This window comes from Fundulus heteroclitus, chromosome 2, assembly GCF_011125445.2.
Source record: "Fundulus heteroclitus isolate FHET01 chromosome 2, MU-UCD_Fhet_4.1, whole genome shotgun sequence".
NCBI classification, from domain to species: Eukaryota; Metazoa; Chordata; class Actinopteri; order Cyprinodontiformes; family Fundulidae; genus Fundulus; species Fundulus heteroclitus.
Window position 1 is genome coordinate 997 of NC_046362.1, and position 72,089 is coordinate 73,085.

Here is a 72,089-nt window from a genome sequence, read left to right on the forward strand (position 1 = left end):
ATAGCCCGGTCAGAATAACAGCAGCACACTGTTAAACTCAGGGAAATTCAAATTTAACATGATTCAGACATTTGGGCACTAAACAGATGGGAGGTGTCCAACAGCTAGGTGTAATGGAACAATGCTTAAACCTTGTGGGGAGACCTAACTTGGTCCTTCTGACACCTAATAACTCATTTTGGCTGCTCTAATGCAAAAGGCCACTTAAAGAATTTAAAGGTTATAATTCACATCTCACAGCTCAGAAAGGCAGAAATTTGAAGCCAAATATGCTGCAAATGAACATTCTATGAGCCCTGTCATTAGTAACAGCAGAACACTGTTTAAACTCAGTGAAACTCATCGTTAACATGATTCAGGCGATTTGGGCGATAAACAGATGGGAGCTGTCCACAGCTAAGGTTGTATGGAAACAATGCTTAAACCCTTGTGGGGAGACCTAATTTGGTCCTTCTGACACATAAATAACTCATTTTGGCTGCTCTAATCCAAAATGCCACTCAAAGAATGTATGGTTATAATTCTCTTGTCACACCTCCTCAGAAAGGCAGAAATTTGATGCCAAATATGCTGCAAATAAACATTCTATAAGCCCCCCATCAGTGTACAGCAGCACGCACACTGTTAAAACTCAGGGAAATTCAAATTAACATGATTCAGACTATTTGTGGTGCACTAAAACAGATGGGAGGTGTCCAACAGCTAAGGTGTATGGAAACAATGCTTAAAACCTTGTGGGGAGACCTAATTTGGTCCTTCTGACACATAAAATAACTCATTTGGCTGCTCTAATGCAAAAGGGCCCACTCAAAGAATGTAATGGTTATAATTCACTTCTCACACCTCAGAAAGGAAGAAATTTAAAGCCAAATATGCTGCAAATGAACATTCTATAAGCCCCGTAATTAGTAACAGCAGAACACTGTTTAAACTCTATGAAATTCATATTTAACATGATTCAGACGATTTTGGCGCTAAAACAGATGGAGCTGTCCAACAGCTAAGGTGTAATGGAAACAATGCTTAAACCTTGTGGGGAGACCTAATTTGGTCCTTCTTACACCTAAATAAGTCTTTTTGCTGCTCTAATGCAAAAGGCCACTGAAAGAATGTAATGCTATAATTCACTTCTCACACCTCAGAAAGGCAGAATTTAAGCCAGATATGCTGCAAATGAATATTCTATTTGCCCGGTCATTAATGAACAGCAGAACACTGTTTAAACTCAGTGAAATTTCATATTTAACATGATTCAGACGATTTGGGCGCTCAAACAGATGGGAGCTGTCCAACAGCTAAGGTGTATGGAAACAATGCTTATACCTTGTGGGAGACCTAATTTGGTCCTTCTGACACCTAAATAAGTCATTTTGGCTGCTCTAATGCAAAAGGCCACTTAAAGAATGTAAAGGTTATAATTCACATCTCACACTCAGAAAGGCAGAAATTTGAAGCCAGATATGCTGCAAATGAACATTCATATGAGCCCGGTCCTTATTAACAACAGCAACACTGTTTAAAACGCAGGGAAATTCAAATTTCACATGATTCATGACTATTTGGGCGCTAAAACAGATGGGAGCTGTCCAACAAGCTAAGGTGTATGGAAACAATGCTTAAAAAACCTTGTGTTGGGAGACCTAATTTGGTCCTTCTGACACCTAAAAAGGTCATTTTGCTTCTCTAATGCACAAGGCCACTAAAGAATGTAATGGTTATAATTCACTTCTCACAAGCTCAGAAAGGCAGAATTTGAAGCCAAATATGGCTGTAAATGAATTTTATGAGCCCGGGGTGGTCATTAGTAACAAAGCAGAACACTGTTGAAACTCAGTGAAATTCATTGTTAATAACATGATTCAGACGATTTGTGCCTGAACATAGAAGGGAGCAGTGAATAAACTAAGATGTGTGGAAACAATGCTTAAACCTTGTGGGGTGACCTAATTTGGGTTCCTTCTGAACACATAAATAACTCAGTTGGCTTCTCTAATGCAAAAGGCCACTAAAGAATGTAATGGTTATAATTCACTCTCACAGCTCAGAAAGGCAGAAAATTTGAGAGCCAAATATGCCTGTAAATGAATATTTTATGAGCCCGGTCATAGTAAACAGGCAGCACACTGTGTAAACTCAGGGAAATTCAAAGTTAACATGATTCAGTATTTGACGTTTTGTGCGAGTGGCAACAGAAGGGAGCCTGTGCCAAAACTAGGGTGTGTGGAACACTGCTGAACACCTTGTGGGGAGACCTAATTTTGGTCCTTCTGACACCTGAAATATGTCATTTTGGCTGCTCTAATGCAATTGGCCTGTTAAAAAATGAAATTTTAACTAAATGCCATCAGACTTTAAACTGCTGTTGAACCGCCAAACTACAACCCACAAAGTCTGCACACATATGCATTTTTTGCACATTATAGCATCATTGTAGCTCATATGTTCAACATTTGCATTTTTTGCAAATTTTTGCATCATTGCAGCTCATATAGCATTAAAAATGCTATTGGACTCCTAGTCTTAAAATTGCACAAAAATGCATTCATGCACAAATGCCCTTGCACAATCCAATCTGTACATAAATAATGTCTCTTTTTGTTACATTTCAATTGTTTGTATACTGTATATTTAAAATCTACTGTTTTACTTCTAAATCTCTGCCGCACCTAAAACTGTAATTTAATTTCTACTGCGATTTACAAAGCTGTACAAAACGAAATTTCGTTCTGTACGCACTTTGTGCATACCGAATGACAAATAACGTTGTTTAAGTCTAATCTAAGTCATTGCATATGTTTGTGCGCTAAAAAAGAAGAGAGCAGTAAAAAAAACTAAGGGTGTTTGGAAACACTGTTTAAAACTTGTGGGGAGACCTAATTTGGGTCCTTCTGACACCTAAATATGTTATTTTGGCTTCTCTAGAATGCCAAGTAGCCTGTTAAAAAATGTAAGGTTATAATTCACTTCTCACAGCTCAGAAAGGATGAAATTTGTGCCAGATATGCTGCAAATGACATTCTATGAGCCCGGTCATTAGTAACAGCAGCACACTTTTTAAACCCGGTGAAATTCAAATTTAACATGATTCAGACGTTTTGGTGTGCTAAATAAGAAGGGAGCCATCAAAAAAACTAAGGTATGGGAAATACTGCTTAAACATTGTGTGGAGACCTATTTCGTCCTTCTGACACCTAAATAGAGTCATTTTGGCTGCTCTAATTCATTTGGCCTGTTAAAAAAATTTAATGGTTATAATTCACTTCTTACAACTCAGAAAAGCAGAAATTGGAAGCAGAATATGCTGCAAAATGAACATTCTATGAGCCGGTATTATTAACAGCAGACACTTTTTAAACCCAGTCGAAATTCAAATTTAACATGATTCAGACTATTTTGTGCGCTACAACAGAAGGGAGCTGTCCAACAACTAGGGTGTGGTGGAAACACTGCTTAAACCTTGTGGGGAGACCTAATGTGGTCCTTCTGACACCTAAATAAGTCTTTTTAACATACTCTAATGCAAAAGACAACTGAAAAAAATGTAATGGTTATAATTCACTTCTCACAACTCAGAAAGACAGAATTGGAAGCCAAATATGCGGCAAATGAACATTCTATGAGCCCGGTCATTAGTAACAGCAGCACACTTTTTAAAACCCACTTAAATTAAAATTTAACATGATTCAGACGTTTTGTGCGATGCAACAGAAAGGAGCTGTCCAACAACTAGGGTGTGTGGAACACTGCTTAAACCTTGTGTGGAGACCTTTTTCGGTCCTTCTGACACCTAAATAAGTCATTTTGGCTGCTCTAATAATTTGGCCTGTTAAAAAATGTATTGCATATAATTCACTTCGCACAACTCAGAAAGGCAGAAATTGGAAGCCAAATATGCTGCAAATGAACATTTTATGAGCCCGGTCATTAGTAACAGCAGCACACTTTTTAAAACCCAGTGAAATTCAAATTTAACATGATACAGACGTTTTGTGGGCTGCAACAGAAAGGAGCTGTCCAACAACTAGGGTGTGTGGAAACACTGCTTAAACCTTGTGGGGAGACCTAATTTGGTCCTTCTTACACCTAAATAAGTCATTTAGGCTGCTCTAATGCAATCGGCCTGTTAAAAAATGTAATGGTTATAATTCACTTCGGACAACTCAGAAAAGCAGAAATTGGAAGCCAAATATGCTGCAAATGGACGGTCCATGAGCCCGGTCATTAGTAACAGCAGCACACTTTTTAAACCCAGTGAAATTAAAATTTAACATGATTCAGACGATTTGTGTGCTAAAAAAAAGAGAGCTGTCAAAAAACTAAGGTGTGTGGAAACACTGCTTAAACCTTGTGGGGAGACCTAATTTGGTCCTTCTGACACCTAAATAAGTCATCTTGGCTGCTCTAATGCAATTGGGCTGTCAAAACATTTAATGCTTATAATTCACTTCTCACACCATAGAAAGGCAGAAATTGGAAGCCAAATATGCTGCAAATGAACATTATATGAGCCCGGTCATTAGTAACAGCAGCACACTGTTTAAACCCAGTGAAATTCAAATTTAACATGATTCAGACCATTTGTGCGCTAAAACCGAAGAGAGCATTCAAATAACTAAGGTGTGTGGAAACAATGCTTAACATCAAGTCTGTAATCACTTAACTTGTCTTATAAATTCCATATTCCTATGATGTTTATGTCAATGAGGAAGTCATACCGTTAACAAAGGTGTCGATTTGTGAATGGGAAGAAACAGCATTGCTGCCATCTACAGGGCATTTCTGCAATACAGGTGATATTAAAAGGGGGACAGACTCTTTAAGTTTTGATACAGCGTTATCCGATAAAGATCTACTGTAATGGAATGCTCTTTTGGGGGTGGAGAACTCAGTTAGATTAAACTCAAAGGTTATTAAAAAATGGTCAGATAGGACAGGGTTGTGAGGAAATATTGTTAATTCTTCACAATCAATGCCATATGTCAGCACAAGGTCTAAAATATGTAACCAACTGTAGTTAATAGTTGGCCTGGGACTAATTAATAAATCAGACTGAAAGATGGTTGTCACTCCTCCTCCTCTTCCCACAGATCTGGGAATGTGGAAATTTGAATAATTGGAGGGAGTTGACTCATTTATACTAACTGTGTAATGACTGGTGTGGTGAAGAACCTGGAATTCAGCCAAACACAGTAGCAAATGCCATTAACAGTGTTTTATTGGAGTGAAGGGGAGGACAGGGAATCAAACGGTCAAACAGAAACAGGATCCAAAAGGGGTAAGTCAGACATCCAGGCGACACTTGACAGGTAAACAGAACTGGGCAGAAAAATACAGAACAGGTTAAAAAACGGGATCAAGATGCTGAGAGCTCTTACCAGGAGGGGACCACAAACAAGGGATGCACACATGGATTAATAGGTGACGACCCGACAGGTAGCAGAGGACTGAGGGAGGTTTAAAGACATATTACAAAAACAAAACAACCCCGACAGGGCGAGCGAAAGAAAACAGTTCTATCAAAAAAACCCAGACAGGGTGAACTAACAACTAACTGAAATACTTCAAAATCAGTCTGTAGAACAGAGAGTCTGGTGGGCGTCCCGGAGGACGACCCCGGAGAGTCAGGTGTTCCGGCGGGCATCCCGGAGGGAGGCCCCGGAGAGTCAGGTGTTCCGGCGGGCGTCCCGTAGGGAGTCCCCGGAGAGTCAGGTGTTCCGGCGGGCATCCCGGAGGGAGGCCCTGGAGAGTCAGGCAGTCCGGCGGGCGTCCTGGAGGACAGCCCCGGCAAGTCAGGATAACAGGAGGCCGGCAACGGAGCAGGGCGACAGGAGACCGGCGACAGAGCAGGGCGAAAGCAGGCTGGCGACGGAGCAGGGCGACAGCAGGCCGGCGGCGGAGCAGAAACCTCAGAGGCCGTCAGCGGAGCAGAAACCTCGGAGGCCGTCGGCGGGCCAGCATCCTCGGAGGCCGACGTCTGAAGAGGACCCTAGGTGGCCGACGTCTGAAGAGGACCCTCAGAGACAGGCGGCGGAGCCTGACCCTCAGAGACCGTCGGCGGTGCAGGACCCTCAGAGACCGTCGGTGGCTGGAGAGAGAGAGAAAGCAAGAGACGGCGCCGGACTAGGGGCTACAGGCGGCGCCGGACTACAGGCTACAGGCGGCACCTGGCTACAGGATACAGTCGGCGCCTGGCTACAGGATACAGGCGGTGCCTGGCTACAGGATACAGCTGGCGTCTGGCTACAGAATACAGGTGGCGCTGGGCTACAGGTTACAGGTGGCGCCTGGCTACAGGATACAGAAAGCGCTGGGCCACTGACTACAGGCGGCGCCGGGCTACAGGCTGGGGAAGGCGCCGGACTACAGGCTACGGGAGGCGCCGGTCTACAGGCTACGGGAGGCGCCGGACTATAGGCTAAGGGAGACACCTGGCTACAGGCGGCCGCGAATGGCTACTGGCTACGGGCGGCGGCGCCAGGATACTGGCTACGGGCGGCGGCGCCTGGCTACTTTCTATGGGCGGCAGCGCCTGGCTACTCAGTTAGATTAAACTCAAAGGTTATTAAAAAATGGTCAGATAGGACAGGGTTGTGAGGAAATATTGTTAATTCTTCACAATCAATGCCATATGTCAGCACAAGGTCTAAAATATGTAACCAATGTATGTATCCCGGGTCTCTACGTCGCCCGCTGGCGACTGACCCTCCTGGGTCTCCTCGTCGCCCGCTGGCGGCGGACCCCCCTGGGGTTTGAGCAGAGGCGGACGCTTGGGGACAGGTGCTGGTGCTGAGGCGTTGGCCGGACCCTCAGGGGCAGGTGTGGGTCGCTTGTAGAATGCCTGAAGGGCAGACCTGTAGTATCCCTCTACCTCCTTTAATTTTCTCTACAGAGCCAGTGAGGGACAGGTTGCAAGGGCTTCCCGGAGGCTCTTAATAATGGGGGCAAAAGTCCTTATTTTATTTCCAGCGCCAAATCCTCGGCGTCACAGACGCCACCAGGAGGCGCTGTGGGCTGCTCAGCTCTGGGGAGCACAGGACTCCGGTCCACTGGGCAGGAAGTGGGAAAAAGCTGGGGTTTGGCGGCGGATGGTGGCCGACCTAGCTCGTCGGGCTGCTGCCCGCCACTGGTGGTCGAGTGACCGGCAGCTGAGCGTTTCCTCCTCCGTCGGTGGGACGGCGGATTAAGTGGCAGAGCTGATCCCTCGTGAGAGGACCGGACCGCGTCCACTTGCGGTGACCACCGGGGCTCTATGTTTAGAGAGGTCTCCGGAGCTGGCTGTGGAAAAAGGTCTGGGCGGAGTTCATTGACCACCTCCTCATCAACCTCAATAAACATGTTTGGATCTGGATGAGATTGTTCAAGGCGGGACAGACTGCAGACCCCTGGTGAGTGCCCTGCGTGAGCCGGCATGCTGACCAAAGAAACGGTCTCACAAAGCATTGCTACTCCTGGGTGGAGAGGGATTGTTGGTGAAGGGTTTTTCATGTGTTCGGCTCGATCTGTAATGACTGGTGTGGTGAAGAACCTGGAATTCAGCCAAACACAGTAGCAAATGCCATTAACGGTGTTTTATTGGAGAGAAGGGGAGGACAGGGAATCAAATGGTCAAACAGAAACAGGATCCAAAAGGGGTAAGGCAGACATCCAGGCGACACTTGACAGGTAAACAGATCTGGGCAGAAAAATACAGAACAGGTTACAAAACAGGATCAAGATGCTGGGAGCTCTTACCAGGAGGGGACCACAAACAGGGGATGCACACATGGATTAATAGGTGACGACCCAACAGGTAGCAGAGGACTGAGGGAGTTTTAAATAAGCAGACAGACAGGTGAGTGGAGTTAATCAATTAAAGGCAGGTGGAAGCAATTGATGGAGCCGACAGGAACTGGAGAATAAATCTAAGGCTGAAGAAAAAACTAATACTAAAATAAATCACAAAAGGCAAATCAGAACTAATACAAACACTGGATAAATTAAAACAGAACACAGGCTAAAACGGGAATCCAAAACAGGACAGAACCTAAAATAGAACTAAACCCAAAGGCAGGAAACAGAGCTAACTTAGCCAAATAATAAACAAACTAGAACTGAACATTACAAACGTAGTCCTCCTTTTCTACCTTTTGTCCCTCTCCTCTTATCCCTTTTCTTGTTTTTTCCTCTCTATGTTTTCTTTTGTCCCTTTTTCTAGTAGACAAGCCACGATCTGCTTATCTGTTCTCCATTTTTTCATTTGATTGAAATAATAGCTGGAGGTAAATCTACGCCCGTCTCCATTTCTTGGAAAGATCCTGTTCTTCACCTGGAGCGGTCCTCTCAGTACAGCGTGGATGGTCAGACAGCTGATTGGCCAGAGCTGGGTCATCTTCAGGTAGTCCACTGTGCTGACTGCTACCAGCAGAGTGGATGATGCTGGACTCTCTCAGTCTGGTGGAACAAAATCATTATCAAAGCCTGGCTGGATAATTTTGGAACTCTCTCTGTCACCGCCCATCCCTGTCTCATTCTGAAAACAAACACAGAAAACACAGTTTTAGGCTTTTACCCAGTGGTTAAATGTATATTTACTCAATTGCTAAAGTAGAAATTTGAGGATTTCATGCAACTTAAATTTTGTCTACATCACTGTAATTCAGAGGAGCATACTGCAATTTCTACTCTACTACTAAAGCTATTTATATGCTGGTTACGTATTTCAACACCTTCATGCTCAGTGAAAACCTTGAGTGGTTAACATTATGTTAACATTAAAATGACAATTTAATTTTAACATTTGTGATAAACTGAAAAAGTCTTTATTTTGAGAGATGACGTCTTAAAACAGAACTCTTTAAAAGACTCTCATTTTCCGTCTTTTCAGACGGAAAATTAATCATAACAAAACAAAAATAAGATACATGTCACAGGAAAGACTAGTGATGCTAATAATATGAAAATTTCTTAAACTACTGAACAGTAAATTAATTTGTTTATAATTAACTCGACCCTTAACATCCACAGCTGTACACAATAACACACATTAAAGCAATCTTAATACAAAGCTGTAATGGAGAGTGAGAAGTTCCTAATAACCTTCTTATGTTTTTTGAATGTATAACTTAAATTAAGGACTAAAACACCTGCCAAACTACCTGTAAAACCTGAGGGGGATTTTAGAAAGAACACTAAAAGCCTGAAGTTTTCCTGAATATCCATATGAATAAAACCCCTAAATAATCGATTTCTAATCGTTTGTAGCAAATACAAACAAAATCCGAAACTTACTTTAAAATGAGCCACCTTCAATAGACCCTTTTCACAGTGACGTCATGCAACTTCCGTTCTGCGGTGAAGCAGGGTATCTTTATTTCCGCTTTCTCCGCGAGCAGTGTTTTTACATAGGGAATTCACACAGTCCCTCACCAATCTACCCAAATTTCGTTTGGGAGACGTGCACTGACTGGCACAAAAGCTTTCGGCCACACCAGCCTCCAAACTCGACAAAGATGACAAGTTCTTTGTGGAACAATACCTTTTCGATTATGAAGGTAAGAGCTTTGTCTTCTTAGCTCTGTTGTTAGCATAGATGCTAGGATAATGGTAGCTATGCTACCAACAGGACTTTTGTCATTTATTAGTTTTCTATTTCTCCTTTATATTGCTACGCTAGCTTTATTGCTATATGAGCTGTTCTGTTTCACAGCTTTAGCCAATGAGTCACACCAGGGATATAGTTGATGTATAATGTTGAGCCTTTTCATACTTTGTTTTGGAACAGTGTCAATGCTGTTGGCCACTTGGTCACAGCTCTATGAATAAAAATGAGGAGCCTCATTCCCTCACGTTTTTTTTTTTTGTGTGTAGTATTTTACTGAGGTTGCAGACTTTGCAGTATCCCTCAAAATTCCTCAGTGGGTTCAGTGTGTTTCTCAGTCTCGTCAGTAGATTTGGAGCCTCAATTAATAAAATAATTCTGCCCATTCCTGTTAAAACTGTGATAGTTTAGGACATCATAGACTGAGAAAGACGCTGTCAATAATGTTGATGCATGCACACTAATAATCAGTTCATTATAGTATTTATGGATTATGCTGCTGTCGGGGCAAACCCCTTGTGTCCTATACTGTTATTTTTCAGGAACTGACCAAAAAAACATGGATTTTAAAAAACTTCAGACATCACACTTCATATATTTTAGTTATTTATTACATAGATACTTCATAGCAGCACTGTCCATTTTACCTTTTACCTGTCCTGTTTATCCTGCTGTCTTGCTCCGGTTCCCCTCTGCCTTACAGAAGAGCCTGCTGCTGAGCTCTGGTGGGTTCTCCCCTGAACTGTCAATTCTCTTCCGAGCTGTGGACCCTGCTGCCTGTTCCTGGTTCCAAGAAGTCTCTCTCCGGGCCGTCAGCTCCTGCCAACACCATCACCCTGTTCCCGTGCAGTTCTACCTCGCTGGTTACATCACCCTCCATCCCATCAAACCTTCAATAAAGACTTTCATTTTAAGTCCCTTGTGTGTGGTTCTGGGTTCATCCATAGACAAATTAGACTTAGACAACTTTATTTGTCATTTTGTATGCACAGAGTGCGTACAGAACGAAATTCCGTTTGCATACAGCTTGAGAATTACAGTAAATTACAGCAGTGATTTAACAGTAAACAATTGAAATGTAAACAATGCAGGAGAAAGAGACAGTGTGCGATCACAGTGTACAGGTGAGTATTTTTAAAAACCATTTGTATGTGCAGAAATTAATTTCTCAGATTAATTTCCTTTCATTAACAAATTGATTTTGACAGCTCTAATAAAAATTTACGTGGTGAGCCACTGAAATTATCTTGGGAAAAGCTAAATAAACTTATAACTCAATTATTTTTAAGAAAGAAAGAAAGATGGAGTTTAATTTGTTAAAGACCACTTGCAGAAACATAGGTCTCCTCGGAAGAGAAGTGCTGACTGCAGGCGTAAGTGCTGCTGCGAAGGATTTTAAAATTTGGCCCCTCGTCTCTTATTGTCGTCACCCAACGGGCACGAGTCTCAGCATCAGCCGGGAAGTCGTGAAAACAGATATGGAAAGTTTTTTTTGTTGTTCGAACACTGCTGGACACTGCAGTAGCGGTTTCTCTGTGATTGTGCCATGCTTGGTGGATATGATGCTGCTGAGAGATGGACACAAGGGGAGAAAAAATAGATTAATTATAATACTTTTTAAAACCTTTATTTAACCAGATAAACTCCCATTGAGATTAAGATCTCTTTTTTAAAGGTTGATCTGACTAAGAGGTCAGCAGCACATGTCATTACTAATACAGTATAATAAAACAATTTCAGGCTTCTACTTAAAATATACAGTATTTTGCACAAAAACTAAAAAAAAAGTGCATTAATATAAGTGCAAATAATATTATGAAGAAAATTCATTATAATACACAGAAAATTCAGAAACAGAAGTACTGTCCAATAGACCCACAGTATTTTTTTTTTTAGGAATGAACAAAAAGATTCAAATGGAATAAGATCTTTTTAATTCAGTGACTGCAATTATATATAACACGTCACCATAATCAAGTAAGGGGAACAATGTAGCAGATAAATGTCTCTTTTTTCACTCAGTATATATATATATATTGGAAGAAAGACAGAGATTTATGTGTGTATAATTTGTGTGTATAATAGATTAATATGTAGCTGTAAAAAATGTAACTGCGTGTACATGTTTCATCCAGTTTGGCTTCAGTTTAAATAGTTTTGTTTCTGAATAAATATGTGTAATCTGTCTGAAAGGTCACGATCACTGTGCACATATGATTAAAATGAGATCTGAGCTGCCTCCTATTCATTTTGACAGCAGATGTCTGATCTGTGGTCTGACCCAAGATGGCCGCCCTGTAGGCACGTCGGCCTAGCGGCCGGCAGCGTACAATGGGGCGTCTACGTATATGATGTCTATGGTCTTCACCTCCCGAATTTTCTATGTAAAAGCATGTAGCCGGAAGTAAAGATACCTTGCTCTGCTTCAAAACGGAAGTTGAGTGGCGTCCCCTTCGACGCGTTAACCTTTCATCTCTACACAACAAATCTTCCCCAGCAGCTGCCAACGTCACCGCTGAGTTGCTGCTGCTGCGAAGAAGAAGAAGCCGAAGAAAACTTTGAGAGCAGATTTCCACTTTCCTCCTTCTCTCTCTTCTTTCTAAGCATCGCTAGGGTGGCTTCTTATCTACTTCTTTCTTTCTTTTATTTAATTTTCTCTCTTCTTCTCTTCTCTTCTCTGCTCGTCTCCTCGCGCAGTTTGTTTCAAATAGTTTACTTCCCTCTGTTTGGACCTTTCTGCCCATGCACAGCAAATGGACTGATCCAATGTAGTGGAGACTGTAGGGGGGGGGGGGGGGCACACTTAATATTATAAGCATTCTGATGGCATTTTAGCAAAAGGATTTTAATCAAAAACGTAATTGTGCACAAATAAGTAATAGCTGTAGTAACCATACATGTAAAAGGAGTTTTAAGTGGGCCCCAGGAATGTGGGGGCCCTAGGCAACTGCTTAGTTTCGCCCAATGGTAAATCCGCCCCTGCCTATGACGCTGGCCCAGCGAAGAAATTACCTCCTGCGACTTTCAACAGGTTCTTGACTCAGACCTCCAGTAGTTTTCAGCGTGTTGCTCCTCTCATCAGCGAGTCGATGTGTTGGGATCAGGGTCACGGCACCAGCTGATAGAGTTAAGTTTAATAACCCCTGTATCCTGGAAAGAAAACCAACACAAACACAAGTTTAGACTCTTCCATCAGAAAGAGGGCAGAAGGGCCAGAAACGTGAGGCTTGTTCCATCACAGTCTTGGCTCCATCTGTGCTGGTTACCTCTGTCTATTTGCCTTTATTATCAGACATCAAAGAAGGCAGCAGGAGGAGACAGTAGTTCACAACATGGGGGTTAAGAAACAAAAGAAAAGGCAAGGGGGGTTTACAACATGGGGTTGTCACACAAAGATGTGTAGGATTAACATATACAGCAAGACATTCCTTGTCTGGGAGAAACATCTGTTTCTTCCTGTGTGAAGTTAAAACAGTAGAACACTCCTTAATAAAAAGAAAATGATTACAATCACATTTCTTTAACACTCATGTTAATGAGTGTAATGTTTCTAGGTGAGGAAAAATTATCTTAAGGGTTCTGCTCTTTATGAAGGGTCGATAACATGCAAAAATTGAGTACTCATACACTATTGAATACGTATTATTTGAAATTCATGCCTTTTAGAATTTTCTTATTTTCCCATCTGCAAAAGTGGAACCAAAGATACAATTTTGCCTGGATTTTTTTTCTTAGAAACTAAGTATATATTTAGTCAAGCTGTTCAAAAATATTAAGCAGACTATAGGTACAACCAGAATCAGTATCAGAATGAAGTTTAATGGCCAAGTAGGTTTGCACTTACAAGGAATTTGACTTGGTGTTGATGGTAAAAAATAAAAATACAATAAAATAAAAAGGATATATATACAGAAGCTATATACACTCAGTAAACTGTGTGTTAATGTAACGCAGAAGCTTGTAAGTCCTGAACAGGGGAGAGAGACAGTGACCAGTTTCATGGGCGGCTCTTGGCCTTGTTCATAAGGCTGGTAGCAGATGGGACTGTTATTATGCCGTGAGGTTGTGGTCCTGATGGACCGCAGCCTCCTGCCAGAGGGAAGTGATTGAAATAGTCTGTGACTGGGGTGCGAGGGATCAGCCACAATCTTCCCTGCACGCCTCAGAGTCCTGGAGGCGTACAGGTCCTGGAGAGATGGAAGATTGCAGCCAATCACCTTCTCTGCAGACCGGATGACACGCTGCAGTCTGCTCTTGTCCTTAGCAGTGGCACCAGCGTACCAGATGGTGATGGAGGAGGTGAGGATGGATTCAATGATAGAGGAGTATAACTGCACCATCATTGTCCTTGGCAGGTTGAATTTCTTCAGCTGGCGCAGGAAGTACATCCTCTGCTGGGCTTTCTTGGTGAGGGAGTTGATGTTCAGCTCCCACTGTAGGTCCTGGGAGATGATAGTTCATCTCCCCAGAGGGAGACACTCCATTGAGATAGAATGGCAACTTTTGACGCCCGCTGCAACGGCTGTGATTAATGTAGGAATCTGAAATTCGCACAGTCACTTCCTCTTAACATTTTAAAATTTTCATGTGACTTTCAGTCATGTGTCACTTTTCTGTCCCATTTTGGATGTCACATGCTTTCGTATTGGGCCTTTGCTTCCAACAGGACCTGGCATGATAACCAGACACGACCCAATTGGCCAATACAGCACCACCCACATGTGGGAAATGGCACTACGGTCCGTGTACCTTCAGGCAATTCGATTTTTTTCCGGAAAACCAAAACGGAAAACGGAAACTACTTCCGTTTTCTCGTTTTTCCATTTAAAATAAAAAACGGGAAAATGGATAACAAAGCTGTTTTTCCGTTTTTGTCAACACAATTTAGAAACGGAAAACCAGAAAAACTTAATGAAAAAAACGGCCCGTTTTTCGATTTTGCCCATTCATTTTTTCATTTTCTTTTTAAGATTGAAAGACGAAGACAGTCTTCACGGCTGAACCGGAAGTGTAGAAAAATATTTCAAAATAAAAGCCTAGATGTACGCGTAACATAATGCAAGCCTGAAAAAAAAATAATGAAGCGGAGAGATATCTTTTGAGTAAAAAGAGAACCTTTTTACGTTGCAACATGATAGTTTATCGTAAAAAACGTGAGCTTTAATACGTTATTGTGTGTTTTATTGTGGGGGGGGGTAATGTCTGGGCAGGATGAAGGTTGAGATTAAAACCTGTTGCTGTTAAATGTGACAACAAAGATTATGTAATGTAAAAATCTAAAATAGCATGAGTATGGGGAAAACTCAGCAGAATGAACTTATTTTTAATCAGTTGAATGATTAAAATTTGTTTATTGAAGCAGCAACATCCCTACCAGTAGTATAACGTCACCTTGTGGGGATTTGGTATAAGCAGTTGTTTAAGTAAATAGTGTAACACTTCAATAAAATAGTAACCACTTGGTCTCATATAAATGTGTGAAATAACCACAAATCTTCAGTATTTCAAGCCAAAATAAATATTAAAAATTCTTAGTACCTTAAGGGAAATTTAAATATATTAAAAAAAATCAATCAAAAATATAGTAGAAGAATGTGAGCTGCTGGCAGGAAGGATCTTGAGGAGCTATCATCTTAAAGAATATGAAGAAGTCCCTTGCTCTTTTGATTCTTCACTGTGTTTTGGAGAGAAGGAAGTTATCCATCATCTTCGGTAGCTTATGCAGCATTTTATTCTGGACAATCAGCTCAGCGGTTCCAGTAGTGGATCCTCAGCACAGGACCAGCTTTCTGGATCGGTTCTTTAAGCAAATGAGTAAATAATTGCACTTTCTAAAACAGACTTAGAAAAAACAGGCAATGCTAGCTATTGGTTATATTGGATCTCAGTGTCCTTATGAATAAGAATCCATAGGCTATTCAATAAGGGAGATTGTAACACTTGTTTAGTAAAAATATAATCAAAAATTTCCATCAAGGAGAGAGGAAGCACTGAGGAACTCCCGTGAAAGCCGCTATAGATGCTTTTCTAGTCCAGACAGGGAACAGTTTCACTTTTTAATTAGCATCTTTTGTATGAAAAATAGGAAATATATGAGGCACTCTGTCCCGGTGGCAGTAGGGGAGACCGGGGCTAGTTGTCACATTGCAATTATCTTCTCCAGCAGAGGGTGCAACCAAAAAGTGGAATACTAGTTTTCTTCCTTTGCATGGTCAGGTCTCACGGACTGAGTGAGAAGAGGACAGGACATTGTAAGTTTAAATGAGCACCAATTGACCATTTTCCACTACCCAAAGTAAAAAAATTAAAAAATATTAACTCTATATTTTTTAAAATTACCTTCATTCAGATAAAAATTCTAGCAGTTATACATATGGACTTGTTAAAGTAGATATTAAGGCATCCGGTCATACTTCAGTCATTGTTTTGATTAAGCCTAACATTAAGATAGAGCTATTCAATTCAATTTTATTTATATAGCGCCAATTCATGAAACATGTCATCTCGAGACACTTTAAAAAGTCAAATTCAATCATATTATACAGATTGGTCAAAAAAAAGTCCTATATAAGGGAACCAGTTGATTGCTTCAAAGTCCCGACAAGCAGCATTCACTCATGGAGAACCGTAGAGCCACAGGGAGAGTCATCTGCATTGTACATGGCTTTGCTGCAATCCCTCATACTGAGCAAGCATGAAGCGACAGTGGAAAGAAAAACTCCCCATTAACGGGAAGGAAAAACCTCCAGCAGAACCAGGCTCAGTATGAACGGTCATCTGCCTCGACCAACTGGGGTTACAGAAGACAGAGCAGAGACACAACAAGAGAGACAAAAAAAGCACAGAAGCACACACTGATCCAGTAATCTGTTCTACATTAGACGGTAATAGCGGGTGAGCTGTCTTCTCTGGATGATGTCACAGCTAACAGAACGTCAGACTATGGAGAAAAAGAGAGAACAAAAAGTTAAAAGCTGAAATGACAACAGTCATTTCAATGCAATGCAAAACTGGAGAACAGGAGAAATCAGTAGAGTGAGAAAAATAGGCCCTGATGTCCTCCAGTAGCCTAAGCCTATATATAGCAGCATAACTATAGAGGTAGCTCAGGGTAACATGAGCCACTCCAGTTATAAGCTTTGTCAAAAAGGAAAGTTTTAAGATTAGTCTTAAAAATAGCATTAGCAAAAAAAAAAGCTAGCATTAGCAAACATGATCATTTTGGGGCAAGTTGTCACATGTAACAACTTACCCCAAAATGATAATTTTTAAAAATAATTTAAATCCATACATCCTACTAAATATTTTACATCTTTTTACAGAAAAAAGAGCGATTTAAAAGAGAGGACAAAGTGAGAAGATGGTCAGGAGTTATAAAAGAAAAACAGAGCATGGCCGTGCAGCACCTGACGTGATGCTGAGGGCTGTCAGGCAGGTGACCCTAGGTCACAAGTCGAACAGAAGTACAGCGAAGGACTTTAATGTCAATTACCGCACTTTGAGGTGATACTGTAAAACATTCACACCAGCGGAAATTCAGGGTCAGACAGCTATCAATCAAAGTTTCATAATATTTCATTTTATTTCATATGAAGCATGTGCTCCTGGCAATTCAGTCTACATAAGCTATGCCAAAACTGCAACTCAGATGAGGAGTCTGACTCTGAGATTTTCTTTTGTTTGTATTCAAAGTTTAAGTGTCAGTTTCGTAATGCATGTTGCATATTTATTTCATAAATAGTAAAAGTGAGTTATTGTCATTTATTCACTTAACATTAAAAATAACAACAAAATTCATTTTGCCCTTTTTTTATTGTTTGCAAAACCCCGTGTGACAACTCACCCTTTGGAGGGGCAACTTGTCACATGGTGACAATCTCCATTAGATCGCTTATAACTCTGCACAGGAATAAGATATGAAAAATACCAGAATACAAAATATATACCTGAGACTTTGCTCTTTCATCTGGTACATATGTTTTTTATATATGGTGTTTTGATTCCAATATTTATGTATGAGTGTAAAAAGTGTGACAACTAGCCCGGTCTCCCCTATTTGTTTTTGTTGTTGGTGAAGATAAATCAATTAAATCAATAAAAACAACTTTGTTTCTCTGTTAGCTTCAACAATATATACTGTTCACTAAAAACAAGACACATATAGACAGTAATCCTATGTGAAGGTGGGTTTTGCTTGATGAGAAAAATCTTCAAATAAACTTTGCTTCCATATTTTTGTATACAGCATTTGATCAGCCTTTGTGTTTCAGTGTTCCACCAATAAAACACACAATAATGTAATAAAGCTCACGTATCTACAATAAACTATCATGTTGCAACCTAAAAAGGTCCTCTTTTTATTCAAAAGAAATCTCTCCGCTTCATTATTTTTCTTCAGACTTGCATTATGTTACGTGTACATCTAGGCTTTTATTTTGAAATATTTTCCTGCACTTCCGGGCCAGCCGTGAAAGCGTCTTCGTCTTTCAATCTTAAAAAGAAAATGGAAAAAAAAGAATTGGCGAAATCGAAAAACGGGCCGTTTTTGTCATCAAGTTTTTCTGGTTTTCCGTTTCTAAATTGTGTTGACAAAAACGGAAAAACGGCTTTGTTTTCCATTTTCCCGTTTTTTTATTTAAATGGAAAAACGAGAAAACGGAAGTAGTTTCCGTTTTCCGTTTTGGTTTTCCGGAAAAAAATCGAATTGCCTGAAGGTACACGGACCCAATGTGACCCACAAACTTTAGTCACGTTTGGTGACATTAAGTATTGGCACCCCTATTTGAGGCACTTCCCAGTACAGGATTTGGACCAAACTGACAGAGTACAATTACCCGGTGATCCTGAACACAACCATGTTAGCAGCTAACTGTTAGCATGTTGCTAACCGGAAGTAGCTCTAGGAAGCTCGGACAAACTTCTACTTCACAGAGTCTGTACTTCCTTTAGAGAGAAAGCTCCACAAGAAATTTAGGCTACGTCGGATAAAGCATCTCCAAGCTATGAGGTGTCAAACATCCAATGCTTTTCAATGGGGGACCAAACCCCTTATGGTCCCAGTAATGCATGCCCATATATGGCGCTACAGTATACCTCCGACGGAGAATGCAGGCTTTGAATGCAAGAGGTCGTGGGATCGAAACCCGGCGTGAGAGGTTAAGAGTTTTTTATTATAATCCCCACAGTGTGTATATTAAAACATGTGTGCTGATCCCATGAAGTATTTTTTTATACCAACCGCCATTTTGAGTTACCATGGCAACGTTATAAACAACGTTTTTTCTCCCTATTTTAGGCTCATCCCAGTACAGGATTTGGACCAAACTGACAGAGTACAATCACCCAGTGATACCAAACACAACAATGTTAGCGGCTAACGGTTAGCATGTTGCTAACCGGAAGTAGCTCTAGGAAGCTTGTACAAACTGCTGCTTGACAGATTTGGTGAATTTTAGGATTTTCTCCCTTTTTAGGCACTTCTCAGTACAGGATTTCAACCAAACTAACAGAGTAACATCACCCGGTGATACTGAACACAGCCATGCTAGTGGCTAACCGTTAGCATGTTGCTAACCGGAAATAGCTTTAGCATAGCTCTCAACTCTCACGCATTGACCGTGTGACACACGCATTTCACTAACTTCACACGCTCACACGCAACACAAGACATTTCACACGCAAACATGGCATTTTTCACGCATAAAAATCACAAAGCCCATCTGGGCTGCGGACGACAAAACTCCGCCTTCTGCTGAGCTGTTTCAGCTTCTTTCACAACTTGTGGCCATCAGTAATTCCTGCTGCAGTTCGTGTTAACAGAGCAGCAGGAAGAGTGATCAGAGTTATGAATAATTTTAGTCTTAACAGTGGTGAAAATAAGCCGGTAAGGTCCTGTACCGCGTACACAGGAGGGGAGGGGGCGGAGGGAGAGCTGCTGCGAGATGACCGGTTCATTCAGAACCAGTCATGGCTGCACGCTGATCATAAAAACAGTTCTGCTAACCAGATGCAGTTTAAAACGCCACTTGGTCTGTTTATACGTTTTGTTTTTATTAATTCTGCATTTTTTAACTACATGCACCGTATTTCTGTGCCTCCGCGCTTGCTCCTCTCCCTCCCCTCCTTTCCCTCGGAGCGGTGCGCTCTGGGCGTCAGTGCGCCCAGAGCGCACTGACGAGAGCAATAGAGATTTGTCTAGTCAGCGCGGTGACTGACTGAGAAACCTGTCGCTGTGAAAGGTGATGAGAATGTTATAAACTGTAACAGTCTAGAAGTGCATTGAGCTGAAAGGAGGGACACATCAGCAGCAGGATCGTGCGTAAAGACGCAGCGGGAACCTCTGTGTGCTTCAGTGTTGCTGCTGAGGGGATCATAAAGGCTTGATGAAACTCAGCCTGATTCACCAATCAGGTTATAGATTCACAATGATAAACAACCCATAGATGAATGTGTAACAGTGTAATAATTCGGTCAATAATTAAAATCTACTTAATTTTATTCAGTATTATTTAAACAATTGTGTATTATTTATGTTTTAATCCATTAACTGAACAATAAAGTATTAATATGTCTCTTTCTCTTTTTAACACAAGTAATACATGTCTACTTCAATGTCTGGTGGGATAAAAATGAGATGGAGTTGACTCCACCGGCTCTTCCAGGGTCCGGTTAGCCCCGCCCCCAAACAAGCCCCGCCCCCAAATTAGCATAATCTCACTCCTAACTTTTGATAAAAGTTGAGAGGTCTGGCTTTAGGAAGGTCCTACCAACTGCTGCTTAGCCAGGGTTCTTCTGCCTTTACAGACAGAGAGAGGGCTGCAGCTGTCAGTGAGTCTCCATGACAACGCTGCTAGCAAGAGGCTCCTAGGAGGTCCATTGACTTAACATGGCACCTTTCGACGGCCGCTGCGGGGGCTGTGAAGGCCGTAGGAAGCTGAAATTCGCAGTGTTGCTTCCTGTTGCTATTTCTGACGGCACGGTATGCACCAAGTGGCAGGCGCCTTGCTAAATTTCTTCAGAAATTTTCTAGTTGTGTTATATTCTGCTCCTTGCATGTTTACTCAGACCCTGAATACCTTGTTTGGCCAATAATAACACGTTATTATGCGTTTTAACACACACCACACACATAAATCCTTCTATAGCTTAACTGTTAATTCGAGTTCACTCCTGCAGCCAACCAATTGACACATGAGCATTAACTTTTTATGTTGCGTGTGTATGCCCTCTTACCATAATCAAAATGAATGTAATTAGGCATAAAATCCAATTTATGTAAGAAAATCAAGTTTAACTATTACATGTAATATTACTCGAAATATCCTCAATAATGGTGTGTGCACTACCATGTATAACATTAAGTTGGTAATTTACTTTGTCATATAAAATATATCCACCTTCAGTTTTGATCTTAGGCTTGTCATTAAGTTATTTATTTCCACTATAACACGTGTGACCCTGATGTCATTGCATTAAATGAGGCCTCATTGTATTTATTCTTACTATAGATTCCAGATGTGGTCAAGCAACCAGCCAGGACAGAGGAGAGGCCATCTATGTCAGGTGCACTCTTTTCTCACATCAAGTACAAGCCAGACTCCCGGGAACAACACATTAAAGAGGAGGCTATAGCTAAATGGGTAGCCCGGACAGCCCACCCTCTACAGACAGTAGAAGAGGAGGAATTCATCAACATGATAGGAAAATAGATAAAAGACTGACCGTACCAAAAAAGACCAAAATTGCACACCTAGTGGACCAAATGTGCCTAGCTGAAAAGGTCAAATTCAAAAACAGACTGGCTATGGCCTGCAAAGTGACCATTGGCATAGACATATGGACTAAAAAGGGGCTCACAGCCTCTTTCCTTGCTGTCAGTGCTTGCTATTTCAATGTTCAAGACAGTAAAGCTGAACACATACTTCTAAACTTGAAGCAAATGGTTCACCCACACACTGCTCATTCTATTGCTACTCTTGTGGAAGAGTGCACAGAAGAATGGGGGATCCCAAAGGAAAAAATTCTCATGATTATAACAGATAATGGAAGCAACATGGTTTCTGCATTTCGCCACGAAGAAGAAGACACCAGTTCTGATGAGAGCGATTCCCAGGGTAGTGATGAAGAGGAAGAGGCAGATGAAAGGTCAGTCTGTGAATGGTGCTTGTTATTATTCACAGTAATAGATATTTCATATTAAATCTAAAAATAATCTGAAATATGTTTAATTAATTAATTAATGTAATGTAGTGATAATTTGCTATTGTATAGAATAATAGTTATTGTAGGATTAATGAAAAGAATTGTTGTTTTGTGTTGTTAAATTTTCTATTAGATATGGAGCCTTGGAGAGTGTGGTCCATACCCTTCAGCTTGTCGTCAATAGGATCAAGAAGGAACAAGCAATCAAACGTCTACTGGACAAGGTCCAGCATGTGGTGAAACAGTTTCGCAAATCATCTGTTGCCACAGAACGGTTGCTGGAAGAATGTGGACGCATTCTCATCAAAGACTGTCCAACCAGATGGTCCAGTTCTTTTTTGATGTTGTCTCGTTTACTTAAAATAAAAGGACCATGTGACATCAGTGGCTGACACCATGGGCTGGGATTGCCTACTTCCCAGTAAATGGCAGAAGGTGGCCATCCTCAAAGACTTGCTCCTTCCATTTGCAGAACACACAAAGGTGCTTGAAAGTGATACAAGTTGTTTCTCCCTGGTTGTGCCTGCACTACTGGACTTGAAAAGCCACCTTTCAGACTTCTCCCTTGTTCATGCCAGAAGCTACAGGGATGTAGCTACACTGGCACAGAAGATGTCTGCAGATATGCATCTACGCTTCAGTTGTTTCCTGGATGTGTCAGCAAGCAAGTTTTAACCTCTTGCTGCAGCTGCTTGTTTTGTTGACGCCAGTGTGTCAGCAGAGGCCCTTATTGAAAATTATCATGACGACATACAGAATCTCCTCAGTAAAGCTGAAGAGTACATCACTCGCAGTGTACCATACCAGGAAGAGGCGACAGATGATGAGGACATTGGAAGTGCAGAGGTCTCAGATGCACCTCTGCAAAAGCGGCCTAGATTCAGGTTTTTGAGTGCCCATCGGCCATCAAGGCCAAAGACCTCCAAAACCTCAATCCGACTAGAGGTACAAAAATTCAAAGAAGCTCTGTCCCACGCAAACCCAGACGATTCGGGCATGGATTTCTGGTTTTCTTAAAGCTCCACCCTGTTTCCACTGCTGAAACCTCTGGCATTGGACCTTCTGGCAATGCCAGCTTCCAAAGCCTTTGCACAGCGAGTCTTTAGTTTAACTGGAGATCTTTCAAGTGGCCGCCGCAACAGAGCAAGAGTTACATTAGAAAGAAGTGCTTTTCTAAAACTTAACAAAGTCTACAGTGATTAACTGTATACTGTTTTGGTTATAGTTTGGTTATAGTTTTGTTCTTCTTTAATAAGAAGGGTTCAATCTTTTAAATATTTAGGAATTTTAATTGATGAAAATCTAAATTTTAAACCTCGTGTTGAACAATTGATTAAAAAACTCAGAGTGAAAATTGGCTTCTTCTTCAGGAATAGGCTTTGTTTCTCTTTTAAGTCGAAGAAGAGACTGGTAACTGCAACGTTTTTACCCATTCTGGACTATGGTGACCTAATCTATATTAATGCCCCAGATCAAGTTTTAAAAATGTTAGACTCAATTTACCATGCCTCTCTACGATTTATCACAAATTGTAAGCCTCGCACACACCACTGTGAACTTTATATACGTGTGGGCTGGCCAGCATTAGAGACTCGTAGACTCACTCACTGGTATATGATCATTTATAAGGGTATTCTGCGTCTGCTCCCCTCATACCTCTGTGAGTACATTCAACCAAGAGCAGCTGGACTGTATTCTCTACGTTCTCAAGAGTCTCTGCTTCTGTCTGTACCTAGTATCCGCACTGAAGCTGGAAAGACAGCTTTTCAGTACTCTGCCCCCACAGCATGGAACAATCTTCAGAAAGACTGGAAGTTGAAGGATTGGATTCCGATCGGACGTTTTAAACGATTGCTCAAAAGTTTGGAAATGAGATCTATGGTTTGTAACTGTTTTATGAAATTCTAATTTAGATAGATGTTATTGTAAACTGTAATGTAAATTGTAATGTAATCTTTTGCCGCTATCTTGGCCAGGACTCCCTTGAAAAAGAGATTGTTAATCTCAATGGGACTTTTCCTGGTTAAATAAAGGAATAAAAAAAATAAAATAATAATAATAACCCTTAATTCAAACACACACTTTTTTCTAGCATTCTACCTTGTAATGGATTTTGCTTACTGTTGCAAATCTCGCCTTTGAACTTGATTGTCTAATTGAGTGTTTAACCTCAGGTGGAAGTTTCAGCAGCTGTAGTAACAGCAGAAATATTGTTTGTTAAGCCTTGTTAAATCTCATTTGATATTTCTCAAGACCAACCTAGTAAATACTTAGGTTGTATTTTAGACCTACAGTACAGTGGACCTATTGTTTTCAGTTTTTCTGAGTATGCTAATTTTATTTTATAACAGAATAATGAGACACAAGGCAACCAAAACAGTTCTAAAAACCTTTCTAACTTGTCAGTTGGAGTCTGTTATGCCCCAGCTTTTGAATTGTGTTGGTTCAAAATAAAAATCTCTTCGGAACAAGTTAATCATTTATGAATGTGTCTCTTAAAGGCATACTATGCAACATTTTTCAGTTAATTGATGTCTTTCATACCGTTTTGGATGATTAAATGAGTCATTTCAGGTCGAACCAAGGTTTTCTCGGCCGCCCTGGTGGTCTGTGGGGGAAATACCATACTTGCAATTGCAGGAGCCCTCGGCCCGCACTCACAGGCTCAGTAGTCTCGTGTGCATCGCGAGAGTCGGTCTTGCTTTACGGCAAGAACTGCTTTACGCCCCCAGTGAAAGGCATGTTCGTTGCTAGATTTGTGCAGTTATTATGGCGGAACCAGCGAGAAAACAGCGAAAGCCCATGTTGGAGCAGGCAAGAAAGAGGAAAATGGCTCTGGACAGAGAGAAGAGTCCTACACGGGTGAACATCGGGCAAGCTTTTTCAGAATGGCGAGAACTAAAAGAAAAAGAAGGCTGCAAGGCTGACACGGACCTCGCGTTTCTGCTGATGAGATTGTAAGTAACATTGTAGGGTTTCCCTCACGCTACCGCCTGGCCAACATTCCAAAAAAAAAAACTCCATATGCGTGCAAAGCTAGTCTCCCCCGCTCTGCCGGTTGCAAAGCTTGTCTTCCCCCGCTCCATCGCGCTAAGCTTGTCTCCCCCCCGCTCCGCTCATCCGGTAAGCAAATTCCTAGGAGAAACACTGCATTGGAATGGTTTCTCTCTCTCTGTGTGCATGTTCATACTTTCACTGTGTTAGTAGACATGGTGATTCGTTGCGTTCGCCTTTCTGCTAAGCTCAAAACAACCGCGCCTGGCTTGACGGAGAAACCAGTAGAACAGCTGAGCATATTTACGAAAGTGCACTTTTACTTTCGCCCTCTGGGGGGAGCCTCGCTGGAAAATCAACCCCGGTTGCATAGTATACCTTTAAATCAGAAAACCAGAGTTGCATTACAAAAAAAAAATATTCAGTAAGTGTAGTTTGTTAGGTAACTTAATTATGACATTTAAACAATATTTGAGATATGTGAAACACTATTTGACTGAAATCGTTATCAGAAATAATCTCAGAAATAATTTGTTATTTTAAAAAAGACTTAAATGTTTTGACTAAAACTTGACTTAACATATATTGAGTTTTCTTTTGACTAAAACTAGACTAAAATGGTGAGACTTTTAGTCGACTAAAACTTGACTTAGAAAAAAGATATGTGAATGACTAAATGTGACTAAAACTAACAAGGACATTTGCCACAAGACTAAGACTAAATTAAAAATAGGTGACAAAATTAACACTACTACTGAAGTGTGAACCTTGACTCCTATTCATCTTTCTGTTTATTTATTTACATTTTGATATGAGTAAGATGCAGAGCCCTACCAGGTTTTCATCTATTTACAGGATGCGATTATACTTCTTTGTTCATAAGGAAGGGGAAAAAACGTCCACTGGAAATTGCTGAGGAGAAGATCTCTTACCAGGAACATTCACTTCATTGGCTGAAGGACAAGTAGAAGAAGCAGCCTGTGATGTGCTCAAGGAGTATAGTGCAAAGCTCTATGGTGCAAAAGATAAAGTACCACTCAACACACACAGATTCACTGTCTTTCACAAAATGTTTGGCCCGAAGAAGGGAAAGCTGGCATTTGCAAAACTCATGGGTGTTGATTCTAGCAGCATCCCCCCTTGTGAGAATGTGATCACACAGAAGATTCATCGGAACAACTTTGTTGCTATGACATGGCATGCAGCCTGCGACAGGGAAATCCCAAAGATTCCTCAACAAGGATGGGAACTTGTAGATGGAGCATATCAAGTCGTATGGTTCACTGGTCCTCAAATTCATGACAGAGTTCTCCCAACTTCATCTGATGTTGTTGACGACGACTGTACGATGACTGACCACACCTCTGACAATGACTGCTATGAAAGTGACTCGGACAGCATTGCAAATGAAGACTCTGAATGAACATTGTATAATACAACTAGAAAAATTTCTGAAGAAATTTAGCAAGGCGCCTGCCTCTTGGTGTGTACCGTACCGTCAAAATACTAACAGGAAGTAACACTGCGAATTTCAGGTTCCTACAGTCTTCACAGCCCTCACAGCGGCCGTTGAAAGGTGCCATGTTAAGTCAATGGACCTCCTAGGAGCCTCTTGCTAAGCAGCGTTGTCATGGAGACTCACTGACAGCTGCAGCCCTCTCTCTGCCTGTAAAGGCAGAAGAACCCTGGCTAAGAAGAAGTTGATAGGGCCTTCCTAAAGCTACTTCTGGTTAGCAACATGCTAACGGTTAGCCGCTAGCATGGTTGTGTTCAGTATCACCGGGTCATGTTACTCTGTTAGTTTAGTTGAAATCCTGTACTGAAAAGTGCCTAAAAAGGGAGAAAATCCTAAAATTCACCAAATCTGTCAAGCAGAAGTTTGTACATGCCTCCTAGAGCTACTTCCGGTTAGCAACATGCTAACCGTTAGCTGCTAACATGGTTGTGTTTGGTATCACTGGGTGACTGTACTCTGTTAGTTTGGTCCAAATCCTGTACTGGGATGAGCCTCAAATAGGGAGAAAATACGTTGTTTATAACGTTGCCATGGTAACTCAAAATGGCGGGTGGTACAAAAAAAGACTTCATGGGATCAGCACACATGTTTTAATATACACACTGTGGGGATTATAATACAAAACTCTTAGTCTCCCACGCCGGGTTTCGATCCAACGACCTCTTGCATGCAAAGCCTGCACTTTCCATCTGAGCTATACTGTAGCACCATATATGGGAATGCGTCATTGGGACCATAAGGGGTACGGTCCCCCATTGAAAAGCATTGGTTGTTTGAAACCTCATAGCTTGGAGATGCTTTATGCGACGTAGCCCAAATTTCCTGTGGAGCTTTCTCTCTAAAGTAAGAACAGACTCTGTGAAGCAGAAGTTGGTGAGACCTTCCTAGAGCTACTTCCGGTTAGCAACATGCTAACCATTAGCCGCTAGCATGGTTGTGTTCAGTATCACCGGGTGATTGTACTCTGTCAGTTTGGTCCAAATCCTGTACTGGGAAGTGCCTCAAAAAGGGGTGCCAATACTTAATGTCACCAAACGTGACCAAAGTTCATGGGTCAGATTGGCCTCGTTTAGCAACTCAGCCTCACCACATCTGGGCCCAGAACTCAACATTTGACCAAAATTGTCAGTAGCGCTATTTCCCACAGGTGGGTGGTGCTGTATTGGCCAATTGGGTCGTGTCTGGGCATCATGCCAGGTCCTGTTGGAAGCAAAGGCCCAATAGGAAAGCATGTGAAATCCAAAATGGGACAGAAAAATGACACATGGCTGAAAGTCACTTGAAAATTTTAAAATGTCAAGAGGAAGTGACTGTGCGAATTTCAGATTTCTACATTGATCACAGCAACTGGAGTGAGTGTCGAAAGTTGCCATTCTATCTCAATAGAGCCTCTCCCTCTGGCCCTCAGAGTTCCGTCGTCATGGAAACTCACTGACACACCTGCAGCTGGCAATTCTACAGAAGTGCAGACACTTTGTGTCAAAGACTGCCTATTGGATTATAATGGAGAACTTTGCCTCGAACAATGCTTCATATCTCCTGATCCGTAATTGGTAGATACGTAATTTTTTCTGCGTTTAGTTCATAACGGATAGGGGAAGAAGACAAGCTATCGCTTTTTGCTGGAAAAAGTTTAATAAAGGCGTAAAAAATTATGATCTAAAGGGGATTTTTATGGAATTTCAGAAATCCTCTAAAAAGGGTCCCAAACAAATCTCTGTAACTCAAAAAGTATAAGAGATATCAAAATAATTCTTTCACCGTGAGTATCAGCAGGCTTTTGAGGACCAAGAATCTCATTTTTCTGTTTGTACAAAAATCGGTCTAGACACAGCGACGATGTAAAAAAGTGGTTGGTGTGGGAAAATGCAGCTCCAAAGCGTTTTTAGGATTTTTCACATTCGCTACTCCCGAACAAATTGTTCCTGCGGAAAAACCGTAACAGTTATCCACAAAATTCCTTTTTTATGAGTGCCAGAAGGGTTGGGACATTCATGTGTGAAAGTCTCATGCCTGTACATAAAACGGTTTAGGAGTAGCGATAATGCGAAAACATGTGATGTTTTGGATTTTCAGACGTCATTTTTCAAAAGCGCTCCATAGGAAATGAATGGGGGAGGTTTCGGGTTTGTGTCGGTCTGAGGTGATTTGCGAAAAAACTATAAATGCCACACCAATGAGGGTTACATTTCCCGAATCCTGACAAAAATACCTACGTTTTGATGTATAATTTGTCTACGTAGAGTGAAAATTGAGCGAGTAAGGTCAAGTTGTTCGGAGTTTTGAAATGTTTAAAAAAGCTAGAGTGGGCCACTCTAGCGGTTGGAGAATTCCGTCATTTACTTTCATTGTAAACGATGATTTCGCTGATTTTTGGACATGAGCTTTGAGGACTAACTGTGAAGAGACAATAAAAGATATCCACATCCCATTTTCACTTCTGAGTAGGTCACAGATATATCTACAAACTGGAAGTTAAACGGTGTTCGTAGGTGAAAGCATGACGACACAGTACAGCGTTGAAATTGGTCATTTGGAGGCTTTTTTTTAGGCTTTCTTTCTACCAGACTCCATTCATTCCTATGGGTTTTTTGGGGGTGGTTTTTCGCTAATTTTGTTGCCATGGTAACTCGAAACCCCAATAAAAGTAGTAGCACACATCTCGTAATCGAGCCGCACGTTTTGATACCTATATTGTGGGGGTGCACGCTACGGTTCGGGCCGCATTAATCGTGACAGATGAAAAATAAAGAATAAGACAGAGACGCCTTTAGAGGTGCATAGTAATAGGTGCCTCCATGCATTTGCATGGGAGGCAGTGCTGTCCGAAGCACAGCACTGCCTCCTCATTGCAAACGCTATGGCAGGTGCATTTCATAATAAAACTGTTATTCTATACTTTTTCATCTTATCTGTGACATCCATTTCCTTGGTATGTTACTTTACAAAACAGAATTACAGAATTCTCCAAAGAGTACAGCATAAGTGAAATATTGGTATACTGCTTACAGCTGTATCACTTTGACTGTACTTGATGGATTTTTCTTAATAAGCCAGACTAAATTATACAGGTATTTTAAGTTCCATTTGCATAGATGGAGAATGAATTTCAAAATATGTATTCAATAGTGTATTAGTACTCACTTTTTGCATGTTATCGACCCTTTATAAAGAGCAGAACCCTTAAGATAATTTTTCCTCACTTAGAAACACTACATTCATTAACATGAGATGCCTTGCTTCTCTGAATTTCAGTTTTGTACTCAAAAGTGTAATTTGACCTACTTTTGACCCCAGGGTGATAGAACCCCTTCTTAAGCTTAAGTTACATTTTTAAGCAAGGTGATATGAGAGGATTTCATAGTGTGAATTTCAATTTTGTACACAAAAGTGTAATTGAGACCCTTTTTGGTCTCTCTTTGGACCGTTTCTTAAAGGGAGACCCTTGTGCTATTTTTTTCTTAAGATGCATTTTCCAAAGCAGTCATGTATGGAGTTTCAGCAAAACTAATATGAGCCCTGTACTCAACATTGCTTAAGAAAAGGGTTTTGTACATCCCCAGAGAAGTGTTTACAATATCAGCCCATCAAACCTTTTGTACTCAATTGTGTAAATGAACCCAGGCTAGCTCCCCTACTATAGGGTGAGTTCCCATAATTTTTTCTCTAATATGATGATACAAAGCACTAAAATATCGCATGGAACTGATGTTTGCAAAAAGGAAATTATTGCATGTTTAAACATACATCAGGTAAATAAGCAGGACATTTGCATGCAGCCCCTTTCAAGTTGATACCTCTGAATAAAATCAGCCTTCAATCAGAATCAGCTTTATTTGCCAGGTTTGTGGGTAAAAACAAGGAATTTGATTTCAGATTCAAAAGTCACCAAATGACAAGTCTGTGTGTCACTTATTCTCAGAATAAATGAAGCTGTTCTAGAGAAGACCCAGCACCATGAACACCAATGACCACAGCAGAAAAACCTATTCAAAGTCCGCTAAGATTTCTGTTTAGTTCTTTATTATTTATTTTCTACAAAGTAAAAATATAATTGGAAAGTGCATTAGTACAATGTTCAGTTGGCACAAAGCAGGTGACATCATTCCTCAGTTCTCAACAGAAGTTCCTGCAAACAAAAAAATCCAACACACGGAATTTTGCACATCAGAAACAATCATTATTATTACAGTACTGACATTACAGACATGACATGATGCGAGAGCATTTCAACAGACTGCCCCTACAGACAGCTCTGTCTTACATATGGCTAATGAATATTTCCACCAACACTTTATTGTGAAAACCTGGTTTGTCGTGCAGACAATCAAAACTATTGCACATAAAATGTATTTCACAAATACAACATATCTTTCCCACCAACAACATCTTAGTGTGTGAGTGCGAGCATCGCTCAGATGTTTCTTTATTTCTGTAGAGCAGTTCTTCTACGTTGGTCACAAACTCATTATGGCTTTAAATTTCCCTTGGCTTTATCAGACAACAATGTGCTTTAAGCAACTATTTAAGCTATTGGTAAACACACACACACACACACACACACACACACACACAAAAAGAAATCACAATGAATTTGGCACCAGAACAAGATGATACTAAAGTGTTGCACTGTGGGTTAGCAACACCTTCAGGACACTAAAGACGTGTTAAAAAAGCCAACATTATTGGAAACACACTGCATAAAAAAAGAAAAGAAAAAAAACAAGTTTTCAAATACCCTAAGGGTTTTCAGAAACCTTAACAATATAGGTCTTCTTTCATAAACATACAGCAATGGTATTTAGGTACATCTAAGGCTAACTAAGCCAATTCTGAACCAGAGTGTGACACAGAAGGTCTTTCACTGATATTATATTTTGGAATAAAGATGACTGAAAACATCCAAAAGCTACCAGCGAAGAAAACTCTAAACTACTGTGAACTAAAGCTGTGGAGTATAAATGTGTTCTCACAGAAAGACACTGAGTGTTGAAGAGAAAAATCAATAAACCTTAATGGAATGCCGTGAAATTCAACTTAGCTTATTCAGCTTATTGAAAGTTTGTTTCAATAAGCTGCTGTGCTTTCATAGACAAGCCATAGTAAGATATGTAGACATCTCATAGGTCAAGTAAGAGTGAAGACACTTTAAGACTGAAATGTAAAAGCTATGTGAAGCCAGCAGGTAAAACTGAGGGCTACTTTTCAGAAGCCTGTAGGAGTCCCATGAACGGCTCTACAGGCTCGTTCAAACTACTACGGCCCGCCGGGCCAAAACATCCACACCTACTGCACAGAAAGCTCTCAGGGTTCTACTGAAATTCAGACCAAATAGATTGTTTTCAGTAGCTAATCACATTCAGTCACTTCCTGCAGATCTAGATCTAAAAAGGGTTTGCGTTTCCCAGCCAGCGAGCTGATGAAAACAGACCCACAGGGTCTGCACTGCTCTCTCACAGGCTGACATTCTTCCTCTAAGCTGGAACTGCTGTTCGTTTCAGACAACGTGCCTGAAGTTCTTTGGTAATTAACAGGCCATTTGAGGAACCACACCTCTGCAACCCACAACCTGCACAGAACACATGGCGAATGCTGAAACAGCAGTTCAGTATAAAGACGAGCTGGTCGTTGGTTTGTTCCTTTGCTCTGACACATCTCCCCAGAGACTGAGTGTATAAAACCGAACTAAAAATGGAAGAGCTGGCACAGCGCCCTTGTGTGGACAATGTGCTTCTCAGAGACGTTTCCTCCATGTGTAATACATGCCCAGAGGCGTTCAAGTCAGTACCAGCCCTGTTTCTCTTCCTTTCAGAGAATATGGTGTGGAAAAATATCTAGACTTTAGTGAAGGCATACAATAAGAAGAATTTGTGAACAAACCCAGAAACAACCATCTGTAAACTGATTTGTTCACCATGACATCACCAAAGCTGAGCGGTGAACCTATGAAAAAGCACCTCCTTTTTATGATGAAATATCCACATTTAGAATGAAAGCTAAACAACATGCTGTGTTACCCCTCAGTCAGTCAGAGAATGTCATTTTGTTTTTCAGATGGGATTCTGTGGAGAGGTTATGAGCTGTTAATAAGCTCCCTGAATTCCAAAGCCATTCAGAGTGAGTTTTTCTAACCTTTGCATTGTGCTCATGTTTGATCATTTGCTTCTTAACACAATCATTTAAACTAAAAAACGTGGCTGGTTGCCGTAAGCTCTTGGCTCAGTCTTCGCCACTTTAAAGCTGCATGTGGCCATTTTGTCCTTTTCTACTTCCATTTCCCAAGGAATACAACAAAAATTTACATGTACGCCTTTATGAATTATAGATTAAAATAATCATCTGAACACTCAAATTCCAAGTACTGTATCTATGAAGACTTTGTATTGGACCCTACTTGATTGGCTGAGGTTGTGGTTCTCATTCGGGCCAGTTAATTCTCCTGGAATAACCAAAATAACCCTGTGGGGTTAACGCGCAGCAGCAGCAGCCACAGGTCAGAAAACAGCACAAAACGACTAAGGGGAAAATAACCAGCACTCTCTGTGCTCCTAAACAAAGACCATCCTGGGTGAGTTATGTGCCACAAAATGGAGCGTGTTAGCATATCCAGCCAGGGTAACTTTAACACAGCCAAAAAATACTTTAAACATTCAAGTAAACATTATTTTTGAGTCTGCTAACAGTTTTCCATTTGGTCTTTACCGATCATCTTAAGCAGTGAAGATGACTGGGACTAGGCTCAGTCTTCACTGGAAACAACTGCACACTTCTCTCTAGATAAACCCGTTAATGACAAAAAAGGAAAGCTGTGCCATGACTCCCAGGAAATATCTAATGAAATGATCTAGGACTTTCTAAACTGAGCCATTTTAATAGTTAAGGAATCCACCCTGGTTTTAGAGCTTAGACTAGCTGTTAGCTTCAGCCTTTAGGAAGAAAAAAAATATGTATTTGTACTAAACAGACTCTGACAGTTATCCATCGAACAGAAGATATTACTACTTAGAAGCTCTCAACAGAAGCCTGTTTAAAAAACAGACTGCTACATTCAGATTAAGACATTTTCAAAGCTGACCAGTATTTAACCCATCACATCTCAGTTATTCTATATACAAACATATTGCAGTCAGCTTTCAGTTAGAAAAAAAGAAATTGCTCATTGAAATGTTTTAAATTCAAAGCATCCTTGAATAACTGACGGCCATCGTGTCCTCTTGTAAAAAGATAATCTTCACACATTTCTATTGAATCAGAAAAGGGAAATGTGGTGATGTTGATCATACCAAGGCGACCTGCGGTGCTAACCATTTAGCCACCACCTTCATGCAGGCAGAACAGAACTGTCGGTGCGTGCATTCAACGCTGAAAGCTGCGCTACACGAGAACTCATTAAGGCGTCTCATCTTCCTGATACAAGTTTAGGGCCCAGCGTTACGTACAAAACGCTACACAAGCAAAAAGGGGGAAATTGAACAAAGGAGAAAATGGTAATTTGCTCATAAAAATAAGTTAAGCTGTTTGCCATCTGCTGCGTTTTTCACTTCATCACCACTTCTTTAACAAATGGCAGCCACTGAGATCATACTGTGCAACACCAAGCTCCGGGGCTCAGGTTTAGGATCTTCCTGCATCACACGCCAGAGTCGCTGTACATGCCATTGATCAGGTAGTCGACCTGCGTGTAGTCCTTCCTCCGGTAGCTTTCGTACGCCTGAGTGACAAACACTGCCACTGTGACCAGGAAGAAGAGCAGGCCAAAGAGCAGGACAGCCAGTAAGGAAGCTGTGTCCACCAGCTGCCGGGTCAGAGCCGCCCCGGCTACTTCTACCACAGCAACTCTTGTTGCAGAGGCAGGGGATTCACTGTGACTGCCGGTAGCGGTGTTTCTGCTAAGAGGCATGACGGTAGCTTCTGTGCTTGCAGTGGGAGAAAGCGCTGTTTTCCAGGAACTTAACTGCAGTGTGGGCACCACGGATGACAGGCTTCCATTGCTTTGGGGCAGAATGGTCGTTATCAGCTTTCCAGATGTTGGAGGGCTTTTAACTGTTTCTGTCGTTGTAGATGATGACGTAGATGTTTTGGTGGACAGAGGTGGTGTTATAGATAGTGTCCTTGTTACTGACGTTTTGAAATACAGAGCCGGTGTTGAGGCTGCAGAAGTTGTCTCTAAAACTGTTAAGGTCTTATCAGACTGTATAGGAGCTGCAGGAAAAGTGCTGGGTAAGACAGGTGTGGAAAGAGGAGTTCTTACAGGACCTGCCTCCGATGATGGAGGCTGGGTGGTAGGATATCCTGCTGTTTCACCACTGTATGAGGACTCTCCAGCTGTCATGCTCACAGTCGTGTTATCACCTTAGAAAAGAAGAAAAAGATTGTATAACCTTTGCTAGGTGGAATAGTATTTGATTTTAAATCATGACAGATGTGGGTTTTAAAAACCATCAGTATACATGTATACATTCAACAGAAAGTGGTTTAGTCTATAAATCACTGCACAGATGGCTTTGGCGGTGATGATATACTAATTCCCTCAACAGTATACCTGTGGCGTTGAGCTGGACAGGAGGATGCTGATCTGACAAACTCCCAGGGAGCAGCAGGAAGCAGAGGAGATGAACACCTACTGATGAGCTTAGCTGGAGTATCAAGGAACGGGGGTTCATGGTGAGCTGGGGGAATGAGATCACACACAAAACAATTCCCATTAACTAGAGACAAGATTCACTTGCTGGCAATGTCAGCATCTATCCCATAGAGCACAACCAAACATAATCAGTAGCATTACTAATGTAAAGAGGCATGAGCTGCCCACCAACATGAGGGTACCAGTATTTTGCTAAGTTACGGTTTCAAAACTGCAGAAGTTCTGTCTGGTACTGTTTTGCCAGTAGAGGCATTTTGCCAAAAATATGTGAGCATTGTATCAGGCGATGGACCAGTGTGAATGGTCCATGGTACAGAGCAGCTTGTGATTCCAGAATGAAGTTGGATTTCTCATTAAACCTTTGATAGAAAAACATGGGTGAAAACTGACCTGAGTTTATGTTCTGTATCTGTTAAACATTGTTCTAATCTTTTCAACGACTTTGTTTTTGATCATCATAATCATCACCATTTGTTTCAGTAAAACCCTGGCTATGTTAATACCCTGTGGCGGCACATTGGTCAAAAACAACCCTTTTCAATTTTCTATATTATTCAATGTAGGGTTTTTTAATCTCACTTTCACTAAGTGAGAAAAATAATTTGATAATTTACTATCTGAAGTATTCAGAATATATCTGGTGTTTGCATTTACTTTCTTTTCTTGGACAACATGTCCTACAAATTTGTTGTGAAATCAGACAATAGAATATAAGGGAAAATACAGAAGTGGATGTACATCTTTTAGCTCAATGATTGTCAAAGGTACTCTATATTTTATTCATTTTCTTCACAAAAGAATAGTCCATCATCAACAAGGGTTGTGCATGTTATGCATCAAAGATTGAATCACATTTTGTATCTCAAAGTTGCTTTGTGTTGCCATGAATCATCATACAGTAAACTAATATCCAGCCAGTTTATTGCATCTTCCCACAAAATAATGTTACCGAGTACAAAAAAGAGAAAACAAATCTATATTACTTTATATGCTTATGCAATTTCCCAGATGTTCAAAAACCAATACTATGAAAGCCATGAAAAGAATGCTTCTTTTCAACATTGAACTTATGTAAAAAATATGTTAAAGCAATTATATCTAAAACTGTAGAGCTGTGAATTTAAAAAAAGAACCACATCATTATACTTTAAAAATCGATTGTTCCAGTTGTATTAAATACTGACTGAAAAAAACAGAAAGATTTATTTTTTCACACATTATTAAACTTAGACACATTTATAGAATATAACAAAACAGGAACTGTAGAAGTTTGATAAACATCATTAAGGTCATTCTGACCTGGCTCTCAGCAAGAGAAGAAACATCTGGAAAGAGGCAGTTACTTTGTTTAAATGTAATGTTCAGAGATATGTCAAGTAGCGGAATTAATAGGCCTGTTTTTGTACTCTTAGATAAACATTTCCCAGAAGTGGGTTCAGCCTGCCAAGAGGCTGGACGTCAGTAGATTGCAATACACACCAATGGAGACACACAGACTGTTCTTACAACGCACACACATCTCTGGGCCATAAAAAAGGCCTGTTCAAGATCATGTTTTCAGAACTTTTGCTTGTACACGTTTGTACGTCCAAGTCGTAATAATTAAAGTTCTCATTTGGCATAGACAAAGGAACGGTTTCTCTCCGAGTCTTCTTTCTTTAGGTTTAATAGTTAAATAATCTCCCACATAATTGGTGAACCTCGACATGATCTCATTCCCAGGAAGGCGGCCTAGATTTCCTCGGCGAGCTGGCCACTCCAGCCGAGGTAAACGCGGACGGAGAAAGGCAGAGGTGAGTGTAAATGTTTTTTTTATACTTCTCTCTGTCTCTTTCTCTGCTTGTTAATGACAAAACTGCCGCCTGTGAGGTTTGATTTGGCAAGAGTGCTTTTGATTGTTTGATATATGGGAGGGGTCGTTTCTTTGTCTTGCCATCTATCGGTATTTTTCTGCACAGGAAAAGCTTGTCTTAAACACAAAAAGATTTGGAATGATATGGCATTCCTACAGAATTGATTACACGCGACAACTTAAAAGGAAGTGATTTGTTTACTCCCAGCCGCTTTAATCGGACATCCCGTTAAAAATAACGCTAGTGTGACAACGTATATTGAATGGATCTAACCTTTGCGGTTTTGCTGATATTCTACTAAATATATAACTTTTTAGAATTAAAAAAATCATTGTGAGAGGTTGATTTTAGCAATGTTCGGCTGGTCGGAGTCTTTTAGGGCCTGGCCCTGTTAATATAAGCGCTTGAAGAAGAAAAAAGGCATTTCTTGAGTCATTCCATGTAGAAGTCTTATGAAAATGTGGCCTTAAAGAGTTAACTGCAGTCTGTTTTGGTTGAGTACTCCAGGTTTAAGTAAACGAGGTGAAAGAGCCTCCTATCAAATTGAGACAATAAGGCCTTGCTTTGAGCACGCAAAGTATAAATGTTTATTTTTACCTTTTTTTTTTTTGCTACGGGTCCGATAAAAAACCTGATTTAAATTTTCTGTGCGCACAGTAAAAATCCAGGAACATTGAGCATTTGGACCATTAGAAAAACCAATAAGTTTCCCGGGGAAGTTAGAAAGTGGGAAAGTTGATAAGTGAGATGAGAAGTGATTATTTAGAATGAGGGATTGATGTGCTGTGTGACAGACGTCTACGTGTGAGTCTAAATGATGAGAGCTCTATTATTTGACTAAAACGCATGTATGAAACTGGGTGTTGTTGCTTTTGCTCTGTTTTTCTTCTCAAAGTTCCGTTGTCAGAAGTAAATGTATCATTTGTCTAGGTTGATGATGTAAAAGTGCTTGGAAACTTATTTTTTGTAAGGAAATCTTGGTGGACCAAAGTGTGTATACTTATTGAAGTTCTCTTTGGGCAGAGGAACCACACATACACAGCTGTCCCGAGCCAAAGAGGCTCCCTCCCTCCCTCTCCACGGAGCGCTCCTTTTCTCCCTCTGCCCGCAGAGAGACACACAAATCTTTGAGAGGAGGCAGTTGAGTCTGCAGAAGTGTCATTGTTTCTACGAGAGAAATTAACCCCATGGTACCTCTTAATTTTTATTTTCTTAACTTGGTTTAACTGAACTAATACAGAGTAAAATGGCAAACATTCCTATCGTTATTATTGGGTTGAAGAACCCCGAGTATGCTTCAAAAATAAAAAAAAAATTCTAAGAAATGGAGTAAAAGGACAGAAAAGTTAAATTCGCCCTGGCCTGAAACAGGCAGTTTTGACACGTCTCTTTGTGAGCAAATGGAAGTCAGAGTTATGGATTACAAAGCAAACAATAACACTAAAAAGAGAAAAGAGAAACGTGACCTCGAGTTGAAGATTTTAAACCTCTTTAAAACAGAAGGAGAGGCTTATAGATGTGCTTTAAAGCAAAAATATATGCAAATGAAACAGCAATCTGTAAATGATAAGGCAGAAAATTCAAAAGCTGCAGGAATCTATCCATCCTTATCTGGGACAGTCAACATCATGGGAGATTTCCAGTACAAGTACAAGGATTCTCTAATCATAAGACGCAGGAGATGGAACTCAAGAGGGTTCTACAGCACATAAGGAGATTGTGACTAAAGCCTCTCACATCAGTGTTACAAACGCAGGAGAGTCGCCTTACCAAAAAGATCCCGCCCTAGTAAACATATATTTGTCTGTGCATAAGTCAGGATCTCCAGCTGTTTCAGTTGCAAACCTTAAGAATAATGCAGGCCTAATAAACCCAGATTCCCCTGTAAATGCGGACAATCTAGCACCGATGCATTGCAGTACCTCGAGAAAAAAAGATAACATCTGATGTCAGAAGGTCGTTGACTCTGAAATCTATGGGTGGAGTTGACAGTTATGCAGACTACGCTGGGAAGCAAAAAGGTGATATATTTTGGGTAAACCTAGATCACGAAGGGTTAGATTTGAAAAGAGAAATTGATCACACCATAATTGAAGAGTTGGAACAGGAAATCGAAGAGGAAGCCATAAGACAAAATATTGCACCATGAAATCCCAGCAAGCTCTTAGTGGAAAATCCATAGCAGAACAACAGGCAGTAAAAGACCCTGGAGCAGGAACACAAGCCACTACTGGAAGGATAAGTGATTTTAATTTGAGGTACAGACCCGGCATACATTCACCTGATCGATACACAGATGATAAACAATTACCAATACTCGTAAAAGGGAATTTAGCAAACTATGTACCATGGACAAGCCAGGACTTGGTCGGAATGGTTGCACAATTGCCAGATATTAACGAGGGTGCCAGCAAGTGGATAAAGGTGTTTGAAGAGTTAAATGTGGGGAAAATGTTGGCTATTGGCGATCTAAAGGTTGTCTTTGCACAGTGCATGGGAACACATACTATGGAAAACGTCTTAAAGGAACGCTTTGCGTGGATGCTCCAACAGAGAGCGGATGGAATCGGATTCAATTTATTTCGTACAGTGCTGTGGGAAGAACTCCGGAAGGAATTTCCAAGGAAAATTGATCCAAAAGCCTTGAAGGCTAATCCCATTGATGCTACAGAAAACCCAGCCACTTACATCGCAAAGCAAATGAAAAGATGGAAGCAGGAAACAGAAGAGGAAATTGATAAGAGCCCTGTGCTGACAACTCTGTTCCAGAACTCCATCGTTGAAGCAATGCCTGGTCCAGTGAGAAGCAGGCTCGAGGATATGGTGGCTCTGACGTCAATGCCCCACAGAGAGTTCCGTGATCATGTGATACATGCAGTTGAGAAACACAGAAGAGAGGAGATGAAGATTGCAGAACAAGATAAAAACGTTCAGAGAAAACTGGCATAAATGCAGCTTGGAGAACTGTCAGGAAAAAACAAAGCCAAGACTCAAGCCACAATGACTAAAGCAACTGAACATGTGTCACCAACCCAAGGTTTTTCAGAACCTGTACCTGATGTGACAAATCAGGCACAAAGGAGTTTTCCGGCTCCTCAACCCACCCAGCTGCAACAACCCATGGTTAATGTCTATCCTCAAGCATTTAACTCAGCCATATGGGCCTCGTGGACGACAGCAAAGAGGTCCTGCCTGGACTAACAGAGGCAGGCCTGGTGCACCTGGAATAATGGGCGCATGCTGGACATGCAATGAACTTGGACATCGTGCCGAGCATTGACCAAGAGGCAACAGCACCTACCGAAGGCAATCGCGTGGCCGGTTCCGTCCAGGTCCGACAAGACATCCTGTGAACCCACCAAATTTTGGTTACTAGGGGGCCCAGAGAACCTCACAGGGGAGAACCAGTGCCCGATCGTAAGAGACGGTGCTGAAAAAGAACCAATGTTAAAAATTATAATTGAAGAAAAAGAAACACCGATGCTGGTCGATACAGGAGCAGCTTACACGTGTGTAAGTCCAAATTATGCAAAGCACCTCCCCATGTCTGATAAATTCATTTCAACAGTAGGGTTCTCGGGAATAAGACAGCTAATACAAATGACAGCTCCTGTACGACTGGCAGCTGATGATGTTGAGATAAAAATACCAATTCTTGTCTCTGACCAAACACCAATTAACCTGTTGGGAAGACAAATTAAAAATTTGGTGTTCTCCTCAGGGTTTGTATGTTGATAAAACAGGCCTGGATCTTCAAATGTACATGCAAACACATGAAGCTAATGTTTATTGGCTAGGAGACATTTCAGGCCCAGTTGATAATGTAGTCACTAACTGGGCCGGTACATTAAAGCTCAAATTCCAGAAGCCCGGAAACCTTTTCTAGATTACCACTGCACCATGTTCTATGACATTTCAAAGAGCATGGATTTCGAAGAAAAATTGTACAGTTCTACAAAAGACAGAACTGTTAATCTTGAAACACAATGCATTGTTATTGGAAACCATGGTGCAGCTTTAAATGTGAAACAAAATTATTTCATTTCAGAGTGGTACAATGTTCCAGAATCAGTACCACACATTACATTGTTTGTAAATAAAGGATTTCATGCAAAAGATCTGGGACCAGTGATGAAACTTGCAACTGAAACAACATGGGAGGAAACAGATAACCCATTATTTTCACAATCATGTGATGGAACAATGATCAAGATCCTATGTAAAGCGACAATGACAGCAAAACCACAAGTTGTGACGGTGCCTGTTGATCTTAAAGATCGGTCTGAGGAAGATGGTGCCTCTGAAGATCAACCACTAATGCAGGACATGCTAAAACATGGCTCTGAGCACTTATTGTCTAAACATGACACAGATGTGAGCTTAGTAAAATCTGCAGAGCCAGTCCCAGTTCAAATAAAACCAAATGCACGGTTTCCTTTTCACCAGTAATACCCATTAAAACCGGAAGCAGAACAAGGCAATCAGAAAACCATTGACGGATTGATGCAAGCAGGTGTGCTGGTGGAAGTAAAAAGCCAATGTAACACTCCAATTTTTCCAGTTCTGAAAGCAGACAAAAACAAATACCGTCTTGTTCATGACTTAAGAGAAATAAACAAGATAATAGTAGATGCAGAATCGAATGTGCCAAATCCAAACACTCTTTTAAATTCAGTACCAACTGAAGCTCGTTTTTTTACTGTTATTGATCTCTGTTCAGCATTTTTCAGCATTCCGCTAGCATAAGAGTCACAACATTTACTCGCATTTACATACAGAGGTAAAAAACCCAGTTATACCCGATTGCCTCAAGGGTTTAAACTCAGCCCGCACATATTTAATCAGGTGCTAAAAAATTATTTGGAAGGACTCCATTTAACCGGAACTGTGTTACAGTATGTGGATGATTTGTTAATCTGCGGAAACACACTAAATGACTGTCATCAAGACTCAATCAATGTTCTACAAAGATTAGTAGAGGGAGGACACAAGGTCTCCAAACAATAACTACAGTATTGTCAACCACAGGTAGATTATCTAGAAGGACAAATATCACAAGGAACAGTTGGCATTTCACCTTCTCAACTGGAAGGTGTCAGCAAAGCTCCAAGACCACGGACAGTCGGCGAAATTATGACATTTTTGGGAATGACAGGATTCAATGCAGACTGGATTGAAAACAATGTGGAAAAAACAGCACCGCTTAGAGAACTCATAAAAGAAACAGGAAACCAGTCGTTGAAAGCAGTGTTAAAATGCACAACTGAAGCTAAAATAGCTTTTGAAACACTAAAACAGGAAATGCAAGTGGCACCAACTTTGGCATTGCCAGACTACGACAAATAATTTTACCTGTATGTAGCCAACAGGAAAAACATGTACGCCTCAGCTGTACTAATGCAAGAAACCTGTGTAGGACGACGAAAGCAAGCAATTGCTTATTACAGCACTAAACTAGACAATGTGGCCCAAGGTTGGCCACCATGTTATCAAGGTCTAGCAGCAGTCTACTACGCTCATAAAAATAAAAAATCACAGAACTGATAAACCAAGGAAAGTTTGTGATGACTCAGCCAAGATGTTGTTTACAGTACATGCCACTTTTAACATATCCAGATGTAACTGTGCAAAGGTGCACAACGAACAACCCTGCCGACATGGTACCTCTGGACTGTGAAGGAGAACCACATGAGTGACTTGCAGAAACAATGAAATTCACAAGACTGAGACCCGATTTAGAGTCAACTCCGATAATGAACGCGGAAGTCACTTATTTTGTTGACGGGTCATGTTTCAGAGATCATCTTGGAAACCACGTAGGTTATGCCGTGGTAGAACAAGTAGGAGACAATCTTGTAACAGTCAAAGCAGAAAAATGAGAGCAACCGTGCTCAGCTCAAAAAGCAGAACTAAAAGCATTGACAAAAGCGTGCAAACTAGCAAAAGGAAAAGAAGCAAACATATACACAGACTCGGCTTATGCCCATGGGGTGTGTTATCTGTTCGCTGCTGTTTGGAAACAAAGAGGTTTCAAAAGAGCAGACGGCAGTCCAGTACTACATTAAGAACAGTTAAAAGAACTGATTACATCAATGATGTTGCCATCAAGGCTGGCAATAATTAAATGCAACGCCCATCGTAAAGGTAATGATTTGATCATTATGGGAAACAATGCTGCAGATGAGGCAGCAAAACTAGTATCTAAGCGCCAGATGGCTATCTTGGCACCAGTGGTCACCTTGGAACCAATGGTGACACCAGAAGACATAATTTTGATGCAGCAGGAGGCAGGTGCGACTGAGCACGCTCTCTGGGCGCAAAGAGGTGCGACAATGAGTGAAAGTGGTTTGTGGCGATCACAAAGTGGACATTTGGTTGCACCAGTAGCATTGCTGACAATGTTGATCTCAGAAGCCCATCGTTTGGATCACTGTGGTAGAGGTAAAGTGATGGAGAAGTTGAAAAGGCAAGGTTATTGGTCACCTTACATGCAAGCAATGGTGGATGAAATCTTGAGCCAATGTGAAATATGTGCACAAAACAATGTTCGTAAAGGCATAAAATCACCGATTGGACACATTCTGGTCCCTGAGGGACCCTTTAAACATCTTGTGATAGATTATGTTGACATGAGAAAGCAGGTACAAGGGAAAAGATACATGTTGGTGGTGATTGATCGGTTCAGCCGATGGGTTGAAGCAGTCCCATCAAAGACATTGGGGGCTGATACAGTGATTAAGTTTCTGACAAGAGAGGTGATTTCGAGATTTGGCATCCCATCAGAAATCAGTTCAGATAATGGTTCAGCATTTATCCAAAAGGTTTTGAAAGGGGTTTTGTCAAAGCTAAGAATTAAACAACGTTTTGGAGCAATTTACCACCCGCAGAGTCAGGGTATTGTAGAGAGAATCAATGGAACTTTAAAAGCTAAGCTGAATAAAATCTGTGCTTCTACTAAACTAAACTGGATTGACGCTTTGCCGCTTGCGCTAATGAGCTATCCCATGCAGTTGCACCAAAGCACACATTTAACCCTGCATGAAATGCTAACAGGCAGAACAATGCCAGTGCCTGAATGGAGGCTTCCATTCAAAGGCCCGGTGCTTGAACTAGTGTTAATTTCGTTAACGAAAACTAAACGAAAATATTTTCGTCAACGCACATTTTTCACCTAACGAAAACGAGACGAGACTAAAATCCCCACTAATCAGAAATAATTTTCGTAGACTAATAAAGACAAGACGAAAATGCAGTTCGGTAAATAAAGACTGGGATAAAATCTATGGACATTTTAGTTCACGAACAAAGACGAGACGAAAATTACATATTATTATATGATATGGTTTTGTCAAATCCTGTCTCCTCCTCCGCCTCCTCCTCATCAGCTCTTCCGCCACACACCCACTTTCAAACCTGGAGCGGGCGGGCACAGAGTAGCCTACACAACACATGGTGGAGCAGACAGGAGCTGGATTCACGGCGAGGCAGCGACAGGTTAAAAGTAAAACATGCTTTGCACGGGGCTCGGGAGAAAGAGGAGACGTGATATATAGACACATTTTTGCTTCATTGAAGTGGAGAACAAAACCAAATGCTTGATTTTAGTCAAAGGGAAGGAATGTGGCCATATGGTAGCTGTAAAAAAACACAACAAACCCAAAGAGACACGTCGCAGTTCAACACAAAGACATTGTGGTAAGTTAACAGAAAGATTGGTGGTGGTTGTTTATAATGTAACATTAAATTAACGGCTATAATGCCCCAATGATAAACTAACTAATGTTGGCTAACTTTCATAGCATTTAGTATCCAGGCTGGCTACGTTACGTTAGCTTCTTAGCACGTAGCGACCGTAGCCACTTGTTGATATAATTGTATGTGAAGTTAAATTTATGCTAACTTAGATATGTTATACTGGCCGGGCAACTATAGTTTCAGTTAAATTGCAAGTTTGAATAAAGCAGACAGATGCTTTAGGTAATCTAGGAGCTGCAAGTGAACTATAGTTAACACCAAACACCTCGGCAGCTACACATATATGCTAAATGCTAAAATGAACTGAAACAATTTATCAGGATAAGACAAACTAAAAATAATATGCCACACATAATTCAGAACAACTTTAACCTATTCCAAGGACATTTGATTTGAATTGGCATCAATATTAATACAACCAAAATGCATGCACACATAAAAATGTCTGCAATTTATTCCTGCATAAAATTATAGTTAGGTTGTTTGTATGAGTTTGAAATGGATTGACAAATGTAGTTTTTACAGAGACTTAGTTTTTGTTAAGGAAAAAAACAGACCTATATGCTACTTATACACTTGGAATTCCTGTTATGCTGTGCATCTATCCTGACATTGTATTAATTTCTGTTCCAGATTGAAGATACACCACCACCAACAACCTACCAGCCACCCAGAAACAATTACAGGCCAGCTATACAAGCTTCCTTAATTGCCCACACCAAATACAAAGCTGACTCTCAGGACCAACGTTTCAAAGAGAAAGCCAATTTGAGTTGGGTACTTGAATTCATTTTAATGTTTGAATTGGATTGAACACATATAGGTCTTGCCTTTTGTTGGCATGACTGTTGAATTTTTGTAGTTTAAATGTTAAAACGTGTACAACTGTGATTAAAAATTAATTCCTGTTCAGTTTATTTGCAAGTTAAAAAGATTTCATACGTTCTAGCAAGCTATGCCTTGTTTCACCTTAAATACTGTACCTTTATATACCGTGTGAACTAGCTGGCAGGAAAGCACTTTTGTTGTATTAGTTGGAGTTTTTTTTTCACAACATTGACCTCAAATTTATTTATTTTATTATTCTATGTGGACCAGCTTTAAACAGCCAGCACTTGTGTTAAGTTCAAAAGACACTTTATTTTATTTATTTGTTTCCTTTGTCAGGTGTATTTTATTTGTTTTAATGCAACCATCTGTGTTTGTGTCTTTGAACCTTAACAATGTTCAAAATAAATATACAAGTCAGAACATCTTCCATGTCTGCATGTGTTCCTTAAAATTGTGTTTTTTATCAAAAAGATGAGAGAAAATGTTGAAATGTGAAATAATTTTAGGAAATGTGAAATATTATCTGCTGACAAAAAAGTAAAAGGTTAAAATGATGTCCTGACTAAAACTAGACTAAAATGTTGACAGTTTTTGTTGACTAAAACTAAACGAATAAAAAAACGAATAAAATTATGTTTTAAAATTATGTTTTCTGCTCTGTCTTCTGTAACCCCAGTCGGTCGAGGCAGATGACCGTCCATACTGAGCCCGGTTCTGCCGGAGGTTTTCCTTCCCGTTAATGGGGAGTTTTTCTTCCCACTGTCGCTTCATGCTTGCTCAGTATGAGGGATTGCAGCAAAGCCATGTACAATGCAGACGACTCTCCCTGTGGCTCTACGGTTCCCCAGGAGTGAATATGCTGCTTGTCGGGACTTTGATGCAATCAACTGGTTTCCTTATATAGGACATTTTTGACCAATCTGTATAATCTGACCCAATCTGTATAATATGATTAAACTTGATTTTGTAAAGTGCCTTGAGATGACATGTTTCATGATTTGGCGCTATATAAATAAAATTGAATTGAATTGAACTAAAATAAAGACTAAAATGCTCGACTTATAGTCGACTAAAACTAGACTAAATAAAAATGAGATGATGTCGACTAAATGTGATAAAAACTAACAAGTGATGCTGAAACTGGACTAAAACTGAAACTAAATTTAAAAATGGCTGGTAAAATTAACACTAGCTTGAACAGCTACAAACAGAGTTGAAAGCATATATGGATAAACTAACTGCTATCCATAGAGCTATCTATCTGCAGGAAAAAGACAGAAGTTCAGAGTCGGTGGTGAAGAGACCAGTCAAACCAGGAGACCTGGTGTACGTGAAGGTGTTCAGGCGTAAATGGAACGGCTCGAGATGGGATGGACCCCCTTTGAGGTCAAACTAGCGACCGCAACCACCATCCAAGTAAAGGGGAGTGATACGTGGTATCATTTGACTCATTGTACTAAAGTACACGCCAGAGACCCTGTGAAGCCAGACAGTGCGAAGCCAGACATTGGACAAAAGTGTGAACAGACGATTTGCAGCAATGAGACTAGTATTAATGACATTTCACCTGTGGATGTTGGCAGAAGTGGTGAACCTAACAACCGCGAGGCCGGAGATGAACTCTCACAGCCTGCAGCCGGCACCACAGCATCAGCCAGCATCAGCTCAAACACAAGTGGAGAGAGCAACGAGTAATGTGGGTTGAGACGATCGACATCCAACCATGAAATGTGGGACTTCAGTCTATAAAGGGAAATCCACCCTTGTAGAACAAGATAAGTACAACACAATGTTAATGGGTTTGAACGAGTACACACCAGTGTTTTTGCCAGCTGAACTAAAGTTAATGACTCATCTAGGTCTTAATTAATTAAAGGTATACTATGCAACCGGGGTTGATTTTCCAGCGAGGCTCCCCCCAGAGGGCGAAAGTAAAAGTGCACTGTCGTAAATATGCTCAGCTGTTCTACTGGTTTCTCCGTCAAGCCAGGCGTGGTTGTTTTGAGCTTAGCAGACAGGCGAACGCAACGAATCACCATGTCTACTAACACAGTGAAAGTATGAACATGCACACAGAGAGAGAGAAACCATTCCAATGCAGTGTTTCTCCTAGGAATTTGCTTACCGGATGAGCGGAGCGGGGGGGTGGGGGGGGGGGGACAAGCTTTGCGCAACCGGCAGGTGGGGGGGGGGGGGGGGAAGACAAGCTTTGCGCAACCGGCAGAGCGGGGGGGGGGGGGGGGGGGGAGACAAGCTTTGCAACCGGCAGAGCGGGAGAGACAAGGGGGAGAGACATGGTGCGGTATTTCCCCCACAGACCACCAGGGCGGCCAAGAAAACCTTAGTTCGACCTGAAATGACTCATTTAATCTTCCAAAACGGTATGGAACACATTAATTAACTGAAAAATGTTGCAGAGTATGCCTTTAAGAGTAAAAACAAAAAGGATGCGTAAGAAAAGAGAGACCCATGCTGAATTCAAGTGGAAAGCAACGGTAACCGATACAGAATTTCGTACAAAATTAGATACAGAGTTCGAGGTGAACATTTATTACAATGATCAAAAATTGTGTGGAAAAAGTGTCAAACAGGAATATAAAGAGTATCGGATAAACCAGTGCTCACTTATTCTGTACATAAAGGATGATGGTTTTGAGGTAGAAATAAAATTAGAATCCCACAGGGATCCCGAGGAGAATTACAAATATGACTTAACAATGAAGAATTTAGAAAACCCCAATGTAGTATCAGGAAATGGTGATTTAGAACGAATAGGAAACAAGGAGTTAACTGCTACAGTTCAAATGTTTAATGATCGAATTAGGATACATGTGGAGCCAGATAGTGATAAATATGACTTGGTTGAAAGAAACATGATTATCTCTAGATTACTGCAAACAGTTGACAGACGAAGGATGTGTAATTGGCACGCTAATGTAAGCCATCAATTATCAAGTCAAAATCAAGAAAACATTAATTGTAAAATGACTGTTTGGAATGCAGATTGCGGTTGGATTATTGAAGCAGATGTAATAGCTTTCCGGATTGACAAAACATACGAGTTGAAATTTGAAGACATCACCTCGAGTGGAAAAGTAGATTCAACACTGTTATGGAACTTACAGAAAAAAGAGGCTTTACCAGAAGAAGTAAATTGTTTTCCCCCCAACAACTATGGCTACTAGAACTACAGTAGAAGTGAAGAAACTGGCCGTCCCTAGTGGACATGTGACTTTACCTACTTCAGTCATCAAATCAGGACCAGATAAACCGACAACCTTAATGGTAAAGACATTAACAGTCACATCAGCATCTAAAATCTTAAAAAGCACAATACAAATTTTTAAATACAAGTAAAAAGGAAGTGCAACCTACAGAGGTTGCTAGCAATTTAGAAAACGCAAAACCTACGGTGATTCGACCTGAAAATAGCATAACTGAACCTACAACAACCGTCACAACTAAAACAAATCCGCGGACAGTAGTGTCAAATACAGTTAAACCCAAAATATCAGTAGTTTCAAATACAATTAAATGCACAAAGGGAGTTTTAAAAACTACTAAACCCTCACTAGTAAGATTAATTACAACAGTAATGCCTAATATGAGTAAACATCAGATTTCAAGCTGTATTACAACAGTACCATCTCCGATTGAGGTAACATCAAACCAGGACAACAACCTAATATTAGAATTCACAGAACCGGATCCAAAACAGTATGGATGCTCTGAAAAGGAAGGATGTGTAGATTTCTCTGAAGGTTTAGATCAGTTTTATGAAAAACGCCATCCAAAAGTAGCTACACCAAGAGCAATAAATAAATTACAGGATATTAAATGGCATGGAACCAGACCAAGGGGTGATCCTTTATGGCAAAGAGCCATACGTAATACATGGTAGAGTTGGTCATGGTACACCGGGAAGGAGTTAACTAAAAATGATTGCTTAATCTGTACTGTTATATATATATATATATATATATATATATATATATATATATATATATATATATATATATATATATATATATATATATATATATATATATATATCTCATAGTGTCTCAGGCTCTATGTTTGAGGTTGTTGTCCTGGTGGAGGGTGAGCTTTCACCCCGCTCTGAAGTTTTCTGCAACCTCTAACTGTATTATTTCCTCTTCCATCTAGGCATGGAACATTTATGAAATTTCTTACAACTAACAATATGGTTTAAAAATAAAATGACCATTCTAACCATATGCGATACCTCAGATGTGAAAAACTCTGTTTTAAGTGTAGCATCTCAGATGCTCAGTTATAACAGAGATATTCACAGCACATACAAGCTTCGAGCCTTATATATTAATAAAATTCAGACTAAAGCATTCTAAGTAAGGCTTTTTGGAGATGGGCAGTTGTCAAATGGTTAATATACTACCACCAATACTACTACTTATAATAATAATAGAAGAAGAAGCAGCATGTTGATAAGCCCATTTTGCTGCTGGCTGCACTCTTACCTTCAGACTAAAGTAACACTTTTTGTATATTTGAACAAAACTGTGATAATATTGATAACTGTGATTCATTGGCACACAGTATTCATGACATTACATTTTCATATGCTTACTTAACTCTGGTCCAGCTTCTCTAATCGGAATGTAGAAATGCCTCCCTGCAACATGACGCTGCCATCACCATGTCTCACCATGCGAAGGGTGTGCTCAGGAAGACTTCAAGAGTTCAGGGGTGCGCGAACAAGACGTTTGGAGCGAGTTATTTACATGTTATCCCTATGTAAAGGCGCTTTCAGTAGTGAATTAACAGTCCGTGAAGCACACATTTAGAGCCATGCGAACAGCAGGAATAGGGCAACTAGAGCAACACAAAACTGCAAGCTTCACAGAAGATGCACGGACAGATTGAACTTTGCTCGAGTTAAAACATTTTAAATTTTCAGTCAATTTGTCCACGTTAAGGGTGCTCCTTGCCCCTTCATTTAAGCACAAAAATGTCTTTTATGCGTTATGTATTTAAATACTACAATTAGGTTATATTTCTATTGAGCAATGCTGGATATACTGATCAAAGACTCCTGCAGTACGTGTCCCAGAGGGACATCCGTCTCCCACGGGGCAGCAGCTCCTCACGCTGGGTCCTGGAAAGACGGAAGTACCGCTGGGAGTGACCATCATCGAGATGCAGCTACAGGTGGTTGTAGTCGCCCAACCGGGTGCGTCTGGTGGACCAGGGGACCCAGATGCTGTTGTTCAGCTTTCCACATTAAACACAGAACAGTGATTCACTCTGTAAAGTCCACCTCCACCGCTCTGTGAGCTGAACAGTCAAGAGGAAACAGCAAGCAGATAGACGCTCCTCCTATTTGAAGACACAGTGAAGCGGGCTGGGGGAAATGGCTGCGCAGTCAGGATTTAGTTATTTTTGGCACCTTGTGTCTTCAATATATTGGACTTTTTCCACAATGTTCTAATTTTCAGTGCCACTGAATTTGGAGCGTTCATTAGCTGTCAGTTCTGATCGTCAAAATTCAAAGAAACAAACACTTGAAATATATCAATCAGCACCTGTTCTGCTGGCTGCAAACGAATTGCCCTTCTTGGACCTAATAAGGTAAACTGTTAGACTGACAGATAAAAATAAAGCTTTAGTGTTTTTCTTTATATATATATATATATATATATATATATATATATTAGGGGTGGGCGATAAATCGATTTAATAGATTAATCGAATTTACAATTCTTTAAGATTTCATTTTTGGAAAATCTGGATTTTATTTTGCCAATACACTCATTCGGTTTCCATGAAGAGAACAGCATGTGATGCTAAATATATGTATATATGTTTCAATATATATGTTTAGGCAAATATATTGTCAAAATATTGTTAAGTGAAAACTTTTTTTTACCATAATACGAGGTACTTCATTTACTTATTTACTTTTTTTAAACTTAGTTTGATGTTCGCAAGTGCAGTGAAGCCTGTTCTTAGCTCAATGTGTAATACCACTAGCAGCAAATGTTTTGTTATATTTTCATTGTTGCCAACTTGTTTTATATGTTTCACAGCTTGTTTTTAGTTGCACTTTGAATTCAGGATAACTCCCTGACGAAATACTTGACATAAAAAGCAAGGTTTTAAAATAATTTCTTTAATTTCTTTTTATTAAACAAAAAGGAGGAAAAAAATCGATTAATCGGATTTGGTATGATAAAATCGGAGATTTATTTTTTAATCTCCATATCGCCCAGCCCTAATATATATATATATATATATATATATATATATATATATATATATATATATATATATATATATATATATATATATATATAGCCAAGGCCCAGTTCCTTCCTTGTTGGTGAGCATTTAAAGCGGACCTTGGCTCCCTAAGGCTGTGAAGCAGCAGCAGCCTGCTCCAGCCCAACAAAGCCACGCCCCAAGGTAAACTCAGCCACTTGTCCGGGAGCCTCCCTGGCCACGCAGGCACCGACCGGACACAGAATACCGGGTATCCCATTTAAGGTAGTTCTGATGGACAAAGACAATCGTGTCCTATGCGAGCACAGAGGCTGCGGTCCTCAAGGAAAGGGACTAGTCGGGTGTGTAGAGAAAACAGCACAGGTGACCCAGCTGCTCAGTAAGGTCCCGTTGTTTCATGATAACTGTCCCCAGACCTCAGCTAACATCCTCGTTGTTAGTTAGCGAATGCTAACAAGCCAGCGCAACAGAATATTAGGATCAGAGATCAGACATTCAGACGCTCGCCGGAGAGGTTCTAGATCTGTTTTCCAGCAGACGAAACCTCCCATAAGCTTCAGCCAACACCTGGGAGCAGGAAGCACCTGGTGTCCCGTCAGATTCCGACACTCGTGCTTTCTGGGAACAAAACACCGCGGGAACTTCAAGTCAATGCCGCTACAAAAAATAATAATACGTCGTCTTCATACCGTCGCAATGTAACAGATACGTGTCTGGTTGTGAAAATAGGATAACAGGACAGAATTTGGATGTTACAAGGAGAGAGAACAGAACTCACAACACTGACGGGACCACTTGCCTCTTCTTCGTTATTTCAACCCCGTTTGCGCTCAGCTGCTACGTTCTTCTTCTGGTGTTTATTGGCGGTTGGCAACAAACTTTTAGCAGCATTACCGCCACTTACTGGTATGGAGTGTGGTTCTTGATCTATCTATCTATCTATCTATCTATCTATCTATAGATAGATAGATAGATAGATAGATAGATAGATAGATAGATAGATAGATAGATAGATAGATAGATAGATAGATAGATAGATAGATAGATCTTAGTATTCTACTCATAATTCACACCTTCTATAATCAAATTATATTAAATAACTTTGTTTTCTTTAAATATTAAATAACTATTTGTACATGTGTACTCCCCAAATGCTTCCTCAAAATATCTAATACATTTATCTTTTCCTTAATGCATTTAAACTCTTTCCTCATATATCGTCTCTCTCTTTCATATTTATTGCATTCTAATATAACATGTTCTATTGTTTCATACATTCCACAATAATCACATTTGCCGGTATTATTTTTTTGAATTTTAAAAATGTATAATTAAGTCCTGTATGCCCAAATCTTAACGTTGTTATTACCCTCTCCTCTTTTCTATTTCGCCTTCCATTTCTTCTTTCTCTTACTGTCTTCTGAATTTTATAAAACCATCCTCCTGTTTTTTCTACGTCCCACCTTTTTTTTGCCATTTTCCATCAATTTTTCTTTAATAATACTCTTCCCCTCAGACTTACTTGTTTTAACTATAAAATTAATAGGATTTTGAATCGCCCTCTTTGCCATTTTATCTCTCATTTCCTTCTACCCCAATATGCGCTGGAACCCACACAAATATAACTATTAAACCCATGTTTTGTATTCTGAATAATGAATGAAATATTTCTAATAAAATGTCCATCCTACTATCTGATTTATTATATTTTAAACTTAATAATGCAGAGCTTGAATCTGAACAAATTACTGTTTTTAATGATTTTATGTCTTGTACCCATTGTAAAGCTAATAATATTGCCAACATTTCTCCTGTGTATACTGATAATCCGTCTGTAATTCGTTTTTCCCATTCTTATATTGAACTCTGGTACTACAATTGCTATTCCTATTTTTTCAATAATTTTTGATGCATCTGTATAAATTTGAATGTATTGATAATAATTGTTTAAATGTAACTGTACAGAATAACTATCTACAATGTAAGATTTATCTCGTTTCTTTTCCAATATTGTCATATCTACTGTCGCTTCTGGTAAAATCCATGGTGGTCTAGTTGATATTGGTGTTGTTTGAGTAATTTCTAAATCATTCATTTTAAATTCTTTTATTCTCTTTTCAATTGTCCATCCAAAACTCCTAATTTCTTTCTTTTCTTTTTCCCAACATGGATTTAAAATTTCCCAAGTTGGATGATCTAAGTTATTACCTTCTAAATTCAGCCAATAATTTATTTCTAGTTTTGTTCTTCTTAAATCTAACGGCATTTCTTCCATTTCTACTTCTATTGCTGCTGTTGGTGTGGTTTTAAATGCTCCAGTACATAATCTTAATGCCTGATGTTGGATAATGTCTAATTTAGCCAGATGTGTTTTAGCTGCTGAACCGTAAACTATACAACCAAAGTCTATGTTAGATCTTATCATACCTTTTAGTGATTGCCTATCTGCTCCCCAGTCACTGCCAGCCAAGCTTCTCAAAATATTTAAGATTTTTTTTTACATTTATCAACAACTTTTTGAATATGTATATTCCATTTTAGTTTTTCATCAAACCATAGTCCTAAAAACTTTATACACTTTACTTGCTCTAATTCTTAGTTATATAATTTTAATTTCATTTTCTTATTCATTTTTTTCTGATTAAATATTATTACTTTTGTTTTTTCAACAGAAAACGTAAATCTCCATTGCAACACCCATTTCTCTATTTCAATAATAATCTCTTGTTATTTCTTTACAATAAAATCTACATTTTTCCCTCTTTTCCAAACAGCTCCATAATCTGCAAAAAGTGAACATCCCATTCCTTTTCCAATATCTTTAAATACATCATTTATCATAATTGAAAACAATAATGGACTTATAATACTCCCCTGAGTTCCATTTTCTACTATATATTTTCATGATATTACGTCACCTATTCTAACTTGTATTTTCCTATTTGTTAAAAAGTCTTTAATCCATTTAAATATTTTCTCTTTAATACCCAACATGTATAATTAATTAATAAACCCTCAACCCACACCATATCATTTGCTTTTCCTATATCAAAAAATACTGCCACTACACTTTCTTTATTTACTTGTGCTCTTCTAATTTCATGCTCTAGACATAGCGTTGGATCATTAATACTCCTCCCTTTTCGAAAACCACTTTGATATTTTGACATATATCCTTTATTATTTAAATAATATACTAGTCTATTATTAATAATTTTTTCCATTATTTTACAAAGATTTGATGTTAAAGATATTGGTCTGTAATTTTGTGGGTTAGAATTACCTTTTCCTGGTTTAGCTATTGGTACTATAATTGATTGCTTCCAGTTCATCGGTAATTTTCCCTCCTCCCAAATTTTATTATATAATTGCAATATTATATCTTTCGATTTTTCACTAAGTTGACTTATCATTCTATACCAAATTTGATCTTTACCTGGTGCTGTATTTTCTGTCTTTCTAAGTGCATCATTCAGTTCGGCTTTTGTAAACTCAACATTCAATAAATTGTTTGTTTCTTCAACACTCTAATAAATCTTTATATTTACATTTCGTATTTTCTCTTCATTTTCTTCCTCTTATAATATTATGTGAATTTTACTAAAAGTTCTTGCCAATATTTCTGTCATGGTTCTCTGTTTGGCCGGTGCTCTAACTCTGCTTCACAGGTGGTTCTAGTTTGCTGAGGGGGCATGGCCCACGACTGCGGCTCGTTTGGAGCACTGTTTACTGGTGTCTTAAATCGTAAATGGTAAATGTACTTGTATAGCGCTTTAACTAGTCTTGACGACCTCCAAAGCGCTACACACCACAGTTTAGTCATTCACCCATTCACACACACATTCACACCCTGACGGTGGTGAGCTATGTTAGTAGCTACAGCTGCCCTGGGGCAGACTGACAGAGGCGAGGCTGCCATGCACCGGCGCCACTGGGCCCTCTGACCACCGGCAGCAGGCAATGTGGGTGAAGTGTCTTGCCCAAGGACACAACGACAGAGACAGTCAGTGCAAGGGATCATACCGATGACCTGCCAATTGCAAGACGAACTCCCTAACCTCTGTGCCACGTCGCCCCTTAAGGAAGGCACATACGGATGGAACACGCCAGAGCCTTATCCAGTCATGGTACGACGTGGCCTCTGACCTGATCCTGCAAACCTGAACTTGTGAGTGTTTCGTATCTTTGGAACCTGACTAATTTAGGATCTCCTGCCTTCCTTGTAGTTTAGTGTTTGGATAACTCACCCGCCTTGACGTCTCGCTCGACGAACCAGCTTCCAAGAATCCCCGAAGCTCAGATGTTGCTCTGGCATTTCCCCTCGTACTCTCTGGATGTTACCCAGCTGGGCTCGAGGTTCCCTTCCCTGGATTCTGCTGGTTCCCTCTGATCTCTGGTCAAACCGTCTGTCTCCCCTGTCTGTCGTGGCTCGCTGCGTATCCCTTGCCGCCTTGCCATCAGTCCGCCCTCCAGCTGCTAACCACCGGCTATCCTCGTGAGCACTCGGCCTCAGAGTTTCCCTCACCTTCCCCTCCCCGGTTAGGTTCGCTCAACTAAATGGTAAGCGGCTCGGCTTCTGGGAATTTCTATCTGGTTTAGTCTTTCGTAAACACTCTCCTCCTCTTCCCTCCGGCATTGACGTTCAGACCTCGACGGATCTCCACACCTGTGCGATCCTTGTACCTAAACCATTTAATAAACACCTTTAAACTGCACTCTGTCTTCCGTATTGTGTCTGCATGTGGGCAAAACATATAAAAACCATGACAGTAGAAGGCTCTGGCCAGCAAAGCCTAGCAGAGACAATCGGTCGGCAGTTAGCCGTGCAGCAAGAACAACTAAACGGGTTAGGTTTAGCGCTAAATTCTACACAAGAACAGCTTCAACAAATCACCGCTCAGCTTAGTCAGCTGATGGCTGCGTGCTCTTCAGCGTCCGCTCAGCCTGTTGCTCAGGCACCTGAGACTCCTCCCCCTGCAGCATCAGCTGTTGAAAACACCGATCAAACCCCTCTCTCTGAGAGTTCTTCTCACGGTCCTGAGAAGTTCTCAGGGAAGAGCAGCGACTGCGGGGGTTTCCTTTTTCAATGTAATCTCGTGTTCAACCGTTCCCCAGGTACATTTTCCACTGACCAGTCTAAGATTTCATTCATCCTTCGGCTCTTGACATGTAGAGCTCTGCGATGGGTTAAAGCCCAGTTCTCGGACTGTCAGACGTTCGGGTGTACTTTTATTGAATTCGTCACCGAGTTTAAAACGGTTTTCTCTGCCGAGCTAGACCCGGTCCAGTTATCGCGTTCTCTGCTCTCTTTAAAGCAGCGGGGACGGCGTGTTTCTGATTTCTCCGTGGAGTTTCGTACATTCGCCGCAGCCGCGGGTTGGGAGTCTAAGCCATTAAAGGCAGTCTTTTTTCAGGCGTTAGATGAAAGCCTTAAGGACGAATTGGCCCGACTCGAAGAACCCAGCACTTTTGAGAGCCTGGTTGCCTTGGCTATTCGATTGGATACCCAGTTACGCAGTCGTAACCAAGGGCGTACCACCACCGAGAGACCCTTACGGTCAATCAGTTCATCAGTTCAGGGGTCCGACTCCCAGCATCCATTAGCCCCACCTCCTTCACCTCCAGAACCCATGCAGATTGGTCGTGTCCATTTGACCAACGAGGAGCGACAACAACGCTATTCGGGTAAACAGTGCCTTTATTGTGGAGGTGAGGGCCATTTTGTTAAGAGTTGCCACAATCTGAACAAGGCAGATGGGTCCTGATTCTGAACAAGGCAGATGGGTCCTGATTCGCACGGCATAAGCTGCGCAGTGGAGTGCCTACGCAAGGGACTGAGAAATAATCTGGCCACGCTTGCTGTCTTAAGCCCACTGTACCACTGAATCGAAGCAGCTGTCCTGTTGCGAGGCGTCTGGGAGGAGCAGGTCTCGGACTTGGCGCAGAAGTTTCCGGGAAACCTCGCAATAGCCGGTCTCTTGATGGAGGTTGATTGGGACTTTTGGGCAGGGGTCTCTCAATCTCCCGACACATCTCCACCCAGACCACCGTCCATCTGCCTTTCCGCCTTGTCCGCAGCACCTGTCGACCCCATAGCTGCTGACTCCGTCGTCAAGAGTCCTCCTGCTGCTGCTTCTGCTGTTTCCTCTGTTGCTGTTCCCCGTTGTCTCTATCACTACCTCCACGACACTCAGCTGGCTCCTCGGGTTAAGCTTTTAGCTGCTGCTTCCGGCGCTGCTGCATCTGTCTCCTCCACGTCAGTTGCTCCTGCTGCACCTGCTGATCCGACCGCTGCTGCTACTAAGCCCGCCATAGCTCCAGCCTCAGCTCCTTTTGCTGTTACGGCTTCTGCCGCTGCTGTCTCTGCCGCATCTTCCTTTGCGTCATCGTTGGCGGAAACCTCAACCCCGCCGCCCGGTCCCCCCAGCGCAGAAGCCGAGTCCGCCGGCACAGGACCTCCCTCCATGCCCAGCCAGACGCTGCCACTGCTGACGCGCCAACTGGAGCTGACGTCACCTCTCTTCCCCTGGCGGGTCAGCCGGATACAGTTGCTGCCGCTATTCGGGAGAGTCCATCTATTGCACCCCGGACCCATGAGAACCAGTTATGGGATTTATTTTACGGGGATAGCGAGGACCTGTTTCCTGCCCAGCCTGCAGCCAAAGACCCAGTTCCAGCCCAGCCTGCAGCCAAAGACCCAGTTCCTGCCCAACCTTTCCCTCCCATGCCTTCCTTTGCTCGCCCTGTTGGGGTAGATTTGTGTTTTTGTTTCTTTTGTTTTTTGGACTATATGGTGGATTTCATCTTTTAATATTGTCAAGGTGGAACCCTGTTTGTCGTAATAACTGCAATCACTGCCCAAAGAATGATTAGTTCTAGAATGTTTCACTGAATCACAACAAGTAAGGCCAAAGGAACTTTAGTTAAACTACTCTTGGCTCCTACTATCTTTTTCCAAAGATCTGTTTATAAGACTTCCTAGAAATGGAAGAGCAGCACACACACCATTTCACACACACACCCCTCCAACTAGGAAGGGAGGGCTTTTGGTCCAGAGCAGCGCCTGTACACAGTAAGATATCATGTTCCCATTTACGTCATACTGTATCCCTATAAAGGCTGAAAGTTACCCCATGTTGTTGGGATTGTTGGGACTGCTGTGAAATGAAGATGATTGTAAGTCCAGAATAAACGAATCCCCCTGCTGGTCACTGAGGAGAAGCTGTGGTGTCTGGTCTCGTCTGTCTGTTTTTTAAGGTTAAATCCTCTCCCACAACTATTGCCCACCATCCAGTGCCTCCTTCCACCCACCCTGGGTGGGTCGTTTTTTGTTTTTTCTAAGAGACTCTGTTGTCAAGTTCTGGTTCCAAGTCTCCACTCTGCTGTGCTGCTGTCAAGTTCTGGTTCTCAAGTCTCCATTCTGCCATGTTGCTGGTCCTGCTGCCTCCATGCTCTGGCTCCGTCCAGCTTGACAGCCCCAGCCACTAACAGCCTCCTGCTTCCGCCTGGTCTGAACTCTGGTCTTCATCTTCTACAATTCATCATCTTCAATAAACTCACAAAACAAAACTCTGTGTGGTTGTGTTCGGGTTTATCACAAAAACGTGACACCCATACTTATTCATCCCGATCCAGTTAAACAAATTACCCGCGAGATCAACGCATCTGATACCGGGGTTGGGGTGGTCTTGTCCCAGCAGTCTGAGTCTGACGGTAAATTACACCCATGTGCTTTTTTCTCTCGTCGGCTGTCTCCAGCCGAACGTAATTATGACGTGGGAGACAGAGAACTGTTGGCTATTAAGTTAGCATTGGAGGAGTGGCGACACTGGTTAGAGGGATCCGAGCAGCCCATAATCATCTCGACCGTTCATAAGAACCTCGCCTATTTGCAGTCCGCCCGGCGTTTAAATCCTCGTCAAGCCCGCTGGTCATTGTTTTTCTCCAAATTTAACCTCACCATAACCTATCGCCCAGGCTCGAGGAACATTAAACCAGACGCCTTGTCACGTCAATTCACACTCCAAGAACACGAAAGACAACCAGCCACTATTCTTCCTCCTTCGTGCACCGTGGGGTGTTGCATTGGGAGTTGGAAGATCGCATTAACCAGGAGCTGAAGCTTGACCCGGATCCTGGAACTGGCCCGCCTGGACTGAAGTATGTACCCAAATCTGTGCGCCCCGATGTGCTTCGCTGGAGCCACGACTCCAAATACTCCGCCCATCCTGGAATTTATCGGACTCAGTCTCAGGTGTCCTGAAGGTTTTGGTGCCCGTCCTGGACTAATGACGTCTAAGAATATGTTCAAGCCTGCCCTATTTGTGCTCAAAACAAGCCCTCTAATCAACCCCCCTCAGGTCTTCTCCAGCCACTTCCTATTCCCAAGCGCCCATGGTCTCACATCGCCCTAGACTTCGTTAACAGACTCCCTATGTCCCAAGGAATGATCGTTTTTCTAAATTGTGCCATCTCATCCCCATTCAAAAACTGCCCAACACCCTTCAGACTGCCCAACTCCTGATTAAACATGTATTCAGACTCCATGGCATCCCAGTCGACATCCTTTCTGACCGGGGCCCCCAGTTTGTGTCACATGTCTGGCGACACTTCTGTTCTGCTCTCGGTGCCTGTTACACTCTCACCTCCGGATATCACCCCTAGACCAACGGCCAAACAGAAAGGATGAACAGCAACTAGAGACTACCCTTCGCTGCCTCACTTACCAACTGGAACAAGTTTTTACCTTGGGTTGAATATGCTCTCAATTCCCATATCTCATCTTCTACTGGACACTCACCATTCGAGCCTTGGGATACGAGCCACCTCTCCTGCCCACCGATGAACTCAAGATTCCCTTTGCATCAGTCAATCAATACATCACTCGCTGCCAAGACATCTGGAAATCAACCATCACTGCTCTCTCACGCACCGCTGAGCAGAACAAGAGGTTCGCCGACCAGCGCCGTAGACCTGCCCCCCAGTATCGCCCCGGTCAGAAGGTCTGGTTATTATCCATTCTAACCAACCCATCCGCCAAGAAACTTGTCCCCAGGCTGGACCCTACAAAATCTAGTCTGTCATCAGCCCAACCTCCGTCCGTCTGCGTCTGCCTTCTCACTATCGAGTACACCCTACTTTCCACGTCTCCCAAATCAAGCCTGCTGTGGACAGTGAGCTTGTGAGTCCTTTTTCACACTCTGAACTTTGACTAATGTTGAGTCTCCTGTTTGTCTCTAGTTAATGTCTTGGATTATTCACCCGTCTCGAAATCTCGCTCGAAGAACCAGCACCTCAAGAATCCCTGACGCTCAGATATTGCTCTGGCACTCCACTCATACTCCCTGGATATTACCCAGTCGGGCTTGAGATCCTTTCCCTGGTTTCTATTGGTGCACTCACTTTGGTCATCCATCTGTTCCTCCTGTCTGCTGCCGCGCGCTCCGGATCCCTCGCCAGCTTACCATCTGTCCGCCCTCCAGCTACTAGCCACCGTTCATCCACTGAGAGCTTCGGTCACAGAGTTTCCCTGTCATTACTTCCCCGGTCAGGTTAGCTCGACTAAATGGTAAGCAGCACAGCTTCTGGTAGACTTTCCCTGGTTCGATCACTTGTAATAATTTCCTCTTTCTTTCGCAGTAACTTCAGCCCTGACATTCAGACCTCGACTGATCCTCCAGCTTGTCGATCCCCTGTAGTCTGTACTCTCAAATAAACATCTTAAAAGTATGCTTGTCTTCCGTTTGTATCTGCATGTGGGCTAAACACTTGAAAAACATGACAGATTAAAGTTTTTTTTTACTATATTTGTTGGCCCTAGAGTATGGAGGACCAAGTCTTCTATATTTAAAAATAAATACAGAAATAAATAAATGCTCAATAAATAAATATGCATACAATTATGTGCCACACAAAAATACAATAAATAAATAAATGTAGGTAGAAATTAAATTATACAGTGAGGCATAAATGTATATAGCTGTCACACTCTGTAGGCTGAGTGCGGGCTGGGCTCTCTCTTCCTCTGCAGGGTGTGACGGGCAGGTGTTTCCCATTCACCACTGATTGCTGCTCTTCATAAGGAGCAGCGTTCAAGCAGGAGGGCGTCATGACCAACCTAGAACCTTTTCCGAATGTTTCATCCAAGTCTAGTCTAACCCTGATTTATCTCCTTGCAGCTATCAAGAACCCAGGACTTCCGAGCCGCTGCATTTCCGAGTCAGCTCTCCATGAATCTACGACAAGGTCTCAGGTGCTGCTCCTGCCTTGGTCCTCCTGCTGTGCTCACCTGCCTGTCCACCCTCCAACACCGCAGAACCTTGAGAGAGTTCACCAGACACGCACCTCCTCCCGGATCCAGGACATCACCCTTTCCGGCCTGGAACTCAGCCTGGAACCCAGTGAGTTCTCCTCTGACTTTCGGACATATCTGCTCCTGCGTCTGTCCACCAGTCTTCTCACTCTCTCTCCAGTGGAACCCCGATGGACAGACCAGTCAGAACCATTCCTGAGCCAACACCCTGTCTTTCCAATAAACTTTCTAAACCGTATACCTGTCTCCGTGGTTGCCCTCTTTCTGAGTCTCATTACATAACCATGACAATATCTATTTTAATTAGCTACTTTATTTATTAATTACTTATTTTTTTAAGTATTTATTTATGTGCATGTTATAATATTTTTGTCTGTTTTATTCTTTTTTTTGTATTTTTTGCCCTATTTATTTCTCCGATGCTATTTATTTCTGCCTGTCCTTTTTACATTTATGTCTGTCCTTTTTACATTTCTGTTTGTCGTTTTTACATTTCTGTCTCTCGTTTTTACATTTCTGTATGCATTTCTGCCTCATTATGCAGATGAGGAGGGGCTGTGTCTTAAGGGTTCAACTTCCCTCTTTATCGAGTCTGCATCAGAGCAGACTTGTGCGTTCTTCAGACTGACCGCTTTCCCAGAATGCACCGCGACCGCAGCTTGATTCGAGACAGCGTAACAGATAACACAGTGGTAAGTTAAACATTCCCTTTTCTGCTGCTGTTCTTCAAAAGTACGTTTTCAGATCGTTTGAAGCAAGAACATTATATTTTTAAGCTTCCCTATGTGGCCTGTTTACAGAGTTAGTGCGTAATTTAAGAAAAAGTCCGACGTTGAGCAGACAAGAGTGACCCGCGGTCCGCCCACCGGACCGCGGGTTGGTTTGAAGTTGGTTTGAAGTTGGTTTGAAGTTGGATATTGGACATTCAAGCTCTGTGGAGTCAGCGGGATGTAGCTCACGGTTGAGCCTGTTGAGGGACTCCGGTTTCGGCCAGCGTCTCTCAGCTGCTCCCTCCTCCTACACGCGGTGGTGCAGTTAGGGACCGTCAAAAAACTTTTAAACCAAGCACTCTTGAGAAATAAAAATCAACAAATTTCTTATCTTGTGACCAGCTAAGACACAACTATTATGAAATTATGCCAATAGATAAAATCTGTAGGGCACACTCATTTTATTCTATTTAAGTCTTTGTATATTTTTAAAGATTTTTTATTATAAATGAATGTGATTTTTCTTCAATAGCTTCCAAGTCATGTGACCCACTGACTCCAAATCTGTGTGAAATTGTTCTACTACATTAGCAAGATGAGGCACAGCCTTGATGTTGTTAAAACAAAGTACAAAATTATTAAGTGTTATTGACAACATATAACTGTAACGTGTTTACTTTGAACATTGTTTAACCGAGTACAAAGTTTGCATATTAGTTGCACAATGGACAGTTTCAGCTGCCTTTTTTTGCATTTTCATGTTCTGCGCTCTTCATGTCAAGCCACAGGGCATGGTACCATCTGTCACAGTTGTCACACTGGATCTGTTAAAATACAACAGACAAGATACCTGTTCAGTTGTATAGTAACACAGTACACGCTCCTCTCCTATCACAGATTAGAGTGTTTTTTTGCTTGTCATCTATAAATTATTTATGCTTCAAATTTACACATTGTGTAAACATTGTTGCACATTTACACACACAAATGTGTGTGTATGTATGTATGTATGTATGTATATATATATATATATATATATATATATATATATATATATACTACCCTTCAAAAGTTTGGGGTCACCCAAACAATTTTGTGTTTTCCATGAAAATTAATTTGATAATCCACAACCTCTCCTTGGTGACGCCGTTGAATATTTCTCTATGATTATTTTCTGGTGTTGCAACTTGCAGATGGTCCCTAAGTATTGGCAGACGAGCAAGCTTTGCATAGAGTCCAATGTAATTCTCCCAGCGCGGTGGGAGACTCGTTTTGAGGAAACTGCGGTTGTAGCTCACTGTCTGCCTTGCTGTGGTTGCGGAGAGGTATCTGTTTTGTAGAATAAATCATCCACCGATGAGTTATTGATCTGGAAAGCCGAATCTGAAACCACAGAAAAACATTTCAGATCCCAAACGTACAGCGTTCTAATTCTTCCAGTCTATTAGCAGCTTCCCTTAAGAGGTCAGACACGGAACGTCTGCCTGCTGAGTTTGACATTACTAAACAATGCTTTAGTGCAGGGAAAAGCCATGTAGATTTGACCAATGTAGTAAAATGCTAACCAACCAATGGGCAGAAGTTGAGCCCTTAAGACACAGCCCCTACTCATTTGCATAATGAGGCAGAAATGCATACAGAAATGTAAAAAGGACAGGCAGAAATGTAAAAACTACAAACAGAAATGTAAAAAGGACAGACAGAAATGTAAAAAGGACAGGCAGAAATAAATAGCATCGGAGAAATAAATAGGGCAAAAAAAATACAAAGAAAGAATAAAACAGACAAAAATATTATACCCTGCACATAAATAAATACTTAAAAAAAGTAATTAATAAATAAAGTAGGTAATTAAAAGAGATATAGGCCTATACATTTATGTCTCACTGTATAATTTAATTTCTACCTACATTTATTTGTTTATTGTATTTTTGGTGGCACATAATTGTATGCATATTTATTTATTGAGCATTTATTTATTTATGTATTTATTTTTAAATATGGAAGACTTGGTCCTCCATACTAGAGTACTTTGGACTTGACAATTTTAGCCCACGTGACCAAAAACTGAGACACCCCTACTCTAACGCGTGCGCTCCGTCCACTAATCCCCCGTCCACCTGTCCTACTCCCAATTTATTACCAGCTGCCTACGGTGACAACATGTTTTGCGGTAATTTTCAATAGAAGGGATGAAACTAAGAGGAAACAGGTTTACACATGAACTGCTTACGATTCGCAACTCTGCTCGCTGTCGAAGTTTCTATATAACACATTATCATTCCACCTGCTCTTAATGACTTAAAACAATTGAAACGCAGTGTCTTTTTATTTGAACCCCTTATCATTGGGATGGTCAAGACACTGTTTGTGTCTTGCAGCAGAAGCGACCTGAAGTCGTATTAATTGTTGCAGCTCCTGCAGCCTGCCAGCCTGAAATTTGGACGCGTCACAAGCAGCCTCCGTATGAAGGTGACTCAGCCAATTACATTCCAGCGTTGCAGCGCGGGGGGTCCTGCACGTACGCAGACGGAGGCGCGCGCTCACACTTTCTATGTCGCACGCGGATATAAAGTAAAGGCATCAGGCTACGGGTGTCAGTATCTGTTACTGTAGCTGTCCCATCTCAGCCACGCCGCCGCTGTCATGCCTCTGCCCGCCGTCTCCGGTCTCTTTAGGAACGCTCTGAGGAGCCGAGCCGTTCCCGTGGCCAATCTTATGACCAAACCGGCCAAAGAGAACATCACTGCCGCGGTAAGTTTAGAACCGGTCCGTCTGACCGTAACACTGCTCCATGGGGCCCGCATCGTCCCCACAGGTGGTTGTTGTCTCTGGCACTTAGTCTATATAAAAGGCGTCTGCGTCATGGGATGGTCAATGTCGCCTTAAGGGCTTTACCAAACTGCGTCAAACTTTCCAATTCCTTCTTTTTTTCCTCCTCAGAATTTTTTTTATATCATAATAAACCTAGAATATCGAGTTATTATCCCTATTCCCAGAACTACGGCTTATTCTAACCTGACTTAAAACATCTATATTTAGCAGTTTTATGAAGTGCGTCAGTATCTCGCCATTGTTCCGCCTAAATCCATCACGTAGCCTACACTGCGCCACTGAGCGCCTCTCGGCATATGGACCGAGCTGAAGAACCTTCGCGTTCTTTAGCGAGTCTGAGTCTGTGGAACTTTTTCTCATGTTCCAGTGGAACCGGCCCGCTGAACAGGTGGCAGTAGCAGACCTACCGGACATGCTTGGCTCAAAACGCACAACTTTAGTTATTCGCTCTTTCCAAGCAGTGTGTTTATATTTATTATGGCAGATATTTCCAACTGAAGTGAAACTGTATAATGACAAAACCACCAGATCTGCCGAAGCAGCTTACAGCCAGTCAGCAGAAAGCTCGGCTACTTCTGATATAATATGAGATAGTTTTTAATGTGATGTTGGTGTGTCTACAGTCTCAAAATGCTGCAGTGATTTGTCCTCAGTCTTTTTCCACCTTGTTCCTTTTATCCGTTAGTGTGATGTTAAAGCAATGCTGTGGCTGTGTCCTCCCGCAGGAGCAGGCAATAGCTATGGGAGCCTTTTTTGTTGCCATCCTGGTTCCTTCTGGCTGGATCCTGGCTCACCTGGAGGACTACAAGAAGAAGGAATAGAGGAGATGGAAGACGGAGGAAGTCTGTCTCTGGCCGTTCCTCCTCCAGCCGCCTTGTCCTCCAGCATCTGATGAAACCTGATGCTGGTCTTCTTCGGCCCAGTTCAAGAGTGCATATTTGGGTGGTGCTAACACCCACCAGTGCTCCAACCAACAAACATACACACATTTAAATGCAAATATTGTTTCTATTCTTGTTTCTGATGATGATGTAGATTAAATCAGATCTTTGTGGTGTGCCTTAAAATAAATACAAATCATCTCTAGAGTCCAGAGCACTGGACAGAGTTCTTAAGAGTCCAGAGCACTTATTTCTGATGTCTTCATTTGTTTGAGAGCAGCCAAAAGTTTAAAACTCCAACAAGTTGTTTAGAAAAACATTACAGAGACGCTGGAAACTCCAACTCTTGTAATATATTTTAAACTATATTACAAACCTAATAGACATGTTTGATTCAAGTGGAAGCAGGCTCCTGCGGTCCCACAGATGAGAAGTGAAGACATGACGGCATCTAACCATTAAAAGAAAAACACAAGTATTTGCCTTGACTGCTATCCATCCATACACAACCAGAACATTGTGTACTGATAAACCAACAACTGATAAGGATTTAGCATTGTTTCTTTGATGTGCAGACAATAAAGGCGGTGCTCGAATCCAACGTTTCATCTATCAGATAAAAAAACAAGAATAAGGTCATATTTAAGATGTTTCACTGCTCTATTAGCCTGCTGTTAAAGTCCTCTTCCACACTTTGCTGTTCTGTGAGCCTGGTTAACTGAATACAACTAACTAAATTGTATTAACTGTGGACTAGTGAACCTGAAGGGATTAAGTAGCTGTGCACAAACCTTGCTGTTAAGATTTAGAACCACGTGGCCTCAGAGAAGGCAGGGAATGTGTTAACAGTTTCCTGGTTCTGCCTCAGTCAGTCATAATGGTTTCAAAATGTACCTTGTTCCAATAAACTGGTAATAATTAACCAATGTAAAACACATTCTGGCCAGACTTTAGTGATTAGGCGCTGATCTGGGCATGGCAGGTGTTTTTGTACCAAGTATACTATAGTAAATCTTTTAACTAGCGCTGCATATATATTAATGCACTCTTATTTCTAAAGCATTAACACATCTGCTTTTCTTCATTATGATTCGGTGAGCAGCCTGCTGTTCCTGCATCAATCCTGAGGGTGGCAGCAGAGGGCTGGTTATTGTGCCTGAATATGATGAAACACTAAATGTGCTGCTGATGAGTCTTGGCAGTTTGAGTTCTAGTTGCAGAGGCTTTGGCCGCAGTGGTGCCTTCTAAATGCCTTCCATCTATGATCTGCCTTCCTCTAGTTTCAGCTCCTTTCCTTAAACACAAGTCATTCCTGCTGTATGCTCATGTAATTCAGATACATCACAGTGGAGAAACCAAAACATTATTTAAATTAAAGATTTAGTGAAACCTTAAATGTATACACACCTCTTCCGAATGTCTTGTTTTTGGGGTTTTAAAAAGTGGGGTATGATAATTTTTTTATCTTTTTGCAAAATGCAGGTTTTCTGTTTTACTGTTATCCCCAGTATTTTTCATACGTCTAGTGTAAGGAGCAGGGCTGCAGGTTGCAAAAGATTTCTTCAAACATCCAGGCTTGGCTAAAATGTAGTAAAAAGTTGTAGAAGAATGTTCCGTTGTCTCATGAAACCAAACTAATGTCCAGAGTAAAAGGTGGCGGCAGTTGCACCATGATCTGGACTTGTGTTTCTACAGATGGAACAAGGTTTTTGTCAAGGTGAATGAAATGGAACAGTTCCAAACAACAGTGTTGACCCCAAACCTCCAGGTGCCCAAAAGCTGAAAGTGATCAGGGATTTTGTCATTCAGTGAAGACAAGCATTCACCTTGATCAACAATGGAATTGCTTTGCCAGAACAAACTCAACATGTTGGATGTTAGCGGGACAAAAGAATAAATTCTGAAACGGCATCCCAGGGTGTTTCAATAAAGTAGTAGATCAAGGGTATGCACATGTACTCAGGTTGTTGCAGCTTGTTTCTTTTCTCTACATTTTTGCCTTGATAAATCCATTTATTTCTCAGAATGTTGGGACATGGTACATGCCCCCTTATGCTGATACGGCTCTTTATGCTGGTCTGAGTCAGGACATTGTAATCCTATGTGCTTAAAGGAAAGGCAACTGAACAAGGGAGCAGGCCCAGATGCCTTTCAAACTGAATTATCACATTAAAAAGGGAAATAAAAAAACAAAACTTTTATTGTCATATTTTTTTATCACATACAAGCTTACATTCTATCAGGAGTGTGTTCACTTTTAACATCCAAGGTGTTGTTAGGGAAAGTAAATCCTGTAAACATCCATCCATCTTCTAATCACCTTTTATATATGCAGGGGTGGGCAGGGTACCTATCCACAGCTGTTATTGGGCACGAGTCCATCACAGGGCAACACAGAGACACACAGGACAAACAGCTATGCACACATACTAAAACCTAAGGGCAATGTAATTAAATTAAATTAAATTTTATTGACATAGCTCCAGTTCGTGATACATGTCATCTCAAGGCACTTTCCAAAGTCAAATTCAATCACATTATACAGATTGTATAATCTGTATAATGTGATGTCATTAGGTTAATGACTGTTAACCTAACAGTCATGTTTTTAGAGTACCCTGAGTGAGGGTACTCTAAAAACATGACTGTTAGGTTAACATTGGTCTAACTTTTGTATAATCTGATCCAGTCTGTATAATGTGGGTTCACATATGCCCAGGGGGCACTGACAATAGGCATGTAGAAAAATATTTTTTTAGAAATTCAATTCAATTTTCAATTCAATTTTATTTAGATAGCACCAATTCATGAAACATGTCATCTCAAGGCACTTTACAAAATCAATCAGATTATACAGATTGGTCAAAAAAAGTTCCTATATAAGGGAACCAGTTGATTGCATCAAGGTCTTGACAAGCAGCATTCACTCCTGAAGAAGCGTAGAGCCACAGGGAGAATCGTCTGCATTGTCCATGGCTTTGCAGCAATCCCTCATACTGAGCAAGCATGAAGCGACAGTAGAAAGAAAAACTCCCCATTAACGGGAAGGAAAACCTCCAGCAGAACCGGGCTCAGTAGGAACGGTCATCTGCCACGACTGAAAGAAATAAAAACACTAAAGTTAAAGCGTAGTCTAGAAGGAGTGGTTTTAAGTTCAAAGAGGTAGAACTCCGCTGTGCATTGCTACTTTTTTTCCAATGATCTGCTAAACCAATCATGTCTTTAAATCACAAGAAGATAATTCTGCTACTAACTTCTCAGGACCACTGTATTGTGAGTAAACTAAGTTCAGAAATGCACAAGGGCTGGGATCTGCCTTGGACATGAGGTGAGGAGTTCTGACAGAGCAGCTGCTCCAAGACCTCTACAGAAGGTGGTACAGGAGTCTTAAAATGCTCCCAGCACGTTGACTGGACCTTACTGGAACAACCCTAATGGCCTTTTACATAATGCCATCTGTATACAGGTAGAGCTCCACAAATTCCATAAAAGAGTAATAGTTTTAGACAGTCCTCTCAGAAAGTGAGACTCATATTTTATATGGAATCATTACACATACAGCAATCTATTCCAAGCATTTCCTTCTTGTTATTTTGATAATTATGACTTAAAGATAATGAAAAACCAAACTTCAGTGTCTCAGAAAATTTGAATACTGTGAAAAAGTTCAGTTTTGGAAACTCATGGTGTCACACCCTCACAAGCTGATCAACTCACAACACCTGCAAAGGTTTCCTGAGCTTTTAAACCTCTCTGCCAACAGTCAGGTTATAGTTCTGCCAAGCTCCACATGGTTCCTCACATCCATCTGGGATTGCTCCACTGGAGATGTATTTCAGGAGGAGGGGCCTTATCAAAAATTCTTGTATATGATTTGATAAACCACTTGTCCGTCATCTTTACTGACGTGCTACTTCAACCACTCACATTGAAATTGAAACCATCGTTTCCACTAACAAAAGCCTTCAAAGCTGTTCTCTGGTGTTCTTTTAAAGAATTAATATTTGGTAGATTGGACAACACTGATGAAATAGCAGCATCCATGTTACTGCTTGCGTCCGCTCTGCGAGCCGCCATTGTTGTCTGGATCCAAACAATCGCTCGTCTGATACATCACATCTACAAAAATCCTGCCCGGGGATCCTGATTGGCTCATCCATTTTATGTGATATTGAAATCTCTTCCAATGGTAACAATTCCAGATGCATGTGTGGAGCTCGCCTGAACCACATCCATTTGCCAAGAATAAGGTTACTGGTGTCCTGCAACTTTCATGCGTACCAGGTCCAACACACCTATGTCGAATAATCAGGTCTTTAGCAGAACGCTGAAGAACTTGGCTCCGTCCGAATACCCTTAATAACAGTTTCCAGCTCCTGTTCCTTGACCTTTCACGGGGTCAACAGTTAGAACTCTATCGTCGGGAGGAAATGACCTTTGGACCACTGTGCTGATTTCATACAGCCTTTAACTCCGACGTCATTACGTGATGGAAATGCACATGGATGATGTGAGTCAAATCAGGACCTACAGCTCTACAGAAATTAATGACAAAGAGCGCACTCTCTCTTCTCTCCGGACATTTTCGTTGATTTCCATAAAAGGGCTGTTCATATACGTCATGCAATGCAAAGGATTGTGGGATACCTTAAGGGTTCTTAGTGTCGGTGAGGGATGTCCCAGGGTTCCTAGGCAAAACTAACTGCAGGAGGGTGCACCCAGGTTACTTTTTCTACCTCCTTCCTTACAGACTAAACACCATCATCGGCACACTTCACAAGGAGGGGACTGAGGTTGGAGTTTGTGTCTTAAGTTACTACGCACAGACAAATCCTACGCATGAAACTACAAATGTCGCATTCCTCATGTCAAGCCACTCTGGAACCAGAGAAGTCAGAAGCATCTCAACTGGACTGAGGAGAAAAGGAACCAGGCTGTTCCTCAACGGTCCAAAGTCCTGTTTTGAGATGAAAGAAAATTCTGCATTTGATTTGAAAATCAAGGTCCCAGAGTCTGGAGGAAGAGCCCAGAATTCATGTTTCTTGAAGTCCAGTGTGTTTGTCATGGTTTGGGGTATCATGGCATCTGTTGGTTCTGGTCCAGTGGGTTTTCTCAAATAACACATTTTTTGAGATGTAGGTAGACAGAAATTCAGCTGTTTCTGAGCATCTTATAAACGGTGAAATTTATGGCCCTGAAAGCTTTCCCCTTTTAACACAAACCTTTAGCATCTAGAGTAGAAGATCAACACAAAATAATAATTCGGAAGTGGAAGGAAATGACACCTCGTTTCCATTTTTTTTTAAATAAATAGTATATAAATTATATAGCCTTTATTTCTATTAAGCTCACGTTATTATGAAATAAAATCCAGTGCAATCAACTTCATTTGGAAGTGACCTAAGCAGTATGTTTAGGTCCTAACTTGATCGGAGTATAAATGGAGCTGTTCTGTGAAGCCCTCAGATGTTTGTGGCAGAGGAGGAGCTGCAGAGGTCCACTTTTCTCCTCGCTTCTCTGTGAAGACGGACACTTTTCTTTCTTTTTTTCTCCTCTCTCCCCCAGTTTCCATCAGTCTTTTTTGGATCTTTAAGGAGCAAAAATCTATCTTCGCAATTGTAAATCATGGATCAGGTCAGCTGGACTTTCAACACAATTGATCACATTTCCTCAACGAGAAGATTGGGCGAAGGAGAGCGCTTGTGCCCGATGGGACATG

General features: G+C 41.2%; 2 protein-coding genes and 1 long non-coding RNA gene across 6 annotated transcripts; 2 read left to right on the forward strand and 1 right to left on the reverse strand.

Moving 5' to 3' along the window:
• Nucleotides 1–18,621: 18,621 nt before the first annotated feature.
• LOC118565218 lies at nt 18,622–23,044 on the forward strand. The gene is made up of 3 exons (XR_004932269.1): nt 18,622–18,732; nt 21,085–21,721; nt 21,912–23,044. It is a non-coding gene; the product is annotated as an uncharacterized LOC118565218 (long non-coding RNA).
• Nucleotides 23,045–30,277: 7,233 nt separating this feature from the next.
• Nucleotides 30,278–52,494, reverse strand: wu:fa25f02 (uncharacterized protein C11orf24). Of its 4 annotated transcripts, none has more exons than XM_036145242.1 (4): nt 52,411–52,470; nt 40,087–40,215; nt 34,831–34,957; nt 30,278–34,640 (listed from the first exon to the last, which is right to left on the reverse strand). In XM_036145242.1, exons 2-4 carry the CDS (start codon nt 40,129–40,131, stop codon nt 33,919–33,921), a joined length of 894 nt encoding a protein of 297 aa, XP_036001135.1. In that variant the 5' UTR covers nt 40,132–40,215; nt 52,411–52,470; the 3' UTR covers nt 30,278–33,918. The 4 variants fall into 4 exon arrangements, with proteins under 4 accessions (XP_036001135.1, XP_036001144.1, XP_036001152.1 ...); XM_036145251.1 differs by lacking the exon at nt 52,411–52,470 and adding an exon at nt 49,981–51,010; XM_036145259.1 differs by lacking the exon at nt 40,087–40,215 and having other exon boundaries at nt 52,432–52,494.
• Nucleotides 40,222–58,387, forward strand: LOC118565164. The gene is made up of 5 exons (XM_036144860.1): nt 40,222–43,885; nt 44,270–44,272; nt 46,564–46,717; nt 50,452–50,583; nt 57,711–58,387. The coding sequence occupies exons 1-5, from the start codon at nt 42,878–42,880 to the stop codon at nt 58,385–58,387; spliced, it is 1,974 nt and encodes a 657-aa protein (XP_036000753.1). The 5' UTR covers nt 40,222–42,877.
• The last annotated feature ends 13,702 nt before the right edge of the window (nt 58,388–72,089 follow it).

What these genes read in the sequence shown, in the direction of transcription:
- wu:fa25f02 (XM_036145242.1), bottom strand. Translation starts at nt 40,131, where the DNA reads ATGTCTTGTCGGACCTGGACGGAACCGGCCACGCGATTGCCTTCG. An exon ending in CGGCCACGCGATTGCCTTCG is followed by an intron (nt 34,958 to 40,086) that starts GTAGGTGCTGTT and finishes TCATTCCCCCAG; the next exon opens with CTCACCATGAACCCCCGTTC. An exon ending in TGTCCAGCTCAACGCCACAG is followed by an intron (nt 34,641 to 34,830) that starts GTATACTGTTGA and finishes TTCTTTTCTAAG; the next exon opens with GTGATAACACGACTGTGAGC.
- LOC118565164 (XM_036144860.1), top strand. Translation starts at nt 42,878, where the DNA reads ATGATGTTGCCATCAAGGCTGGCAATAATTAAATGCAACGCCCATCGT. An exon ending in GTACGTGAAGGTGTTCAGGC is followed by an intron (nt 46,718 to 50,451) that starts GTAAATGGAACG and finishes AGACTCCTGCAG; the next exon opens with TACGTGTCCCAGAGGGACAT. An exon ending in GGTTGTAGTCGCCCAACCGG is followed by an intron (nt 50,584 to 57,710) that starts GTGCGTCTGGTG and finishes CCTTGTCCGCAG; the next exon opens with CACCTGTCGACCCCATAGCT.